We start from the raw sequence: 72,089 nt of genomic DNA on the forward strand, positions 1-72,089 counted from the left end.
TTCCATGTGTGCCCGTCCGGGCTAGGTTAACTCTACCAGGCCCTAGACCAGTCCCAGCCCAATTTTTATCCCGTACCTAGGAAGACCGGGTGATTTCAATAAATTTCTTTCATACCCGATAAAGCCCAACCGGGTGATTTCAATCAATTTTCTTCATCCCCGATGAAGCCCGACCGGGTATCAAACTTATTTCAACAATTATTTTGTACTTGGTGAAGCCTAGTCGGGTATTTTAACTCATTTTCTTTCTACTCGGTGAATACTTGGTGAAGCCCAACCGGATATCTTCAAAAAGAAAATTGCTATTTTTTTCATGTTTTTTCTTATAACTATCAAATGCAAGGCATTATTTATAAAATAAATAAAAAAAAAAAAAGGCAATCAACCAAGCAAGCATAAATATAAGCAAATAAATTTTAACATGGAAAATCAAACTCCAAAAAGGTCATTTATTTTTGTCATTTTTCCCAAAAATTATCGAACTATTGGATACATACAAAATGAAATACATATCTTCTTATGAAGTGTACAAAATTACAACTTCGTGAAATACAATTTTTGGACTTGACAAAAGACTTTTCATTCTGGAAATAATTTGGTGAAGAGAACATTTTGTAAGATTGTAAACAAATCAATTTTGGTAAATAATTTTTTGTGTTGAAATGTGAATAATTTTTTGTCAATTAATTTTTTGTGAAGAAATTTTTGTGGTGGAAAATTTTTGGTGAATTAATTTAATAAGGGATATAAGAGTAATTATACAACCAAAATTTCTCATGCTTACATCATTTTCATCATCAAGGGGTCAAAAAACTTGTTTTTCAAAAATAGGTCAAAAATATAAAATCAAACTCCAAAAAAATTATTTTTATCAATTTTCCAAGATAGTAAGAGTGTTAAGGAGGTGTTAACTTAGTTGAGATGTCCAGTTCACTCATTGAGTCTATCGTTTTATTTTGAGGAAGTCTCAATTTATTAATTCAATGAAGAGGTTAGTTGGACAAATTGAATTTTAATGACCGCATTTCTCAAAATTCTCACACCGCTTCAGAACTGATTGCATATCTGATGGAATAGTTGGTGTCATATTTCTCTCCTTCGCTCTGCCCTTCTGAACTTCCAGTGTTTGAGAATAACGAGTTGAGAGTTAAGATTTGCATACAAATAGGATACAAGAATAGAATAACCTGTCACTTTCCCAAATTGATAAGTACTAAATTAAATTTGCACCTAATCAATTCAAGAATTGAATTCTGTCATCGTAAGCACGAGCAAGTTTCTTGCTCTAGTTTCATGATAACACCCTGACTGCCTGCAACTTGTTTCGTTGAGCTCTCACCGTGGCTATGAGTTTGAGTTGAATTGCTAGAACCATCACATGCCTCAAAGCCGGATGAAACTACTGTTGCTGCGGCAGAATATTGATGATGATGAATTGGATGGGGATACAAATGTCGCAGGCTGGTTTGGAACCTCACAAGTAGAAAGGTCAAGTTTCATGGCATTGACTCCATGCCCTGACAAGTCATACATGGACTCCATACCACATAAGCTTTAATTGCTTTGCACTGCAGCGTACCTCCTCCTAGATAACATTAATAAATAAGGCAATGAAAAGCAGATAAGTATAAGTTCACCCAATTTCTTCTTTTGTGCTCAATTTAATTTCTTCAGATACAGGAACAGAGTTGAGCAAAGTACTCAAGTTCTTCTGCTGACACCTCTCAAGTCTCACGAGCTTCCTTAAGTTACATATCAGTATACATTTCGAAAAATGATGGTTTGGTAGTGAATGATAGATTGACCATTAGAAACTGCTTGCCCATCAAAGATGCAAAGATTACATTCCAATGCATAAAATTAGTCGCAGATTGCTCGCATATATTATATAGATTACATGGTTTCAAGATAAATCTGTACTGTGTAGGAGTCTAGGGCCAAGTGTTATCCAGTGCAAAGTCAACAAAGAATACCCTATAGTCCTCCATTCCGAGGTCAGATAGTTGAAAGATTTGGAATGAAAGGAACTCAAGGAAAATTTAGGACGAATAAAGCTCCCCACTCAAAGTCCTATAAGCCTCTCTTTTTATGACACTTTATAGGCGTAAAAATATGGATACTTTTAATATGTACAGAATAAATTCTTTCATATCCAACTGAAGAAATCTTTTGTAATCTCTTTGAATGAGTTTACCTTTCTGTATCATCTCATTTCATCAATAAAATTATTTCTTACCAAAAACAAATAAAATGGGGTTTTCACAAGTATATCTTATGTGCAACATATTGCTAAGGGAATAAAAAGATGGTCCAGGATTTCTTCATTAGATAAAAAGGGCAAACAGAAGGAGATGACGCCATGGAAGGGTTCTTCTTTTTAATCCAATCGAAAGTGTTTAGGCTCTTGTAAGCCATAGTCCAAATGAAGAACTAAGTCTTTTCCTCCCAAAACCGAAGATAGAAGGAGTTCATCCAACCTGCCTTCTCTACTATTCAGCTGGAGATTGGACGATTTGCAAGTGGATACAAGCCAAAGGTTACAAACTTCCAACATAATTTATCTTTACTAAGATTTGGCTGATTGCTTTCCATCTTTTGAATAAAATTAAAGGCCAGCCATTCTTATGGCCCTCTATCAAATCAAAGGGGTTTCTTCTGAGCTGAAAATCCCAAGTTCAGACTGCCCCACTCAAGAAAATCTTTAGCATTTGGAAATACAGAAAATGCTTGGAAAATATAGCTAAGACGGGAAGGATGAAGCCAGGTCAGTCCTCCTCCTAAGTCCTAAATTTAAACTTCCAACCATTGCCATTCTTTAAAAGAGTACTGACCAAAGAAATCTCTTAGTATGGCAAAGTCAACTCTAGAACCAGAATCGTCACGGGAATGAATGCACCAACTAGTAGGTTAACTGTTCTCGATGCAGGTGAAGAAAACTCTACAGAAAATTAGGCATAAATCGCATATTCATAGAAACCAAATTACCTAAATCGTTTGGAACGAATAAAACTGAGCCCTAATCACATATTCCATATCTTCACCAACTACATTATGAACAAAAAATCAGCTCATGAATACCTGAAAGAGCTGCCAACGGAATTAATGAAGAGTCTAATATCTTTAGTAGAGTCCTGAACATCCAAGAGCAAGAGCTGACAGATAATAGCATCCGCCATAAAATCATCAATACCGTTCCCCAAGAAGACAATCCTCTCCCTAAGAACCAATCACATGACATCAGTCTCGGCGCCTATCCGGGGGGCATCCGGCGACTGTGGAGCCGTCATAAGGACGGAGCACAGAGGAGCTAGGGTTCTGGAGGATTTAAGAGCGGTTGTTTTGAGGAGTGATGAAGCCGAAGGAAAACAGAGAGTGGATTTGAGCTTGGGGAAGAAATTTGATAGTTTTCCACGAGAATTGGGAAGGCCGAGAGAGGAAGCGTGAGGAATAAGAGTAGAACAGCGTTAAAGAAGCTCCATGGATTTACCACGTTGCTACGTGTCACGGTCATGTTTGTCTAGGGCTCGTTGTCCATGGCCGCATGCCCATCTCAACTTCTTTTTATCATGCTTTCATCTTATAAGTTAATTTGCTTTTTTAGTTCATCTTATTTAAGTGATCGCTCGCCTATGTCTATATTCAAGAGTGACAGTCACAAAATAGCTCAAAATACACACTACATGGGGTAAGAATAATCATCATATCCTCATACCAGTGAGTTGTATGCTATAAATATGTGTTGTTGCTTATTGCTTTCTAGCTGTACGACTAATGTTCATTGCTTAATCATGCTTTCAAACGTTTGTGAAAACCTTTTCCTCTAAACCCGTTTTCTAAAACCTTTTCTCAAGAACGGTGGTGGAGGTTGTGAGAAATGCCCATTGTGCCATCGACTATTCGGATTTGGATTGACTGACTTATTCGAGGGCAAGAACAAGTGTCGCACAATCACCTCGAGACCTTTACGAAGGTGCAATTGTGACAGTTGGTATCAGAGCCAAGTCCGCTCACAGAGGGACAAATTAGTAATCATGTTTGCAACAAAGAACTTGAACAAGTCCCAAGCGGACTGGCTGGTAGAGATGGAAGAGCAAATGCTCTACCTAAGAGAAGTCACTGATAGTATTCGTTTCTTGGAAACTCGTTTGCAAGAAGTTGTTGAGAAAGCCGACGAAATTGATGCAATAGTTGGCCACCTAGACAGGTTACCCATCAGAGAATTGATGATGAGGGTTGAGACCCTAGAGACAAAAGTTGCATGATTTGGCAGTTTTGAGCGTGGAGATAGCTCAACGGTCTTTGTTACCCACATAGAGGAGTGCATCAAAGAGTTGGATAGCTCCTAGAAAGCAATAATCTATATGGTAACTGATCTGTTAAAAGATTTTCGATCGATCCTCGACATTGCCAGGGCCAAGATTGCGGATGTGAGTGTGAGGGTGAATCTCACTATCCGAGCTATAGGAAACCAAACCCCACCTGAAAGAGCAATCCAAGTGAACAAGATAAAGATCCCGGAACCAAAACCCTTATGTGGGGCGTGGGATGTGAAGGTCTTAGAGAATTTTATCTTTGACCTTGAGCAATACTTCAAGGCAACAAACACTGTGACAGAGGAATCAAGGGTCACGCAAGCAATATGCATCTAGCTGAAGATGCATAATTGTGGTGGAGATCACAATTTATGGACATGCAAGAAGGGCGTTGTACGGTAGATACCTGGGATAAATTGAAACAAGAACTTCGTTCGTAGTTCTTTCCTGAGAACGTCGAGATTTTGGCTTGACAAAAACTCTGAGAATTGAAACATACGGGCAATGTCCGAGATTATGTGAAGCAATTTGCGAGACTCATGTTGAACATACGCGACATGTCCGAGAAAGAAAAAGTTTCCTGTTTTGTTGAAGGGTTGAAACCATGGGAAAACTGGAGACGTATTCTCTGGTGGTGGATGCAATTAAATTAAGATATTTAATTGGTTTGACTGTATATAAAAAACTGGATATGCATCTTATGGATGTAGTCACAATATATTTATATGGTTCTCTTTATAATGATATTTATATGAGAACCCCATAAGGATTTAAGGTACCTAAAACATATACATCAAGTTCTTGGGAATGGTATTCAATAAAGTTACAGAGATCACTATATGGATTGAAACAATTAGGACGGATGTGGTACAATCGCCCGAGTGGATATTTATTGAAAGAGTGATATCAAAATAATCCAATATGTCTGTGTGTTTTTATAAAGAAATCACAATTAAGATTTGTTATTATAACTGTATATGTTGATCACTTGAATATAATTGGAACTCCTGAAGAGCTTTCAAAAGCAATAGAATATCCTAATAAAAAATTTGAGATGAAAGATCTCGGAAAACAAAATTTTGCCTTGATTTGCAAATTGAGCATTTAGCAAATGGAATATTTATTCATCAGTCAACTTATACAGGAAAAATTTCGAAAAGATTTTATATGGGCAAAGCACATCCATTAAATATTCCAACAAATGGAAGTCCATTAATTGGATATAAAGAAAGATGTATTTCAACCTCGAGAAGATAATGAAGAAGTTCTTGGTCTTGAAGTACCATATCTTAGTGCAATTGGTGCACTTATGTATCTTGCTAATAATACAAGACCGGATATTGCATTTTCAATAAATTTCTCAAATAGATATAGTTCTTCTCCTACGAAAAGACATTGAAACGGAATTAAGCATATACTTCGTTATCTCCGAGGAACAATCAATATGAGTTTGTTATATTCCGAATAAATCAAATTTTGATCTAGTTGGTTATGCAGATTCTGGATAGTTATTTGATCCACACAAAGCTAGATCTCAAACAAGTTATCTGTTCACATGTGGAGGAACTGCTATATCATGGCGATCGGTGAAATAGACTATAACGGGCACTTCCTCAAATCATGCTAAAATTCTTGCAATTCACGAGGATGGTCGAGAATGTGTATGGCTAAGGTCAATGACTCAGCATATTCGTGAAATATATGACTTGTCTTCCAATAAAAAGCTTCCAACAATAATATATGAAGACAACACAGCTTGCATAGCCCAAATCAAAGGAGGATGTATTAAAAGAAATAGAATAAAACATATTTCATCAAAGCTTTTCTACACTCATAATCTTGAAGAAAATGGTGACATCACTATACAACAAATTTGTTTGAAGGATAACCTAGAAGACTTATTTACAAATGCATTACCACCTGCAACTTTTGAAAAATTGGTGCACAACATTGGATTGTGATGACTTACAGATCTTAAGTGATGTTTTCATGAAGGAAAGTAAATATATTGTATTATTTTAAGAGTATGTATTATTTTTCCTTCACTAGGTTTTTTTCCATTGGGTTTTTCCTAATAAAGTTTTAATGAGACATATTTCATATATATGGGCATCTAAAGGGGAGTATTATGAATATTATAATAATAAATAGATGTCCATTGCTTAGTGTCCTAAAGCCATGTGTCACCCTTCATGTTGTCCACGTGCTTTGTAATTATTCATGTTTGGTGTCCATCACTTTGCCTATAAATAGTGGCACTTGGTGGATCTTAAAATCACACATACATTGGTGAGAATTCCACTTCAAAATTCTACTAATTTTCATATTATCCAATTTTATAATTTTATAATTTTAGTTATTTTATGTTTTTAGTTATTTTATTTTATATATTTAATATTATTATATAAATATATTATTATATTATATTTCCACTATATCCGTATTCCCATTTTTCTTTTCAAATTCACAACATTATTCATATAATGAAATGAATGAAATTTCAATATTTTAACTCACAATAATTAGTTTGGAGTTTTGAATAATACAACCCAACTTTTAGGGGATATAAATTGATTCTTTTCCTTTCAAATATAAAAGTAGATAGCACAGTAATAAGCTTAAATACCTCTAAAATTCTGTTATAACATAGTTAATATAATTGGAGATTATTTTGTAATATTCTTCCATTTGTTTTGTTCTATGTCCCAGTTTTCCTCATTGTATCCAAGGAGCTTTTGGGCTTACTTGGTTTTGACTTTTCGACTAGCTATTTACATTTATTTTCTCTAGTTGGAGATGATGGGGTAATTGACAAAAATGGCTTATTTGGAGTTTTAGTTTTGAATTTTTTTTAAAAAACATTGTTTTTTTACCCACAATTTTTGTAAACAATGTACAATTACTGTAATGTCCTTCAATATTTCAAAAGTCACAAACTCTCCCAACCTACCCATTTGGCCTTTCCATTTTTCCCTTCTATTTCTTCGCTCGATTGCTACCATTTTCTACCTCGATTACAACTACATTTCGTATTTTCATGCCATTTCCTTTTCATTTGAAGATTATTTGGGATTTTTCATCTAATCAGGTATAGATTTTCATTTTTTTCGCTCAATGTTAGTTTATTTTAGATGCTATTAAAATGATTGTTTAAATCTATATTAGATATGTATTGAATGTTAATTTTTTTTCTTAGAACATCATGGTCGGCGTTTCCTGAACAATTTGCAGACCTAAAATTAATTTTTTCCAAAAAACAATCGAACCATTTTTTCTCAAAAATCGGTCTCTACCCTGCTGAGCTTCATACGAGGGTCACCGGGTATGTGACAAGATGGGGCTAATGGTAAGACGAGAGGGGAATGATTGGCGCCCGACGTTAGACCGATCGGGAGTGAAATGAGATTTGACCGGGTAACAAGGTGTAAGGGAGGGGTACCTGGCCGGGCTTCATACTATGCTGACCAGGTACGTGACTGGGCAGGGCTAATGAAAAGACCTATTTAGGGGGAAGACTGGCACCCGGTATTAGACCGATCGAGCGAATGGAGTTGTTGACCGGGTATGGGCGGGAAAACGATGACAATGAAAGGACAAGGTAGAAGGGAGCCGGATTGAGTAGGGGGTGGACCTGGAAGAATTCATTACTATTTTTTGGCCTAGTCTTGAACCTGTTCGGGTATGAGACCGGGCCAAAAAACAGGAGCTTATAATTTTTTTAAAAAATATTATGTGTCGAGCGAGAAGAGGATGGGGACTGGGTACCTGACCGAGACTAGGAAGGGGCAAGACCGGGAAGGGGGCAAGATCGGGTGGGGATCAGGAAGGATCTTTACTATTTTTTGGCTCAATCTTCAGCCCGGCTGGGTATGAAACTGAGCCAAAAAAATAGAAACTTACAATTTTTTTAAAATATTATGGGTTGGGTGAGAAGAGAAGGGGGGCTGGGCGCCCGATCAAGACTTGGAAGGGGCAGGACGGGGTGGGGATCAGGAAGGTTCTTTACTATTTTTGGCCCGGTCTTCAGCTCGGCCAGGTATGAGACCGGGCCAAAAAACAATAGCTTACAATATGTATATTTTTTCTTTTTAAATATTCTAACGCATTATTGTAGTGTGACTTCTAATTTATCTATTTGATGAAAAGTGTAGGTTATAATAGAACTAGAAATGAAGCTTCATTCTAATGATCATTTTCCTGCAGCCCTTTCATATTGTTCCCCTATAGGAAAGGCTATCCCTAAAATTAAGAAAAAAAAACTAACTTTGACACAATTAGTCATGTTTAGACAAACCTGTTTTGGTCCTTTCCTTGACACAAACATCATCTTCAATAGACCACTGATTCATTATATTTTTCTTTGAGAGATAGAGGAACTTAGAAGAGATGTTATTAGTTTTAATCTTGGGGAATAAGGTATCATTCATCCAAATAGAGTTTAACCTTATTATAGGACTGAAACATAAAACTAGAAATATGAGTTGACCTCTATCTTTCCATCCCTTGAGTTCAAAAAGCGATGTTGATGCAGTGAAAATTGCATTGTTTTATTTTATTGAGTTTGCTATGATGGGTAGAGAGAGGAAAAAATAAATGGATTTTGAAAATTTAGCAATCATAGATGATTGGAATAGATTTGGTAATGAGGATTGGAGCAAGAAACCTTTTGCAAATACAATTAAACGATTCGAACAAGGATTGAAAGATGAGGCGTATAAGGGCAATGCAGATGGAAAACAACAGACGTATAGTATTTACGGGTTTCCCATACTTTTCAGGTAATTCAGTTAATTTGATTTAATGAATATTCATTGAAGTACACCACTAATACACACTTATGTTTCATATAGGTATGGGCATACGAAACTATTTCATCATTATCCGGTCGCATTGCAAACATATTGAAGGACAATGTGATACCACGCATTTTGAGATTGTCATGCTCACATTCTCCTCTATATGGAGTGATTAGAGACGAGGTCTTCGGGTCAGATGCAGTATATTCCTTTTTAAGTTTTTTTAATCAGAATTTTTTCATGATTATAGGTTCTTAGTCTATTTATTCATGATTACAATTTTTTGTAGGTAAGAATCACATTTCAATCGTGTTATGGAGCCATCCATCCATCGACTTGCACCACTTGTACTACCTACACCACTGGAACTACCTCTATCCACAAATGATGGAGATGATGCCAGACCTTTGAATACTAAGGAGGTTGATCATAATGATAGTGACCAAAGGCATCACGAGAAGACCAAGAAGAAGTGGAAGAAGTATCTCAAATTGATTAAGTTAATCAAAGGTCTTGATTGTCGCGTGGAAAGTTTGGGACATGACTTAAAGAGCATTAAGAAGTACTTGTGACGACTATCGAAGGTAAGGATATATCATTATGATCATTGTTGTCTGTTTTCTTCATATGTAATTTATCCTATCTAATACCTATGCATACAAGGAAAAGACATTGATTACACTAGAGGTGGGGACCATGAAGGTACAAGTGGTCATGATGTGACAAATGATGGTGATGGGGATAGTCATTCTCATGGAGCACTAGGTGTTGTAGATGGTGATATAGTACCTGTGGTTCCAGGTGACAATGTTATAGATGAAGGGTCGGGCGTTGATGGACAAAAGGACAAGGTATGATCTCGTTAAGAAGTTATCAATCAAAATTATTGATGTAATTCTTATTGTCGATGTCTTCTTATTTAGTATGTAGGTAAATTTATTGTTGTAATTCTTATTAACAATTGAAATTTTATTTTCATCTTACTACTGTTCTCCAACTTCATTATTTCTTTGATCGAATAACACTATAATTGACATAAAAGTGTAGCCATCATCTTATTAATAATAGTTTTGCCATTATTTATTGTGTAGGTTGTCGATATAAGTTCACAAGACATGAAAAATCTAAATGTAATAGAAGGTCGCAGTGGTCGAATGAGAACTGTTTTTTGGATATTAACTACATCGTGGAAAGACACAAGAAAGTATGGGAAGAGGCAAAAAATGTAACAGAAGTACGATCCACTCGTTGACATACCTGAAGATCTTAACATTAAATTTCAAAAGTGGATGGACAACGTAGACCCTACTGCGATTATACAGAGGAATGCATATGCTCAAATTGATAAAAAAAAAATGGTTTAATAGTCTGTTAACACCGTCTAAATGGATGATTGACGAGGTATATAAACTTTATGAAGATTCTTTTGTGTGTATAGGTGTCCCTATTTAATTAAACACTCAACATTTTCATGCAAGTAATAGACACATTATTTATGTTCATAAAAAAGAAAATGCAAGCCCAATTGGACTTGTGTCGTTGAAACTTTGCCATGGTTGATATTGTAGTAATGGTACGTTATATAAAATATTTCATAGGTTCATGCACTCAACATTGTTTGATTTTCTCATTATTTTAGAACTTCCTAAGATGCGATCATCATACTATCGATTGGAGTAAGGCGACTAACATATTGATGTATGTCAATGGTCGACACACTGACCACGATGTACCTTGGAGCAACGTCGATGATGTTTACATGTCTTTTAAACTCTCTGGGATGCACTTAGTGCTTGTTTGTACGAACTTCCAAGTCAGAGAATTAATCGTGTTCTATTTATTGATTGGATTACATTCGAATGTAGACTTGGAACGTGAAATGAGATCAGTGTGCGAAAATTTTCCCGCTTTACTCCTTGCTAGTGCGGTAATGGAGCTTAATAATCTTCTAGTGGATCGATGAACTCTATGCCGAGATGCTTTCGTGCCTCAATAACATGAAAGTGGTGACTGTGGTATGTTCACATGTAAATTTTTCGAATATGATATGAACACCTTAAAACAAGATAAAATTCTTGACTGGGTCCATGCAAGTAAGTGCCAATTTCCGGCCAGGCTCATGCGAAAAACCATAAAAAAATGTTGTTCGTGGGTGACCTACTCCTGGAACTCTTTTTTAAGGCAATGTTTCCTACAATTTATAACAAAAATGTATTAATGTAATTAAAGAAAAAGAAAAAAAAATTGGCTCGATCGTCCATCCTGCTGGGTACAACACTGGGCCAAAAAGCAATGTACATATTTTCCATGTGTGCCCGTTCGGGCTAGGGTTAACTCTACCAGGCCCCAGACCAGTCCCAGCCCGATTTTTATCCCGTATCTAGGAAGACCGAGTGAAAAAAAAAAGACAATCAACCAAGCAAGCATAAATATAAGCAAATAAATTTTAACATGGAAAATCAAACTCCAAAAAGGTCATTTATTTTTGTCATTTTTCTCAGAAATTATCGAACTATTGAATACACAATGAAAAACATATCTTCTTACGAAGTGTACAAAATTACAACTTCGTGAAATACAAGTTTTGGACTTGATAAAAGACCGTTCATTCTAGAAATAATTTGGTGAAGAGAACATTTTGTAAGGTTGTAAACAAATCAATTTTGGTGGATAATTTTTTTTGTATTGGAATGTGAATAATTTTTTGTCAATTAATTTTGGATGAATTAATTTTTGTGAACAAATTTTTGTGATGAAAATTTTTTGGTGAACTAATTTAGTAGGCTGGTTGTTGAACTTGAAGGTGAGAATTTAATAAGGGACATAAGAGTAATTGTACAACCAAAATTTGTCAAGCTTACATCATTTTCATCATCAAAGGGTAAAAAAAAAACTTGTTTTTCAAAGATAGGTCAAAAATACAAAATTAAATTCCAAAAAAAAAATCATTTTTGTCAATTTTCCAAGATGATGAGAATGTTAAGAAGGTATCAACTTAGTTGAGATGTCCAGTACACTCAATGATCCTTTAATTCCAGTGACCTTTGTGTCTATCGTTGTACTCTGAGAAAGTCTCAATTTATTAATTCAATAAAGAGGCTGGTTGGGCAAATTGAGTTTTAATGACCGCACTTCTCAAAATTCTCACACCGCTTCAGAACTGATAAATTAAATTTGCACCTAATCAATTCAAGAATTGAATTCTGTCATCGTAAGCACGAGCAAGTTTCTTGCTCTAGTTTCATGATAACACCCAAATATAAGCATCATTTTGCCTAATTACACTAACAATATTTCACACTAGTAGAAAACTAGCAACAGAGATTGAAATTCTATAGGCGTTTTTTTTGTGGGATCTCCTTTGTCCACTGCCAGAATTTTATTGGTTCTAAAAGGTATTTTGCTTGTATTATTAATCAATTACAACCTCAGAACATCCAATAAAATATTAAACAACAATTAAATGGGAGAGAAATCAAGGTTAAGCATATTATCATTCTTAAAGTAGTCCATGTTTTCTATAAGTTGTTCCCAGGAAGGTGATTGTACTATGAACATCTCTAGATGTTACTAAATAGAAGACTGCATCAGTCAGCAGAACAGAATAATTTAGAATGATTCAATAGGACTCATTTGCGACCTTGTGGCAAGCTACCCTTTTCTTTTTTTTCCTCTCGTTTTTTGATCTTGAGCAGTGTTTGGCCTGAAAGGACAGCAGGATATTTAGAGGGGTTGATCGGTCTTGGGACAGTCTTTGGGAAAATATTAGGTTTGATACTTCCGGGACTATGAAGTACAGACACAAATACGGCTATACGATACGGATACGATCGCATATGACGATTCGTCAATTTCTAAAAGATTAAGATACGGATACGTCTAAGGATGCGTCATTTTTTATATATTTTTTTAATATTATATTTCTAAAAAAACAATGATACTTATACGTTGAAGATAAATTTGCTTTTTCTTTAAAAAAATTTAGGATATAAATAAATTTAGCATACAAGTTAATAACAATAGCACGAAATAGAATATAAACACTGAAATATAATACAAAAAATGCAAACATCTAAGATGTTGAATTATAATAGTTAATAAAATGCAATAGAAAAGTGACTCATATTGCAAAGAAGAAGAAGAAGATTAGAGGGAGAAGTATGAAGATAAACGAAAAACTTTTTCATTGAATTGTTGAAGATAACCAAATGGTTCATATTTTGATGGATTTTGTGGGGACTCAAATGTGAATATGGAAACTAGATGATTCTAGTTTAGGGTTTGATCCGTTATTTTCTTTTTTCCTTTTATTTTTGAACTCAAGTAGTGAGCTCTTTAAATAGGTTACTTAGTTTTAGATTGGAAAAGATTAGATGAGTTGTCTGTTTTTTTTCTTTAAAAAAAAGTACGCGTAGAAATAATTACATTAAATCGCGTGTTAGATACGTATCTGGGAAGTATTGGTACCCGATTTGTGTCTGATACGGATTTTTTGCCTCACATAAAATATTTGTGCTTCATAGCTTCCGGATTGTCTAAGGTTTTTGTAATTATCGGAGAGGTGTTCGTTTTTTTGGACTAAAAGCCTTTTTGTAGGTAGGGGCTCTTCTTGTGCGGGTTGTTATTTTGTATGGCCCAGTATATCTTTTCATAATTCTTCATGAAAGTTTGGTTTTTTTAAAAAAAAAAGAAAAGAACTCTTTTGTTCATCAGCTGAGCCCTATGACAGGAACTGCATAGGATTATCCTTGTGCAAGGCTAGTCTTCTATGCATCATTCCAGTATTATTGGATGTCCCAGAGAAACAAAAACCATAGGTATATACCATTATAGTTTAAAACATAAGTAATTACCTGAACAGCTGATGTTACAGACCCATAACGAACTCGACTTCCCCTCTGCAGTAAATGCCAAAACAAACAGCAAAAGAAGCTTATTATGACTATAAACTTGTAGTAAGAATAGTCTGCAGTAAGTTGTCTGTTATTGATGATGATGAATTGGATGGGGATACAAATGTTGCAGGCTAGTTTGGAACCTCACAAGTAGAAAGGTCAAGTTTCATGGCATTGACTCCATGCCCTGACAAGTCATACATGGACTCCATACCACATAAGTTTTTATTGCTTTGCACTGCAGCATACCTCCTCCTAGATAACATTAATAAATAAGGCAATGAAAAGCAGGACAAGTATAAGTTCACCCAATTTCTTCTTTTGTGCTCAATTTAATTTCTTCAGACACAGGAACTGAGTTAAGCAAAGTACTCAAGTTCTTCTGCTGACACCTCTCAAGTCTCACGAGCATCCTTAAGTTACATATCAGTATACATTTCGAAAAATGATGGTTTGGTAGTGAATGATAGATTGACCATTAGAAACTTCTTGCCCATTCCAATGCATAAAATTAGTTGTAGATTGCTCGCATATATTATATAGATTATATGGTTTCAAGATAAATCTGTACTGTGTAGGAGTCTAGGGCCAAGTGTTATCCAGTGCAAAGTCAACAAAGAATACCCTATAGTCCTTCATTCCGAGGTCAGGTAGTTGAAATATTTGGAATGAAAGGAAAAGAAAATTTTAGGACGAATAAAGCTGCCACTTAAAGTCCTATAAGCCTCTCTTTTTATGACACTTTATAGGAGTAAAAATATGGACACTTTTAATATATACAGAATAAATTCTTTCATATCCAACTGAAGAAATCTTTTCTAATCTCTTTGAATGAGTTTACCTTTTTGTATCATCTCATTTCATCAATAAAATTGTTTCTTATCAAAAACAAATAAAATGGGGTTTTCACAAGTATATCTGAGAGGGTGGAAGAAAAGAACATAATGTTTTACGTGGAAAACCCTAGAACAAGGAGAAAAAACCACGATACTAGACTACTTTTCATTATTTTCTGATGATCTAAATACAAGAACGACTACTTAAATAAATAGACAAGTAGGAAACCCTAGGGCAAGGATAAATTACAAAACTACCCCTAGGGCTAAAACACTTATTTTCAACACTCCCCTCCAAGTTGGGGTGTAGATATCAATAAGACTCAACTTGCTAACACAATAATCAATGCTGTGTCTGAGCAATCCTTTTGTGAGGGCATCTGCGTCTTACTGATTTGAAGGAATGTAGGGAATGCATATGCTGCCATTGTCCAGTCTTTCCTTGATGAAGTGTCTATCAATCTCCACATGTTTTGTCCTGTCATGCTAAACAGAATTATTTGCGATGCTTATTGTTGCTTTATTGTCACAGAAAAGTTTCATCAGGAGATCACTATCTTGATGGAGATCTGACAAAACTTTCTTCAACCAGATCTCTTTATATATCCCTAGACTCATGGCCCTGTACTCAGCTTCACCGCTGCTTCTGGCTACCACCCCTTATTACTACTCCTCCAAGTAACCAGATTCCAGACAAAAGTGCAGTACCCAGACATCAATTTTCTATCAACAACATAACATGCCTAGTCAAAATCAGTGTAAGCTTCAATGCACCGTTTATCAGGCTTTCTAAACATCAAGCCCTTACCAGGAGTTTTCTTCAAATATCTCAAAATGCGTTCAACGGCCGTCATATGTTCTTCGTAAGGAGCTTGCATGAATTGACTAACAACTAACTACATAGTGAAGGAAATCTAAATATAGAGATCTAGTGAGCGGAAGCAGATCGTTCCAAACTCTATTGTTAAAGAACTCAAACAATTATAGTCTAAACAGAACATATTATGCATATACTATAAATTACAACATGCTTCTTATAAATGAAAAAACAAGGGATAGAGTATGCAAACCTTGAAGAACCTTTCAAGTATCCCTTGATCGTTCAATAACTGGTTCAAAAGCAGGAACTGAACGCAACGATCAGATCTCAACGAATGTCTGGATGAACCTCGATCACAATCGAGTTCAACTCGATCCTCGATCCTCGAACTGAACAAGAACACCACCACAAGAATTACCTTGGTATTCTCGGTGTGAGAATCCAAGAGTTGTGGGCTATGTGTGACTTTGGATAGAGGAATGAAGGAGGTAGACGATTGAGTAAGTGGGAGATTGATAAAGTTTATTATATAGACTAGATACTCGATCGTTTAGAAAAAAGAAGCCTACCATATAGACTTGCTACTCGATCGTGTAGTACCGAGTAACTATCGTATAGTAAACTCGATACTTGATCATTTAACCTGTGAGACACTATCGTTTAGTAAAACACTTTTACTCAATAGTTAATTCTTTTGTCAAAAACGACACAGAATGAATCATCCTTTGATTTTGGAAAAACCATTTTCCTTTTATCTTACAGTTACCATAACCGTGCATAACCTCCCACTCTAGTGAGTTATTAAATAAAAAGATTAAATAATTATCATATAATTAATATATTATAAATAAATATGATAACCATATTATATTTATAACCTATAGTTTTAATATTTCATCAGATGAAACATATAAACCATAGTTCTTTTAATAGGTTATGGTATTTAATATAAATCATATTTATATTAGTTCCTCTCATTAATGTATCTAATACATCATATCAATTATATCACATATAATTGAATTAATTTAATTATATCACATATAATTAAATTTTCTCTTGTTAATTTGAACACTTTAAACTAACCCAAAATCTTATTCTCAACTTGAACCTATTAAGCTATTAAGGGGATCTTATAGACCTGTAGCTTGAAGCTCTAACGATACGTAGATAACTGACTAAACTCTTTAATCATGAGATCCACCATCCGTTAACTGTTGGTCACTCCACGACCGACAGTTGCATTCTTCGCACTATAGATATATTTCTCTGTCCATTGGATATAACCAATCAATCGTGTGATGACCATTCACAAATCGCTCCTAAGTACAGCTATGCCAAATTACCATTTTGCCTCTGTAGTTACATCTAACTCCTTAAGTACCACTAATTCTTCTAATGAACAATAAGTTATAGTCCTACTATGATTGAGTCCTCTCTTCCCAAGAGAGGGTGTGGCCACTATGTTTAAGACTCGGAATCAGCTTTTAAGAGAGCAATTTATCTACTTATCCATACTTTGGGGAAGGAGTGAATTTCGTCATATGTAGCTGAGTTCCCAGCTCCCCAATAAGATGAATCCCCAAAATGGTAGGCTTGTTGAGTTGGCAATCTAGCCACTCTCACCCATACAAATCAAAGGATCGCCCTCATAGGCAGGAGTTCCCAACTCACTCAAGATTAAGGTCATGTCACCTATGGTCATCCTAGTGAAATGTAAGTCTCAATTATGAACGACATTATATAAAGAGACTAATCATTTCGTGGTCTGATCTTATACAAACTCTTTGTATAGGATACCCTCGCTCGCATGTCTCCACATGAATGGTCCGGATCAAACCATTTGTAGCACTTTACAACACTTGTAACATCTACAAAGTAGGTCGTATCCGTAGTGTCACCAAGATAAGGCATCTCTTATTTATCCTTATACTACAGACCATTTAGGTTATTACTTAAGGCATGATCTACTTGTATGTCTTCACATACATGCTTAAGTTACATGAAATAACCACGGATCTTAGTTTATTGAATTGAGTAAATGCTTATAAAATAACACTTATTTTATTAATAACAATATGTTTACAGAGCATTTACAAACTATGAGACCACCAGGAGAATTAAGACATCAATCCCAACAATCTCTCACTTGTCCTAAAGCCTCCGAAGACTAATGTACAATACAAAAACAGTACAATATACAATAAACGAGGGCATACTCTATAACCCAGTATCATCTCCCACTTGTCTTAGACAAGGTGCCGCATATCCTGTACACCCAAACTCTCCAGATGACCCTCGAACACTTTAGTCGTGAGAACCTTTGTAAATGGATAAGCAACGTTGTGCTCCGATGCAATCTTCGTGACAATCACATCACCACGATACACAATCTTCTTGATCAAATGATACTTTCGTTCAATGTGCTTGCCTCTTCGGTGACTCCGAGGTTCCTTAGAATTTTCCATAGCCCCGCTGTTATCACAGTAAAGTGTGATCGGCAAAGACATATTTGGAACAACTTCCAAATCCGTAAGGAACTTCCTAAGCCAAACAGCCTCTTTAGCAGCTTCACAAGCAGCTACGTATTCAGCTTCCATAGTGGAGTTCGCGATGCATCCTTGCTTGATATTTTGCCATACTATAGCCCCTCTATTCAAAGTGAACACTGACCCTGAAGTCGATTTTCGAGAATCTCTAGTCTGAAAGTCAGAGTCTGTGTATCCTGTAAGGATCAAATCTTTATCTCCATACACGAGCATATAGTCCCTCGTTCTCTGAAGATACTTGAGGATCGTTTTGACCGCCATCCAGTGATCTAATCCTAGATTGGACTGATATTAACTGACAATCCCTACTGTATAGCAAATAACAAGTCTAGTACATAACATTGCATACATAAGGCTACCAACAGCCAATGCATAGGGAACCCATCTCATTTCCTCAACCTCTTTAGGTGTCTTAGGACAATGTTCCTTAGATAAAACAATTCCATGGCTGAAAGGTAATAAACCCCTCTTGGAATTCTGCATCAAGTACCTGATCAACATCTTGTCAATGTACGTTTCCTGAGACAAGGCCAACCTTTTGTTCTTACGATCCCTTATGATTTGGATTCCTAGAACAAACTACGCCTCTACCAAATCTTTCATTGAAATTGGGCTAGCTAGTTCTTAATGTTAGTCAGAAAACCTACATCATTCCCAATGGGTAGGATATCATCCACATACAGCACAAGGAAAGCTACTAAATTGTTGATGATTTTCTTGTAAACACAAGGTTTATCAACATTCTGATCAAAGGCAAATGATTTGATCGCACTATCAAATCAATGTTCCAAGATCTAGATGCTTGTTTTAGTCTATAAATGGACCTATTAAGCTTGCAAGCCTTTTTCTCTTGATTTGAATCAATGAATCCATCTGTTTGAGACATATAGATGGTAAGATTACCATTCAAAAAGGCAGTCTTGACGTCTATTTTCCATATCTCATAATCATAAAATGTGGCTATGGACAAGAGAATCCTGATAGATTTCAACATGACAATAGGTGAGAAAGTTTCCTCATAGTCCACTCCCTCGACCTAGGTATAACCCTTTGCCACAAGTCTAGCTTTAAAGGTCAGCACCTTTCCATCTACACCTTTTTTCCTTTTATAGATCCACTTATAACCTATAGCTTTTATCCCATCAGACTGATCCACAAGTTCCCAGACGGAATTGAAGTACATAGACTTCATTTCTTGATTCATGGCTTTAATCCATTCATCTTTGTCAAAATCCTCCATTGCTTGCTTATAAGACAATGAATCCTCAACCTCATCATCAGATATGTGGGCTTCTGTCAAACCCATGTAGTGTTCAGGTGGTTTCACAACCCTCCCACTACGTCGAGACAGTCTCAACTCTTGAGATGGTTGACTAAATGAACCGACATCAACAACCCTTGTTGATCTATCAATCTGTTCAACAACTCTTGTTGAACTCTCAGTAGTCTCAATAGAAATCTCATTTAAAACAAGCTTACTTCGTGGTTTATGATCCCTTATGTGCTCTTCTTCCAACAAGATAGCATTTGTCGACACAAACACCTTGTTCTCACTTGGATCATAGAAGTATCCACCCCTCGTTTCTTTGTTGTAGCCTACAAATAGGCAAACTTTTGAACGAGGTTTCAACTTTTTAAGGTTAGCCACAGCATGTGGGCTAGACATCCCCAAATCTTGAAGTGGCATAAATTACCTTTACGACCTCTCCATAACTCAAAAGGTGTTTCAAAAACACTCTTTGAGGGTGAAGGAAATCGAACACAAAGATTTCCATGAGCAGCGGAAAGATCATTCCAAATTACAATCATATATGAACTTTACAAATTACAGTCATAAACACAAACATACGATTATACATTCATTACAGAAAATATAGCATGATAATACAAATGATCAAAAACAAACTCTACACACATTTATAGACTCATCGCCAAGGTTCTTGATCACGAACACTCGAACACAGTAACCTCGAACGCTCGTCCAACACGACCGCTACAATGCATGAACACCGTGCACTTAAACTCAGCGATCGCCTCGATCACGAACACCCCAATAACACAAACAACCTCCATAGTACCTAAACAGTGTCGAGTTGAATATGACACCACTAAGAAGGCTACCTTGGTATTCTCAGTGTGAGAATCTAGAGGGTGGGCTCTGTGTGGACTTGGTTTGAGGCAAAAGACCAAGAACTGATCAATTTGAACATTTCAAATCAACACCAAGAACTGATCCTCAACTGAATCCATTGAGCTACCAAGGGGACCTTGTGGACCTGTAACTTGAAGGTCCAATGGTATGTGAATAACTGACTAAACTCTTTAGTCATGGGCTCCACCATCCGTTAACTGTCAGGCACTCCACTAAAGACCAATAATTGAACTCTTCTTACTACAGACATATTATGTGTCCATCTTAACCAATCAGAAGTGCGACAACCCTTCACAGATCGCTCGTAAGTACAGCTAGGCCAATAACCATTATGCCCCTGTAGTTACATCTAACTTCTTAAGTACCACTGATCCCTCTAATGAACATAAGTCATAGTCTTACTATGACTGAGTCCTCTCTTCCAAAGAAAAGTTGTGGCCACTATGTTCAAGCCCCGAAATCAGTCCTTAATGGAGCAATCTCTCTACTTATCCCTACTTCAGGAAATGAGTGAATTCCATCTTGTGGATTGAGTTCCCAACTCCCAAATTAGACAAGTCCCTACAAAGGTAAGCACGTTGAGTTGGCAATCTGGCCACTCTCACCCATACTAATCAAAGAACCGTCCTCAAAGGTAGGAGTTCTTAAAACACTCAGGATTGACGTCATGTCACCTATGGTCGTTTAGATGAGATGTAAGTCTCTAGTATCAACAACGTTATAGACAAAGTCTAGTCATCTCGTGGTCCGGTCTTATACAAACTTTTTGTATAAGACACCCCCGCTTGAACGTCTCCACATGAATGGTCAAGATCTACCATCTGTAGTAGTTTGCAATACTTGCAAACCTCTACAAAGTGGGTCGTATCCGTAGTGTCACCAGGATCAGGTATCCTACCTTAATCCTTATACTACAGACCTATTTAGGTTACACTTAAGGCATGATCCACTTGTATATCACATATATATGCTTAAGTTCACATAAGATAACCAAGGAGCTTTGTTTATTGGATATGAGTAAATACCAGAATGAAATAACAATTATTTTATTCATCAAACAATGTGTATCATTACAAACAACGAGACTCCAGGAGAATTAGGACACCAATCCCAACAGAGGGAACATTGCTCAAAATGTAAACTGCAGTCTTTACTGCATATCCCCAAAATGAGTCTGGAAGATGAGCATAACTCATCATAGACCGAACCATGTCCAATAGAGTTCTGTTTCTGCTTTCTGATACACCATTCTGCTGAGGTGTACCTAGGGCTGAGAGTTGGGACGTGATTCCATGTTTTATCATATAGTTATTGAATTCTAAGTCCATATACTCTCCATCACGATCAGGTCATAGTGTTTTTATCTTCTTTCCTAACAAGTTTTCAACTTCAGCCTTATACTCCTTGAACTTTTCAAGAGTGTCAAACTTATATTGCATTAGGTATAGGTACCCATATCTTGAATAATCATCTATGAAATAGATGAAATATTCATACCCACCTTGTGTGTTAACACTCATCAGACCATAAAGGTCTGAATGTATAAGCTCCAAGGTTTCCTTGGCTCTATAACCTTTTCCGGTAAAAGGTCATTTGGTCATTTTGCCTTCAAGGCAAGATTCACATACTGGCAAAGAGTTTTCTTCTAAATCATTTAGAAGTCCAGATTTCACAAACTTCTCAATCCTATTGAGATTGATGTGACCTAACCTTAGATACCAAATATGGGCATTTTCCTTAGGAGAAACCCTTAGTTTTTTTGCAGTTGTTGCTATTTTGACCATTTCAGTATTAAGCAAGGCTTTTATGATTAACGGCCTTAGTACGTACAAGTTATTTTCCATTGAACCAAAACCAATCTCTATACCATTCTTAAAAATAAACACTTTATTCTTAGAAAATGAGATAGAATAACTTTGTTCAATCAGACAAGAAAATAAAATTAAGTTTCTCTTGATATGAGGAACTACATAAACATTATCCAGTACTAGATAACATTTCTTGTCCAAAAATAACTTAAGCCTGCCTATAGCAACAGTTGAAACAACCTCTTCAGTACCTGCTCGAAGAGTCATCTCTCCAGCTTCTAACTTTTTCCAGGAACTAAATCCTTGATGGGAAGAACTTACGTGGTTGGTAGTATGAATCAAGTATCCAAGCAGAATCATCATTCTCTACCAAACACGTCTCCAAGACAAATAAATCACATTTATCATCTTTAGACTTCTTCCTCTTATGAAGAGTAGTGGGATTCGTATCAGAACCTATATAAGCTCCAAGTTCCATTTCAGAGAACAATTCTTGTCAATGAACTTCATCAGAGTCAGCAACAATTGCTTTCTCTTTTAGTCCCTTGATATTAAAAAAAGACTGGAGATTATCTTTGGAACTGACACAACTGGTTTTTTGTCATCAATTCCATTTTGATCAAAAAGTGAGAACTTATGTTCAAACAATTCTTGCAACGAGTCCATGATCTCTCGTGCAATGACCATGTTCTCAACCCTTTTGGCCAATGCATTAGGTATGCTAGCCAAAATGAGAAGTCGAGCCATTGAATTAGCCTTCATTCATACCTCATATGCATTACGAACATTTTGTGGTGCATTAGGGGTCAGGACTTGAGGACACTCCTCAATTGGCAAGGGCCGCCATAACAGTATAATAACTACAATTTCCCTCCATCCTGCTACATATGTAAAGGATGGTACAGAGTAGGTGAATGCCCAAATCGAACTGCCTTTAATGCCTTCCAAGCCACATTAGCCTCGGGCTTAGATGACAAGGCCGAAAAAGCCGAGCTTGGAATTGAGCAGACCGAAGAGAATGACAATCCCAGGATAGGAGCGTTGAAGTTCTTGTCCGCTCTCTAGAAGAAGATGGGAGAGACAAAGTAACCGTTGGACAAGGGCTCATGTATGTGGATGCATGGGTTAATCAGAGATCGACCAAGAGTACCATGGTTGACTTTAGGACAACCCACAACTTTATGACTGAAAAAGAGGCCCGTCATCTGAACTTAACCTAGGAAAGAGACAATGGAAAAATGAAATTCGTGAACTCCGCAGCCTTTCCTATTACGGGGATAGCAAAAAGAACGCCAGTGAAATTAGGGGATTTGAAAGGCCTTGCCAATTTCGTAATTGTTAAGATGGACGATTTTAACATAGTGTTGGGAATGGAATTCTTACTTGAACACAAAGTTATACCAATATCTCTCTCCAAGTGCCTAGTAATTACTGGGTCTAGGCCCACCGTGGTTCAACCCAATATCAAACAGCCGAGTGGGGTAAGAATGATTTTGGTCCTTCAATTGAAAAGCGGTCTTGCCCATGACGAACCCACGTTCACGGCCATTTCGATTGAATCAGTCGAGACTGTGGAAGAGAAGGTCCCTCAAGACATCCTGTGTGTCTTGGAGAAGTATCGTGATGTCATGTCGAATAATTTGCCCAAATTCTTGCCTACACGAAAGGGATTGACCATGAAATCGAACTACTACCAGGGATGAAGCTGCCTGCCAAGAACGCATATCGTATGGCTCCAGTAGAATTGGTTGAACTCTGAAAGCAATTAGATGAGTTATTGAGTGCAGGGTTTATTAGACCAACAAAAGCTCCCTATAGAGCCTCAGTGTTATTTCAAAAGAAGAAGGACGGAAGCCTTCGAATATGCATCGACTATCGAGCTTTGAACAAGCTCACTATCTGTAACAAGTATCCCTTACCCATCATCACAAACTTATTTGACCGACTCCATGATGCCAGATATTTCTCAAAATTGGGCAGGTTCGAATTGCCAAAGGGGACGATCCAAAAACAACCTGCGTTACGAGATATGGGGCCTTTGAATTTCTCATGATGCCCTTTGGGCTCACCAACGCTCCAGCAACTTTCTGTACACTGAGGAATCAGGTGTTTCATGAATACCTCAACAAATTTGTCAGAGTATATCTGGACGATATTGTGGTTTATAGTACATCAATGGAAGATCACCAGTGCCATCTCAACCTAGCCTTCGAAAAGTTGAAGAGGAACCAACTATACATAAAGAGATAGAAGTGCTCCTTTGCCTAGGAGCATAAAAATTTCCTTGGCCACATGATTGAATGTGGTCGAATTGGCATGGAAGAGGGCAAAGTGACTGCTATCCACGACTGGAAGGTGCTGACATTTGTGACGGAGCTACGTTCCTTCCTTGAGCTAGCCAATTACTATAGACGGTTCATAGAAGGATTCTTTAGAAGGGCAGGTCCATTGACCGAGTTGTTGATGAAGGATAATCATTGGAGTTGGACTCCCAAATGTCAAGCCGCCTTTGAGGGCTTGAAGAAAGTGATGGTCGAAGGACCGATCCTTGGAATTGTCGACGTGACCAAACCTTTTGAAGTTGAGACAAATGCTTCTAACTTTGCGTTGGGCAGTGTTTTCCTTTAAGACAGACACCCCATCACATATGAGGGTAGAAAACTGAATGATGCAGAAAAGAAGTATGCAGCCTCCGAAAAAGAAATGTTGGCAATAGTTCATTGCCTGAAGGCCTGAAGACAATACTTCCAAGGGGCCAAATTCACAATTAAGATAGACAACAACTCCACTGCCACTTTTTCAACCAACCAAAATTGTCGTCAAAACAGGCACGATGGCAAGAGTGTTTGGTAGAATTTGATTTCCAGTTTGAGCATAGATCGGGGAAATGCAACAAAGCAACTGACGCTCTTAGTCAAAAGAGCTAGCATGTAACCCTATGCATGTTTGCGCATCTGAAAGCAAGCACAATAAGTGGAACCATGTGTGAAACTGTCAAGGCACACTTGGTAACTGACACAATGGCTCAAGCCATTATGCATATAGCCAAAGAAGGAAAGGCGCGCCAGTTTTGGGCCGATGACGACTTACTCTACATCAAGGGTAATCTTCTTTATGTTCCCAAATCTGGGGAGTTACGAAAATTACTAATGAAAGAGTTTCATGACACGCCGTGGGCGGGACACATGGGTTGGCAGAGAACTTATGCGTTGTTAAAACAAGGTTACTATTGGCCAAGTCTCTGAGAAGATGTCATGCAATTTACCAAGACTTTCCTTGTCTGCTAGCAAGATAAAGTCGAAATGGCAAAATTAGCGGGACTATTGGAGCCCCTACCTATGCCCTCTAGATCATGGGAGAGTGTATTCCTCGACTTTATCACCCACCTGCCTAAGGTTGGGGAGTTTGAATCGATCCTTATTATTTTCGACCAGTTCTCAAAATATGACACATTTATCCCAATGCCGACGATGTGTATAACTGTGATCACTGCCCAATTGTTCTTCAAACACATCGTGAAATTATGAGTGTTCCTACAAGCATCGTTAGTGATCGTGATGGGAGATTCACTGGAACATTTTGGATAGAATTGTTTAAGATTATTAGGATCTACGCTGAATATTTCTTCCAATTACCATCCTCAAATAGATGGCAAGACCAAATGCTTTAAAAACATGATTGAAGAATATTTGCGTCACTTCATCAATGCTAGAAAAAAGAATTGGGTCAGTTGTTAGATGTTGCTCAATTCAGCTTTAACAGTCAGCAAAGCTCCTCAACCGGAAAGACGCCCTTCGAGATAGTATGTAGAAGACAACCACTAATGCTACACTTGGTGGACCACCCTTATGCGGGCAAAAGCCCTTAGGCGTATAACTTCACCAAAGAGTGGAGTTAAACCTCAGGGATAGCATGCGTCTACTGAGAGAAAACATTAAGAAGAATGAAGAAGTGGGCTGATAAGAAGCATAGGCCCCTCGAGTTCCAAGCTGGGGACAAAATCTAATCAAGCTGCGACCAGAATTATTCTGTTTTCGGGCCCAGAGACCAACGCCTCGTAAGAAAACATGAAGGACTGGTTAAGGTGATTGAGAAAGTTGGGAAAACCTCATATAGGGTTTAGTCACCCTCGTGGATGAAGATCCCTTCCGTCACCCATGTGAGTATATTGAAGCCTTATCACCCCGATCTCGATGATGAGCAGCATAACATGCTGATGCGTCCATCCGTCACGATGAAGAATTCAACTGAGAAGGAAGTCGAGTGGATTCTGTGGTGGAGTTAGCATGCAATTAGCAGAAGAAATCAAGATCGTTAAGTACTCTAATTCATCAATTTTAGCAATTAAGACAACATGTTCATAGAATAAAAAGAGGGTTTCAAAAATTACCTTTGAAAAATATCTTCAAACTTCAAATTCAGCTTGATTCTCCTCAGCAATTTGTAGTAGACCACCACTTGATCTTTCCTACTATTATCTTGGACCTTAGATTGAATTGTGGGATTCAAAATGAACTTAGATTGAGGAGAATTTTGAGGAGAAGAGTTGGTTCTTCTTCAATGTTGAAGAACCCTTCTTCAACAATGAAAAAACCAAAAAAAAAAAAAAGAAACAAACAAACAAAAACTTGCATGACTGTAAATCCCAGCCTTTTTATTGAGTATTTGTTCACCTTCAACATGCCATTAATCTTTATAAGAGAATGACACCTCCTACTTGGAGGATTTGAGTGGATTTTTTAATGGAAGCAAATGCCAAAATTTGGATAAACCGACTCAAAATTTAAAATTTATTTTTATTATTTTAATTTTCATAAATTTCAATTTTCCAATTTTAAATAAAATTAATTCAAATAATTAATTTTAAATGAAATTTATTTAATTAATTAAAATAATTTAATATCTAATATTAAATTATTAAACTACCAATTTCACAATCATGAATCCTCATTCATGTAATTTTAATATTTAAATCATATTTAAATATTATTTGATTCTCCAATTTCGTTTAATTCAATAATTAAACGTGTAATTATATCGTATATAATTATTGATTCCCTCAATTTGAATTTGAATGTTTCAAATTCTCTCATCACGCTATTCTAAGGTTTAATCCGTCTATGAGCTAGTAGGGGAACCTAATGGACCTATAGATCGTGGGTGATAGCTCTAAAAAAGAGCTATATTTCCTTGCTTAATTTAAGCTCGTTGTTGGATTTTATGTGTTTATTATCTTATTTTGTACGTTCCGAGCAACCATGAAGTAGAATTGGCAATTTGGTGAAGAACGGGGTTAATTTAAAGCAATTTGGAGGTGATTTGAGCATTCGGCCTTCAAAGGAGCGAAAATTACAAAAATGCCACTGTGACAAGGTTGCAACGGTCGCCTAACACTTGCCCAACACTGTGCAGTATTGCAATGCTTGCTTGACACTCGCCTGATGTTATAAGGTCGAATGTGCAACGTTGCAATGCTCTGATGTTTGCACAACGTCTGCATTGCAACACTCTTCTAGCATCAACGTTGTGATGATTTCTATAAATACCTCTCTTCATCTTTAGGTCAAAACATGCTAACTTTTGGGGGTTGAATTGATGGAGGCCGAAGTTAACCTTCATTCTTCTTCCTTTCCCTTCAGAATTTAGTGTCTTTAGGTTAGTTTTTCTTTTTGTTTTGGGTTGTAATCGATGGATCAGATGTTTATCTCAAATTTGTTTATGAATTAAGAGGTAATTTCTATCTAATTTCTTTGAGCAAAAGCCCTATGTCTAATTTCTCGAGTTTTCAATAATTAAATGTAATGTTCTTCAATTCTAAGTTTTTCTTTGAATCTTGATGAATATAGATTTAAATTTGTGTGTTGGACCAACGATCCTATCATAATTGCATGTCTCCACTAGTTAAATTCGAGCTCGCACGTTCCTTATAGTTCATCTATGCTTCATTTTACCCCAGTAGCAATGGTTTGAATATGTATGCCTGAGATTTATAGGTTGTCCTTGAATTTTGGCATTGCATGCTTAATCCAGATTTGAAGAATAAATTGGTTAATTGAATATGACTTTTCCTGACTTTTAATCGACGCGATTGAATCCTTATTCTTAATGTATATGTTTTTCTAATTCTATATGATCGTTAAGAACCCAGTAGAATTGAGAGCATTTAGTTTAATTGGGGCATGATCTTTCTGACCTTAATTAATAATCAGGATGCTTGATTGATTTTTATTTAATTGATTGTCGGCCTTTGTAGAGATTAGTTAAGTCAAATAGATTTGGTAGCCGTGCATGCATAGAATTGAATATTCGTTTAATTATCGATTTCCATGATAGGAATTGCATATGATTCTCTCTCTTGCTCTAGAAATTAGATAGACTCCTATTCTAGATTACATTTACTCTTTTATTTTAATTTCGCACGTTTTATCTCTTCCACATAAAAACCCCTCATTCACTGGTCTAGTTAGGAAATTGGCTTAACGAAACAAATCGTGCTTCCTTACAGATTGACTCGAACTTACCACTATTTCTACATCTTTGTAATGATAGGAGTAGTTTGATATATACAAATTTTCTTTTGATCAAATTTGAGGCTTATTAACGACGTAACTTTTGGGCCTGTCAATCAGAGATTAATCGGTTAAACTCTTAACCTAATTAACCAACATTCGTTAGCTACCGAGTCACTCCACTAAAGTCTAGTAGTTGCACTTCTCTCACTCTAGATATATTTTTGTCCACTTGATTTAACCGTAATCAGTAAGTCGACCCTTCATAAGTTTTTCGTAATAACAGTTGGGTCAAATGTTGTTTTATCCCGAAGATTACATCTTTCTCCTTAAGTTCCACTAATCTTCTAATGAACAATTGGTTTGTGATCCAATCACTAAACTGAGTCTCTCTCAGGCCAACGAGAGGGTGGGACCCTTTTTTAAGACCTGGAATCAATATTTAAAAGAACAACCTCTCTGCTAACCTTAAACGCGGGTAGGAGTGAATTCCATCTTGCACTCTATGTCCTTAGCTATCTACCTATTCTTACCATTGAAATGGGAGAATTATTGAGTCGGCGTTGTTGAGCCAATCCTCACCTATGCAAATCTAAGAATAATCCCGAATAAACAGAAGTTCATAGTTAGCTTAGGATTAAGGTCGAGTTACCTAGGTCATCGACTTGAAATAGTCAGTCTTAAACAGTAAAAAGCGTTATAAAGTAAGAGTGACTTATTTCTTGGTCCTGGTCTTATGTAAACCCATTGCATAAGACATCCCCACTCGCATGTCTCCACATGAACGATTCAGAATCACATCGTTTGTACTAAATACACAGTGGGCCGCATCCAATAGTGCTACCAGAATAAGGTACCCAACCTTATTCATATACTATAGACCGTTTGGCCTATTTACTAAAACTTGATCTATTCTTATGTCTCTACATAAAGTCCAAGTATCCATATAATAGTCGAATCTCAGTTTATTAGATTTAGTCTTTACAAGTGCAATTTACATATTCAATAACAATTTTATTGAATAAACTTCAATGATATCTTTATTGTAAATAGAATATGTTTAATATTACTAACTGCGAGTTTTAGGACATACAACCCAACATTCTGGACAAACATACACGTTGTATTGGAAGACCAAGATAAGAACTGACAGAGTTCTTGGCGAAATGGAAGGACCTCCCTAACGAAGAAATCAGCTGGGAGTGCACAGAAGACCTGAAGAATGATGCTCCAATAATCACTGAGTTCAAGCAGAGCCAGTTGATGGGGACGTCAACCAATTAAGTAGGGGAGAAAGTCACGGCTATGCTTGTCCCGAGCCTGTTGCCCATGGCTACATGCCCATCTCAACCCCTTTTTATCATGCTTTCATCTTATGTATCTCATTCTGTAAGTTAGTTTGCTTTATTAGTCCATCTTGTTGTAAGTGACCACTCACCTATGTCTATATGCAAGGATGACGGTCATAAAATTGCTCAAAATGCACTATATAGGGGTAAGACTAATCATCATATCTTCATACCAGTGGGTTGTATGCTATAAAGCCGTGATTTTGCTTATTGCTTTCTAGCTGTACGGCTAATGTTCATTGTTTAATCATGCTTTCAAACGTTTGCAAAAATATTTTCCTCTAAACCCATTTTCTAAAACATTTTCTCAAGAACGAGGGTGGAGGTTATGAGAAATGTCAATTGTGTCATCGGCCATTCGGATTTGGATTGGCTAACTTATTCGAAGGCGAGAACAAGTTCCTCACAATTGCCTCAAGACCCTTAGGAAGGTGTGATTGTGACACTCTGCGTCAGCTTTGAAACAAGGAAGAAGTGGAGTGACGATTACTTTGGGGATTTGGTTGGGTGAGAAATAGAGATTGCAAAAATTATGGGAAATTTGGGAATTTCAATGATCCACCAATGCGTTTATCAAAATACATTAATGAACCAATTTTTTTTTTTTTTTTTAGTGTAAACGAGGAAGAAGTTCGTATGAATTATGTCAAACTGAGCATAACTCAATTGCATACGATTGAGTTATAAACCATGAGGTATGTGGTTTGAATCCCCCTACCCCTAATTATACCAATCACAAATCGCCACGTCATTTCCTAGCTTTCGACTAGTACACTAATTATAATTTGACTATGTATACTGGTTACAAACCTCAAAAGTTCCAACAGCTCTACACCCAAGGTGTCATGGTCAGATTAATCATCATATTCTCATACCCGGTGTGGTATGCTATAAAGTCGTTGTTGTTGCTTACTGTTTTCTAGCCTACTACAATCTTTCTTTGCTCAATTCATGTTTTCAAACGTTTGCAAAAACCTTTTTCTCTGAAACCCATTTTCTAAAACATCTTCTCAAGAATGGGCGTAGATGTTGTGAGAAATGCCTATTGTGCCATTAGCTATTCAAATTTGGATTGGCTGACTTGTTCAAGGGTGAGAACAAGTGCCACACAGTCACCACAAGACCCTTACAAGGGTGCGATTGTGACAGTTGGTATCAGAGCCAAGTTGGCTCGTGAAGTTGAGAAGCTGTTATCATGTCCGCTACGAAAAAATTGGGCAAGTCCCATATTAACTGGTTGGTCGAGATAGAAGAGCAAATTCTCTATATAATAGAAGTCCCTGATCAAGTTCGGTTCCTAGAAACTCGGTTACAAGAAGTCTCTGACAAGGTCGATGAAATCTATGCGGTGGCTGGCCACTTGGACGGGATGCACGTCAAGCTTCGTTGCCCATATGGAAGAGCGTGTCGAAGAACTAGAAAACTCGCAGTAGCTGATAATTCAGATGGTGACTGAGTTATGCGAAGACTTTCAAGCCATTCTCGATGTTGTTCGGGTTGAGATCGTGAACATCAGTGCAAGAGTTAACCACATCATGAGAGCGATGGGAAACCAAACCCCAGTTGGGCGTCTAATCCAATTCAACATGGTAAAAGTACTCAAACCTAAGCCCTTCTATAGGGCTCGTGACGCGAAAGCGCTAGAGAATTTTATCTTTGATATAGAGTAGTATTTTAGAGCTATGAACACATCTACTGAAGAGTCAAAGATCACTTTGGTGACGATGCATCTAGCAGAAGATGCCAAGTTATGGTGGAGGTCCCGTTTCCTAGACATCCAACAAGGTCGGTGCACCATCGACACGTGGGAGAGACTGAAATAGAAGTTATGTTCTCAGTTCTTCCCCGAAAATATTGAAATCTTGGCAAGACATGAGCTACAAGAATTGAAACATACTGGCACTATTAGGAACTATGTGAAACAATTTTTTGGGTTGGTGTTGGACACATGAGATATGTCCGAAAAAGATAAAGTTTTCTATTTTGTCGAAGGTATGAAACCGTGGGAAAAAAACAAAATTATATGAATAGAGAGTACAGGATCTACCAGCCGCATATGCAGTGGCGGAACGATTGTTTGAATTAACTGACGAATCTCAAGAGATGAGGTAACACTTGAGATCCCCAACTAAAGGGAGTAAGAGCAATTGTTCAAGCCCATCAAGAAATAGTGGGGGAGACAAAGACACTAATGGGGATGACAAACCATTTCAATAGAAGACTGGAAATATGTGGCAAGGTCCAAATCAACAGAACTTTTATCGGCCCCCATTCTATTATATATGCAAGGGGCACCACAAGGCAAGCCAGTGTCCGAAATGAGCAACCTTTAACGTCTTCCAAGCCTCATTAGCCTCAGACTCGAAAGGCAAAGGTGTTCTTACAGAGGACAAGAACATACAAGTAGAGGAAGATGAAACCCCACAAGTTGGGGCCCTAAGATTCTTAGCTACCCTCCAGAGGAATATGGGAGAAACAAATGAACCCCAAAAGATACTTAGGTCAATTATAGGTTGGCAAAGACTACCATAGTCGACTCCGAAGCTACCCATAATTTTATGTCTAAAACACAAGTTTGACGGTTGAATCTCTATTGGAAAGGAGGAGTAGAGAAAATGAAAGCAGTGAACTCTGCGGCCTTGCCTATTACAGGAATGGTAAAGAGAACAGTCATAAAGTTAAGAGATTGGAATGGCCCTGTTGATTTTGTGATCGTTAAAATGGACGACTTTGATGTAGTGTTGGGGATGGAATTCTTGTGCAAGCACAAGGTAATACCGATACCCCTTGCCAAATGCTTAATGATCACAAGGTCTACGTCCACCATTGTGCATGTCAGAATCAAACAACCGAATGGAATAAAGATGATCTCAGCCCTCCAGTTGGAGAGGGACCTTACCCATGAGTCAATTGAAGCCATGGAAGTGAAAGCCTTTCAAGACATTTTGTGTGTCTTAGAAAAGTGTTGAATTTTCGAGTCAGGCAGTTCACATAAGTCCTTGCATCCAAACGGGAGGAAAAGAAAGCACAAATGCCGAGAGTTCCTACTAGGGGACAAAGTTCGGGTAAGATTGCACCCAAAACAATTTTGATTGCAAGGCCAAAGAGAATGTCGCCTCGTGAGCAGTTATAGAGGACCCGTGGAAGTCATCGAAAAGGTTGGCAAAGCTTCTTATCAAGTGTAATTACTGTCATGGATGGAGATTCATCCTGTCATCCACGTAAGTAGATTTAAACCCTATCACCTCGACCACGTCGATGAGCGATGTAATGTGGTGACATGTCTGCCTGCCACGAAGAAAAGCACGACAAAGGAAGAAATCAATGAGAGACTTGCTGGAAGAGATAGAGTTAGACGACCAAGACAAGGTTTAGAAGAGTTCCTGGAGAGGTGGAAAAGCCTCCAAGACAGAAAAGTTCGTTGGGAACGCGTAGCAGACCTCAAGGAAACTACTCAACAATTTAATGAGTTCAAGCAGAGTTGGTTGACGAGGACGTCAACTAATTGAGTGGGGGAGAATGTCACAGTCATACTTGTTCAGGGCGTATTGCCCATGGCTGAATGTCTACCTCTACTTCTTTTTACCATGCTTTCATCCTATATATTTTATTTTGTTAGTTAGCTTACTTTCTATGTACTTTTCTTAGTGTACGATCGCTCACCTATTTCCATATGCAAGGGTGGCGGATGTCTTTTTGTTCAAAATGCACTATATGGGAGTAAGACTAATTATCATATCCTCATACTCGGTGTGGTATGCTATAAAGTCATTGTTGTTGCTTATTGTTTTCTAGCCTACTACAATCTTCATTGTTGTTGCTTATTATTTTCTAGCCTACTACAATCTTTCTTTGCTCAAATCATGCTTTCAAACGTTTGCGAAAACCTTTTTCTCTAAAACCCGTTTTCTAAAACATTTTCTCAAGAACGGGGGTGGAAGTTGTGAGAAATGCGCATTGTGTCATCGACTATTCAAATTTGGATTGACTGACTTATTTGAGGGCGAGAGCAAGTGTCACACAATCACCTCGAGACCCTTACGAGGATGCGATTGTGACACAAGGCATACAATAGGAGCTTGTCTACATCCTATAAGGAATAAAACCCCGTACATCTGAGGAGTTGGCGACACGCACTCATGACATGGAGCTTAAAAGCACTGAAAAGATTGTGAATAGTACCATAACAGAATCTATGGTCGTCAATATAACCCTGCTAAAATTTTTCTCCAAAGGAAAACAAACCAAAGTTGAAAGCGTTGGGTTTTACGTCTTAAAACTCGTTGTTTGTAAACAATAAACTTATTTTGTTACTAATAAAGATGTTATTGATGTTTATTCACTCTTATTTTTTTAAAAACTTTCTATTCATTTACTTTTTTGTTGTCTCTATTTCATTTTTTCCATTCTTTTTTTTTTTTCTTTTTTTTTTTTGTAGTATTGAGATTGTCAAATGTTAATTTTTTTGTTACAAATTATAATTTTATTTTTAGATTTTTTGGTCCAGTTTCTATTTGATCCTTAGGTTTTAAAATGTTATATTATTAATCAAATAATTTTGAATAAGTCCTGTTTCAATTTAGTCTAAAGGTTTGATAATGTCACAATTTTATCTTGAGATTTTAATTTTGTTTCAATTTGGTTTATAGGATTTAAGATTTACACTTTAATCTCGACATATCATCATATATACACTACTAAGTAATACAATTAAAATTTAAAATTGTTACAATTTCATCAATGAGTTCTTCTTATTCTTCTTTGAGACAATACTAGTAAGATTTAATTTTTGTTTCAATTTAGCCGATAGGTTTTAAGAATTACACTTTTAACTTCAATTAATTTTGATAAAATATAATTTTGATTTTTAGATTTTGAGTCTAATTTCTATTTGATCCGTATGTTTTAAAATACCATATTTTTAATCAATTAATTTTGAGTAAGTTATGTTTCAGCTCAGTCTCAAGGTTTTATAATGTTACAATTTTACCTTGAGATTTGAATTTTGTTTCAATTTGATCTCTAGATTTCAAGATTCACACTTTAACTTGAATTATTTCACTAAATACTCACTTTCAATCTTTGGCATTAATGTTAATTAATTAATTTAAAATAATTATATATGAAATAAATTTTTATTTTAATCTTGATGAAAAATATAAATTAATTAATTATAATTATTTAAATTAACTAATAGATATTACTACTAAAGACATTAAGTTAGTATTTAATGAAAAATTTAAGTTAAAAGTGTAAATCTTAAAACCTATCCACTAAACTGAAACAAAAATTAAATCTTACTAGTATTGCCTTAAAAAAAAGGAAAAAAAAAACTCAATGGTGAAATTGTAGTTTTTTAAATTTTAACTGTATTACTTAGAAGTATATATGTGATGATATGTTGAGGTTAAAGTGCAAATCTTAAATCCTATAAATCAAATTGAAACAAAATTCAAATACCAAGGTAAAATTGTAGCATTATGAAACTTTTAGACTAAATTGAAACAGAATTTACTCAAAATTAATTGATTAAAAATATAATATTTTAAAATTTATGGATCAAATAGAAATTAGACCAAAAAATCTAGAAATAAAATTATACTTTATAACAAAAAATAATATTTAACAATCTCAATCCTAAAAAAATAGTTTAAAAGGAAAATGGAATAGAGATAAAAGAAAAAAGTAAATGGATAGAAATTTTTTTTTTTTTTTTTTTTAAAAAAAAAGGGTGCTATGCTAAGGGAAGTTAACAAGGAAATTAAAATAAGAAAAGAAAAAAAAAATCATAAAAGAACAAAAAAGAAAAAAAAAACACCATTTTCCTAATTTATTTCTAAACAATCCCTTTTTCCCTCATTTTTTTTTTTAAAAAAAAAAGCTACACCTCTTGTTATGCCCGATATTCTAATGTACCATTTCTGATATTAGCACAATAAAAACAATGGAATCCTTATGTGCATTAAAAATTCTCAACGGGTGCTTTCACAAAAACATATGGTTGAAATTTCTCAACTAGTCCTTTCACAAAAACAAATGGTTGAAAAACTTGAAATTTGCTAATAGAAAGTTATGTATTAGTTATTGTTTTATAGGGATGTTCCAACTTATGCTCATCATAATATTAAATTTTCATCGATATATCAATATTTTTAACAATATTTTCACATTTTCACAATTCGACATTAACTTGATGAATGAATCGATATTTTCAATATACGATAAAAAATTCACGAAACATAAAAGTAAGCAACAAAATATCACTAATGTAAGGCTCTGGGATTACTGTAGCTTTTAAAATAATTGTTGACCGTTGTACTTTTAGAAAAATCAGTTGCGAAAAAAAGTAAAAATTCCAACTTAAACTTGAAAAAGAAGGTTAGAGGTAAATAAATACAAAAACAACTTATTTTAGATATAGTAACTAAAATAGACTTATAATCAACCTTTTTATTTATTTATTTATTTTTTGTAATTTTAAATTTTAAATGATTATTTAGTATGATAAATTTTGTTTGTTATAGATTAATTTTTAAATATTAAGAAAAATAGCTTTATTTAAAAAATGAATATGGTATATTTTTTTTAAAAAAAAAGTTGATGTAAATAACTTGTGAAAAATATAAAATAGATTTGATTAGATGAGAATAGATAAATATATAAAATAGATATTTTTTTAAAGTATAAAATTGAAAACTAAATACTAATTAAAAATTTTACTTGATTTTAGGAGAATTTAAAAATGAGAAGGATACTGTTTTTAAAGTCAACCTGAAATTAACGTGTTTTTTAAATGATTTTAATATGTTTAATTAAAATCTATTTTACCAAACGCAAAAAAAAAAAAAAAAAAAAAAAAAAAAAAAAAAATAGTTAACATTTTTTTTTCAAATGACTTTTTGACACAACTAGCACAATTCCAAACGTAACCTAAATATAACGGGTGGATTTAATTGTCCATTAGATGATCTTCCATGATAAATCAAAGTATGCATGTACCACTAGTATGGTTGTAATCTGATCTTGATAGTGAGTTTACTTGCTGAGTATAATTATACTCATCCTTTATCACAATATGCCTTTTAGGTATAGGAAGGAACGTATACGAGATATTTGACGAGGAGATCTGTTGACATTGTCATAAAACTAGAGATGATGGTTCTGTTAAATTTCACGTTTTCATGTTTGTTTTGAATGTTTCCATTGAGAGCTATTTAGTTTAGAAATTTTAAGTTTATATATTTCATTTTAATTAAAGTTTTTCAAGGATCCCAAATCAAATCTTGTTTTGATTTTAGTGAGAAATTATGCATTTTAGAAAATTTTCGTTTTTACATCAAAATAGTAGATCAGATTTGTTTTTAAAAAAGTATGCACAATAATAATAACTCAAGTAGGGATTTCAAAAAATCGAATCGTACATAGATTAAAGTATGTAATCAAATATTTGAAATAATTTATGCTCTGAAATTTTGTAATTAATATTTTGTTATTTATTGATCATTTAATTAACTTTTATTGCAGTTTGAAAATTATTCATTACATGAAAAAACCTGTTAAGAAAATGGATCCCAAACTTTCAAGGCCTATTTCTTTATTAACCCATAAGATTGTTTAGATCGTGTTGGACTATTTGGAAGAGATTTATAGTACAAATTTGGATTATACAATTTATAGTTATAGAAGACTGGATATGGTCCCGAATTTTGAGGGAATCAATATTTCTTTTGGCATCGTTTTCTTTTTTCTTTCTCTTTATTATTTGTTATGTTATGATCGATTACTGATTTAACTCTAACTTGTGAAGTGGAAATTTGAGATATAATTCAGTCACGATGCATTTATTTATATCTCATATAAATTCCCAACAATAATCAGATATTATTAGTGTAATCTTGGATGGTATATATGTAGTTGAAATATAGAAGAATTCAAGTAATAATCTAAAAAGTCTATAATATATTAATAAATTAAATCTCTTATCCTCGTAATACTATTCATACGTCCCACTATGAATGAAAGATCCAAAGACACAAATGTGCAAGGCTTCAAGAAGATGAAGAAGCCAAAAGCTACAAACAAAAGCTTAAATAATCTTTACACAAATTAAATAATTAGATGATAAATAGTAGACAATAAAATCAAGTTTATTCCTATGAATTAAATTTCTTTATGAAATTTTGTGTAAAATGAAAATTAAGAAGGTTAAAACACAGATAAAAAAGATATAAACAATAAAAGAAATAGACAAACCAGTAAAAAATAAAGTCAATATTACTAAATTTTTGAGTTTTATTGACGCACGAATTTTTGGTTTAGTAGGCATTTATGAGAAAAGACCATCGATAAAATATCAAAAGTAAAACTAACATGAATATTACTCAAATAGCATGAAGTTTATACAATTAATCTCGAAATGAGAAGATGGGTAAAATCAAAATAATAAATACATTTTGAATAAATAAGATTTGGTGTCACCAATGATTAGGCGACACGTGGCTTGGGAGCATCCAAGGGTTTCTCCATGTTATATTTAGGGAAAAAATGTGAAGGACAAGGGAGAAGATTATATGTGGAGGAGATGGAATTAAATTAATGTGGTTGAAAAAGAGAAGGGAATTTGGATGGTGGCATGAGAAAGTCAAGAGAAGAAAATTATGAGAGAGAAAAGAAGAATTTTGGAAGGTCATGGGAGAAAATATTGAGAGATAAATTTAATGTAATTAAAGATAAATTAATTTAAAAAATGAACCATAAATTGGGTCAAATAAGATTGCCAACAAAAGTATAATTGGTAGGTGAAGATATCTAATTTTAATTCTAATCTAAGCTTCAAAGATTAGCACATGATTTTTTTAGATTTGTATCTATTTGATTTTTAAATTTTTATATTTAATAGATTTTAGCGTTTTTAAGTATACTTATAGATATTTAGACTTTTAATTTTGTTTTTAATAAATTTTGAAATTTCAATCTTTGTGTCAAATAAGTCGTCGTTTTTTTTTAATTCATACATCTTCTATACACTTAATTGAAAGTTGAAGTCTTATTAGATATAAAATTTAATTTATATTGAAAATTTCGATTAATTATTAAAATTTTGAATATATGTCAGGGACCAATTTGACAAAAATTGAGATTTCGATGACCTTTTGAACATAGGCTTAAAACTAAAATTGTAATTTAACCATGTATATAATTTTGAAGGCTTATAATATTACTCATTTGAACATAATCTCAATGGAACAAGTCGTGATTTAAAATCTTGTATTTAATTTAAAAATATGATCAAGTTTTCAAAATTACATCGGATTTCTATATAAATTGCTAATTTAATGGAAAATTATATTAAATGAAAAATTGTCAAATATATTTTTAAATATAGCAAAATATAGATAGTAATTATTTTGCTATATTTTCAATAAGTTGACTTATTTACTTACATTTCAAAAGAAACCAAATTAAAACTGATAATATTTTATTTTTTTATCAATAAATTAAGATTGAAATGCCATGTTCGTAAATTTTATTATTTATTGATTTTTTTTTTCTGGGGTTTCCGAATTTTCGGTTTAGTCCTTTTTCACTTTCAACTCTTCTGAAAAATGGAACGAATTCAATAATTGTATTGAATAAAAAAAATAAATAAATAACAACATTTTCTCCAAAAATTAATTTAACCAATAACGAAATTCTAAATATGAACTTTGTTAAAAGAAAAGTAATATAATTAATATCTATACATCCATGTTTTATATTTTTAGTATAATTATTTAAGATGAAAAATTCGAATATTTGATGCTGAACTATCGATCCATAATTTATACATGCTAGCTGAGTCGTTATATTCATAATACAATATGATTTTTTTTTTTTTTTTTACCAAAATAAACATAATTCAACCGTTATTGGCATGTTTATTTGAGATCAAATATTCAAATACCTCTACCACAAAATAAATTTAAAAAAAGCTTATTAATAATAATAAATGTTAGGTGAGTAAATTCGAGTATAATTCAAATGTATATCATCGACTAAGAGGTTATGGGTTTGAATATCCACTCTAATAATATTGAACTTAATAAAAAAGTTAAGGGTATAAATGTCATTTTGATATATTTAGCGAAAAGGAATATTGATTAAAACAACATATTTCAAAACAACTTAAAAGACTAGCATAACAAAGATGCTTGTTTTCAAATTACCATAATCCAAACATAAAGATATATCTTTAAGAGATTCTATCGATTTGATCCTTAATACTTTCAATAATTTTCAAATTTACCCTCAATGTATTAAAGTAACTCAATTATTTGCAAAGATATATAGAGAAAGCTAATGTTTAAATAGTTCTTGATTGATAAGTTTGAACACACGTAAGAATACCACTTAAATATGTTACAAGAAAGGAATGAATCTTGATTATTGATATGTAAATTGAAAATCAAGTGACATATCCAAATATGTAAAGATAACAATGCGTCATAATGCATCAGTTTTCTTTTTCTTTTACTAAATTATATATATAAAAAAATTATCTCTAAATTTATAGTGGTTTCAATTGTACTATTGAACTTTTCAATCTTTATAACCTTTTACTGTGAAATTCATGACGAAAAATTTGTATATGTTTATACAAACAAATTTAAACACATATATGAAAAAAAAAAAAAATTAAAGACACATGATGCATTTGTTAATTTTATTTATTGTCATCTTCTCATTTCAATCCCGCACTCTCAAACTTTTGTGTTTTTCTTTTATGATTTTTTTGTTAACCTTAACCCCAAATTTACTTTCCATATATATTTTAATTTGTTTCACTCGAGCAACACATAAATATACACAAATTTTTTAATCCACAAATTTTACCGAAAAAAGCTTTCCAAAGTTGTTTTAAAAAAAAAAAATCAAGCTTCAAGAATTGAAATGAAAGATTACAAAGATGTTATAATTTAACATTTTTTTAACAAATATTTGCAAAATCAACTGAAAAGACGAGATGCCCGACATTCTAAGAAACTATTTCTGATATTACCACAATAAAAACAATGGCATCCTTATGTGCATTATAATTTCTCAAACTATTGCTTTCACAAAAATATATGGTTGAAATTTCTCAACTAGTCCTTTCATAAAAACAAATGGTTGAAAAACTTAGAAAATTGCTAATAGAAAGTTATTGTAATGTTAAATTGTTGTTTTATCGAGACATTCCAACATATGAATAGAACCATAATATTAAATCTTCATCGGTATGTCAATATTTTCAACAATATGTCTACATTTTCATGGTTTGACATCAACATGATGAGTGAACCGATATTTTCATCATATCATAAAAAATTCACGAAATATTAAAATTAAGCAACGAAATGTCATTAATATAAATATAATATAAATAATAGATATGCTAACTTGTTTAGAAATCATAAAATATTTATTTATTAATTTATATTTATTTTTTGATTTTTTTACTTTTATAATCTGCATAGAAATAATCATCGCTAATACAAAACCGTACATGAGATTTTCATCTCTTACAACTCTTTGAGTGCTTTAAATAAATCTAAGGAGTATATTGAAATTATTAATTTTGATGTCTTTTTTGTAGAATTCAATAGCATCAAAATCTATCGTGTGTCCTCAAATTAATCCAAGATTATTTCTAAACTGATCTCATCCTTAAAAAAGGAAAAACTTTGTTGAGTAATAACTTAATTCTTTACTAAAATACTATTTATTATAAATATCAATAACCAATCGTTTTCAATTCATTGACATCGATATTTTACCAATAATTCCATCAACATTTTTGTAAATGAAAACTTTAATACTTTCATGAACATCGACATTTTAAATCTTGACTAGAACATATATTTTGACTATAAACTAAAGATTTATATTTCAACATTTTACCAATATTTCAATTGTACCCTTGAACTTCGAAAAGTTTCATTTTTAACATTTGAAGTTTAAAGTTTGCTTCGAACCACCCTAGTAAGCTTTTAACATGAAATTCATAGACAAAAAAATTGTATATATGTATACAAACAAATCTAAACACATATATGAAAAAATAAAGATACATGATGCATCAGTCAATTATATTTATCATCTTCTCATTTCAATCCCACAATCTCAAATTTTTGTTTTTTCTTTTATGGTTTTTTTTTTGCTAACCTTAACCTCCAATTTACTTTCCATATGTATTTTAATTTGTTTCACTTAAGCAACACATAAACATATACACAAACTTTTTCATCCACAAATTTAATCAACAAAAATCCATCAAAATTTATTTTAGAAAAAAAAAAAATCAAACTTCAAGAATCAAAATAAAAGATTTCAAAGATGTAGAGTAGAATTCGAACTAACCTCGTAATTTAGTGATCTTTTTCAAATATGTAGAGTAGAATTTAAAATCATAAAATGTTTATTTATTAATTTATATTTGTTTTTATAATTTGCATAGAAATAATCATAGTTGGTAATAACATCATTGTTCTTATCATAATTACAGAACCATACATGAGATTTTCACCTCTTACAGCTCTTTGAGGGCTTTAAATAAATCTAAGGAGCATATCGAGATTATTTATCTTGATATGTCTTTTTTGTAGAATACTATAGGACAAAAATCTATTGTATGTCCCCAAATTAACCCAAGGTTACTTCTGAATTCATCTCATCCATGAAAAAAAAATTTATTTGTTGAGTAATAACTTAGTTCTTTACTAAAATACTATTTATTATAAATATCAATAATCCATCGTTTTCAATTTATTGACATCAACATTTTATCAATATTTCTATCAACATTTTTGTAAACGAAGACTTCAATATTTTAGTCAACATCCACATTTTAAATCTTGACTGGAACATATATTTCGACTATAAACTAAATAGTTAGCAATGATACGATAACGAGAAAAACTTGTACTCTTGGTGCTTTTAAGTATGGTCGAACTAAATACACGTGGTAGTTTTATTTTATAAAAATTATTATTTTTTTAAATTTCCTTTTTAGATGGTAAAGAAGTGAGAGCATGTAGGTTGACCTAATAGAGATGTCCAATTTTTCCACTAGGACGGGACCTCGCGGGGCCCCGCCCCGATTCTCCGATTAGGTGGGGGAGGGAGTGAGGGAATAAATTCCCTGGTGAGCTAAACGGGGACGGGGACGGGGAATGTTTATTTAATATAGTTATCTAATATTATGTTATTATTTTATTATACAAATATTACATTTAAATTTCAAATTTGATTATTTATTAAGAGAGATAATGAATGTGTTTAAATTTAAATTATATAGATGAATAATTTGATTTATATTTATTTCTTTCTACTAAAAAATTAATTAGTCTTTTTTAGGCTAAAATTTGAGTAATTTATTAATAAATTCAAATTATCATACAAAACTAACCATAATAAACAATTTAGTGATAAAGTTAATTATTTGATTAAAATTTGCTCACAGTGATTTAAATTAATTGATTTTTTAAAAAAATAAAAAATAAAAAAATAATGAGGAACCATGGGGAACCCGATCCACGTGGAAATCCCTGTCCCGATCCCCGTGGAGAATTTCACTAGGATGAGGAATAAAATGGAGAGTGGAGATGAGAATGGAGAATGACATCCTGACCCCATTCCGTCCCGTGGACATCTTTATGACCTATTCATTGCTCTTCGATAAGACATTAAAATTAAAATTGAAAATTTTAAAAGATTATTAAAGTTGACCAAATAGATTAAATAGCATCTTTTATATATGCGTTTAAGAAACACGTTACATTAACGTGGCACATTAGCGTTCATTATCATCCAAAAAACTTGAAGTTGAATTTTAAATAAAGTCAAAAATAAAATAAAAAATCATTCAATAGTTTCCAACTTTATTTGAAAAAGACGCAGCCAAAAGAGAAATAAAATGGTAGACTTGATTTTACCAGACCTTCAACTTAGTCCATTAATGGAGTCATCGATCACTCACCTTCTTCTTCATTCCTTTTTCCTCCTCTCTTCTTCTTCCGCCCTCAGAACTGGGTTTGATTTTGATTTTCATATTCATACCTTCTTCGATTTCGATTCCCATTTCTTTTCGCTTTGAAAACCATCAGAACACGCCTCTGTGGACTGTGGACCCCTTCACAAGGTTAGTTTATTCGCCATTAATCGGGTTCCTCGCAATCAGAATTTCAGAGGATAAGGCCCGCATTTCGAGGGCTTTGTTTGTTTCTAGCTATTAAGGGTTTGATTGTTTTTTGTCGTTTTACATAACCGATAACACTCTGTAATTGATGATCGTGTTCGATCTTTTATTTAGTTTCTTGTGTTGAATCTTTCCGATTTGATGTTGGGTTGACTCTTCCTTGTTGGGGGAGAAATGGAAATTGAAGAACAGTTCAATAATGCCCCCCATCGTTTGTGATTGTAATTGACTTGAACTGTTCAAAGTTTTATTGACTCTTTAGAGGTATTATTGGGTCATTTCTTTATTTCTTACGCTTCTGGGCGTCTTTTATTGGAATTGGAAAGGCATTCTCGCTGAAATCTCTTATGGTTTGATTGCTGTAATTGTCTTATTATAGATAGATCAAGGAAGAAGGATTTTTGTTCAATTTATGTCTTCCACAACCCCCCCTTATGATCTGTGGTACTGATTTTAACTTTTGTCATTGCTATCAGAATATGATTGAAAAGGAATTTTTCACCGAATATGGTGAAGCTACTCAATATGAGATTGAAGAAGTTATTGGTAGAGGGAGCTATGGAGTTGTTGCATCTGCTGTAGACACTCATTCTGGTGAGAAAGTTGCTATCAAGAAGATAAATAATGTCTTTGAGCATGTTTCTGATGCCACACGGATTCTTAGAGAAATTAAGCTCCTTCGGTTTCTTCGGCATCCTGATATTGTTGATATTAAACATATAATGCTCCCTCCTTCCAGAAGGGAGTTCAAAGATTTGTATATTGTTTTTGAGTTGATGGAGTGTGATCTTCATCATGTACTCAAGACTAATGATGATCTCACTCCTCAGCATCATCAGTTTTTCTTGTATCAACTTCTTAGAGCTTTGAAGTATATACATTCAGGTTGGGCCTCTTATGTTTTGTCTGGCTTTGGTGAAATATCTTTCTACACACTCATAACATCTGACTTATTTTGTTGGTTTTCAGCTCATGTGTTCCATAGAGATTTGAAGCCGAAGAATATACTTGCCAATGCAGACTGCAAGCTGAAGATCTGTGACTTTGGACTTGCTCGTGCATCTTTTAGTGATGCCCCATCTGCTATTTTTTGGACAGTATGTGTTTCTTTTTGTACCAAGACAAAAATGGTTTAAATTCATCCTAGGAATTACAAGCTTTTTGCAAGTTGATCTGAACCAGTTTGATTTAACTGACTTTAATTGCTTCTTTCAAGGATTATGTCGCTACTCGATGGTACCGTGCTCCTGAACTCTGTGGTTCCTTTTTCTCAAAGGTAAGTAAAGGGTATCTTGCTCTACAGTCTGCTTTCCAACCATGTTTCTTTAATATTTGCAGTATGTAATCGGTGATTTTGTCCTCTATCTGCCTGTTTCTATTTTGTTTTGTCTGTCACCTTCTCTTGTTCAGTTATACTGCTGGCAATTTTCTTTCATAATCTCCTCCTAAGGTCAATCATGTGCCTTCCTTTTAATAAAAAGGTGAAGAAAAAGAAGCTCAATCATTAATCATGTGAGCGTGAAAAATCTTTGATATAATTGAAGCTGGCTTTGCCCCTTCTCTCTCTCCCACTTGCTCTCAGATAGATAGCCAGACATACACCTCTGAGCAGTCAGTTGGACTATCAGACAGATGCTTTGGCTCTTTAAAAATGTTTTTGGCTGTGCACTGGAGACTTTGTCTCTCTCTCATACACACCTCTGTCCCTTTTATGACGAACACGCCTTTCAGTTTCTTAATGTGCAATCCAGTGTTTAAAAGTATGAAAATTGAAGATTAATTTTAGAAATGGAAGTAAATATTTTTATGGTTTCTTCTATTATGAATTCCACTTATGACTTAGATCGAGAATGAAAGAAGTACAAGCTTGACTAATGCTAGTCTCACTCGTGGAGAATTGTGAACAACCTGAAAAGTGTATTGTGCATTAGCAATCCCATTTATTTCCACATTTTGTGGTTACCTTATTTATTTATTTCAAAGAATCTTTTCAATATAGTTTGCATATTACAAGCCCACTTTTTGGAATGTGTATAAAATTTTAAATATATTTTACGTCTCAGCTTAAGATTTTAGGTCTATAGTTTGGTATTAGAGAAAGAGGCTTGAGTTTCTATAGTGTTGTTTCCATCCAATCCCATATAATAGTCCTTTTGTCAAGTTAGGGAATGTTAAAGAACATGTATAAAAGATCAAATATATCCCAAGTTCCTAACCTATATCAGCTCACGCTTTAACTCTAACACCCATCCTTTGCTTCATGATGTGATATTCACATTTCCATATTTGTTAATAAGCTGCTATAGATTTATAAATAGCTTACTTCATTTTCTGAAGTAAAGAACTCTTGTATGTCCAAGTTGTATAGTCTGACCATATGTTTTCACAGCCGCCTACAAATAATAAATTCCCAACCCTACTTAATGTCATGATTAAGTAGGATAAAGAAGTGAACTGTAATATCCTGAATGGTCTATTTTAATTTTAGTAGAGCAAAAATGAATTTCCCTATCATGTCCACTGTAATCTTATTTTGTACAATATGATTTGTTGTTTCTCTGAGCTTTTTGTTGTTTCAATCGTTCAAAATCATGCAAAGAACTGTAGTTAAACCAAAATGGTTGAACATGGTTTTATAAAGGGAACTTCATGTACTGATCTGACCAAGGTCTCCCACGTTTACCTAACATATTTTCATTGACTACAATTTGTAGTATACACCAGCTATTGATATTTGGAGCATAGGATGTATTTTTGCTGAAATGTTGGCAAGCAAGCCTTTGTTTCCTGGGAAAAGTGTTGTCCATGAGCTGGATCTAATAACTGACTTACTTGGTACTCCTTCAGCTGAATGTATTGCTAAGGTTTCTATTTCAGATTTTATCTTTACATTTTTCGTATATTGGGCTCTGATCCTGATTATAAACTGACGTTGTTCTTACTTATAGATTCGTAATGAAAAGGCTAAAAGGTATTTGAGTGGCATGAGAAAAAAGAATCCAATACCTCTGTCGCAAAAGTTCCCTAATGCAGATCCACTAGCTCTTCGTTTACTTGAACGTCTACTTGCATTTGATCCCGAAGATCGTCCTTCTGCAGAGGAGGTGGGATTCAGTGATACTAATCTTTAACACCTCTTTTAATTATCATCACTTTTTGCAGAACTTATGAATCTCTCATGTTCTTTTGTGTAGGCATTAGCTGATCCTTATTTCCATGGACTGGCAAATCTGAAGGATGAACCATCCAGGCAACCTATCTCAAAACTTGAGTTTGAGTTTGAAAGAAGAAAGTTGACCAAAGATGATGTTAGAGAGCTTATTTATAGAGAAGTATGACCCTCATTAAATGATTGCTTTATATAACTGCTGCACAGGTTTTCTTTACTTTTGGGTCTCAAGCATTTCTGATTAGCCCACTCAAACTATTCTTTGAAATTTGACAGATTTTAGAGTATCACCCTCAGATGCTACAGGAATACCTTCAAGGCTCTGGGAGTCACTTTTTGTATCCCAGGTAACAAACTCTTACTGATTTATTAATCGGTTATTTGGAAGGGATAATATTAATTTCTTTTGTTTAACTTTAAAAATGTTTAAATTAGTGGAATTGATCGATTCAAGCGACAATTTGATCATCTTGAGGAACGCTCTGGTAAAGATGCGAGAGGCAGTCCACTTCTAAGGAAGCATGCCTCCTTGCCTAGGTATATAATTAGTGTTTGAACAAACATGTATGTATTACAAATTTCACCTTTTGTTTCGTTTGTTTAACATCACCACCTTCTCGTTTGCTTATCTTCGACTATCATAGGGAGCGAATATATACACCAATAGATGAAGATGATGATGATGAAAAACGTAAAACTGAACAGCGAAATGCAGCTTCGGCCGAACGTGCAGCGCTTCTAAACCCTCCTGGACCTGCTTATTCATTACCTGTTCGGAACGGTTCTGTTCAAGTAAATTGCAATAGTTATAACCTGTTGAGGAGTGCTAGCATAAATTGTTCTAAATGGGTGGATTAATAATGGGAAGGGTTGCAAGGTAAGTAACACTGACTTATAGTTTTTACTTTGGGGCAATTGCAAATATAGCAATCAGATCCAAAGTATTTGCAGATATAGCACAATGTAAAAGAATTTATAGATATAGTAAAATTTAGATTTTGTTTTTGAAGTCTATCAGTGATGGACTATATTGCTAATAGAGGTCTATCAGTGATAGATCATATTCCTAGTAGGGGTCTATCAGCGATAAAGTCCATCATTGATAGATTTTGCTATATTTGCAATCTTTTAAGAGTGTTGCTTAATTATTTTTCATGAAAGTGCTATTTAATGCAATTACCCTTTCACACTTTAGTGATCAGAATATTCTCAAATTATATAACTTGTTTGCTTTTCCTTGTAGGAAGGAAAGAATACAACATTGCTAGCCTTCCTCAGATTCTTAATTTGTAAAATTACACTCATTCATACACCTTTGAACTTTCCATTTAACTTCTATGTTGCTATATGTTTCCACTGGCTGGGCCATTGAAAGTAATTGCCATAACTGACTTGATGGTAGTACAAGGAGAAATGTGTACAAGAAATGCTATATAATGCAAAATTAAGGATCAAATTTATGCTATTTGGCTCAGATATGTTAGCATGGTTTTTAGATCTAGTGAGAATTTGCTTCTCTAACTGTGATTTTATTGCAAAGTGTTGGAAAGTGCTTGATACTCTCATGCTACTTCAAAACACTTGATGAAGATTGGAAGCTAGAAAATGTGACTTCTTAAAGAACCAGCTAACTTTTGTCAATCATCCACTTCGGAACACATTTTTAATCACTCAATTAATATTTTACTCTTTTAAACATAATTTTTATACTAATAAAATTGATTTCGAATAATTAAGATCATTTTTTTTTAGAGATTTTGAAAATGAGAAGAGATTTCAATCATTTTAGATTCACTTTTAAATATGCTTGTATGCATTATACACTTGTGTGGCACCATCATCTTTTGGTTTTACCGATATTTTAAACCGATCGAATCGTATTTGTTTGTCAATTTTGTTGGTTTTGTTGTGAACCCTAATCTTGGCCTCAATCTACGTAGAACCATAAAGTAACATGGCATTTTAACGTATCTTATAATCTATACATAAAACATTCCTGAAAATTAAAAAAAATATATTTGTTTTTTTTAGTTCCTAGCAACGAATAATTGATTTATAGCAAATAACAATTCTGAATGGTTACATTTTTTATGTATTCTTAAAATTTGATAACTTTTTTTTTGTTGGACTGTTTAATGTTTTTGGAATAACTTATGGAAATATACTTTTTAAACGCAATCATTTTGTTTCTATAAGCACTCCTGAAAAATAATAGTAATTTAACGTGTGTTTATAGTATAGCTTATTAAATGATAAAAAATGATAAAAAATGGTGTTTATAACTTATTAAATTATTTTAGATGATAAAAAATGGGATAATTGTTTTAAATGGTAAAACTACCGAAAATACTTCAAGTAAAATGTCAGTCTATCAGTAATAGACCACGATATATATCTATCGGTGGACAATAGACCACAATAGACATCTATTAGACACTGATAGATGTCTGACGATTTATCGCAATCTATCACTGATAGATAATGACATTTTACTATATTCGAAAATAAGTTGGTTCATTTTTTCTTTATTTGAAAACGATCTTATAAAATGTTATCTAAGAATATCTTGATAACTAAATAAATATTATAGAAAAGTCATTTTTGGATAATCCATCTCTTGAGAGTTTCTCCAAACAGTAATTTTAAATTAATCAAAATATTTGTTTCAAAAGAGTATTGAATTGCAATAAAATGATATGGACCTCAAAACCGATTTCAAGACATGATAAAAACACAAATATAACCAAATCAATTAAGAGAAAACAAACCAAATGCATAGAAAAGGCGCATACAACACAAGAAAAAAAGGTCCATGGAGGAGAACCTATTTGAATCCCTTCAAGAGAATCTCCCAAGCTACTAACAAAAACAAAGAAAAGCTTCAAATGCACAACATGATTAATAACTTGGAGAGGATGCAAGGTAATTCCATGGACACAAAATTATATTTATGCAAAATTTGGTTGATAACAACATATAATTGACTCTCTAGACTTTGCGCCTCACACAATTATCAACACTAAAATGACAAATCCAAATGAATTTTGTACCTCAATGAACGATCTATGGAAACGACTTTTTCACATATTAAAATTTTGTACATTTGATCATCTTAAATCATTAAAAAACCTATATTGAACACTCTAAATTACTTTCTTTTTTCTTTTTTTCTTTTTTTCTTTTTTTTTTTAAAAAAAAATGCTTATAGAAACATTTTTTGTTTAAAGAATACTTTTCTAAGAGTTATGCCTAACACATCCTATAGTTTTGGTTTAATTAATAAGAAATATTCGGTACATTCTACTTATTTTTTTATTAAAATTTTTAGTTGAAAACTATAGTTTCTTGTGCTTTTTTGAAAAGCATAAACAAAAGAACTATTCAATAGTTTTTTTTCTTCTTTTTTAGTTTTTTGTTGGACATGTGGGAGGATATTTGTTGAACACAATGATGCTAGACACTAGTTCAAATTAAATTGAACATTAATACACTTTTAGCACAATGAATATGTAAAGAACAATCAAATGTTCACAATCTTTTGCCTACAACTTGTAATCTTACTAAGAGGGGTTACTTGAAGCAAAATTCACTACACATGCTCTATAGTTATGTAAAGGAGTTGAAACAACATTGGCAAAGATTGTCTTTCTGAGATGAACGAGAGGAAATTATGCCGACATTAAGCAATTTCTGTAATTTCTTGTTGAACGTGGATTTGTTGGAGGCTCTGGCAATATAGTGAAGGTTTGATTGTTACAGAACAGGCTGGCTTTCTTGATCTGGCTGTTGAAACTGACTCACATTGAGATGATTATAGGCCAAATTCTTCCCCAATCTTACCATTTCAGTAGCTGCTCTTTTGCCCACTGTCGGCTGCAATCAAATTATCCAGCACACAGGGCTGCAAAAATCCATTTATGTTCACCTAGAACATTATATTTGACATAAAACATTGTTGTATAAGCATCTTGACCTAAAACTAATCTTTTAACCATATGTAAACACAAGGGAAAACATCCATTTATATTTCTAAACTTTGGGGTTTGTATGAGCTTACATTCTGAACTAATAGTTGTATTAATTTAAACCATTAACTTTTATAAATGTATCAATTCACACTCTCCATTATATTCTGTTAAGAAAAATCTCGTGTAAAATTTATAATTTTATCAATTATTTTTCTTAGAGGAGAAGAATCGTATCAATTAAACACCCAAAGTTTCATAAATGAATCAATTTAGTTTATTCATTTATATTTTCTTTTGAAAATTATCCATGCATTTACTCTAATTGTCCATTTTGTAAAACTAATATTTGAGGAAGTTTACACAAGTTTGATAAATAATGCATGGATAATTTTATTTCTTTTCTACCCTGTTGGTCATTCGTCTTTTTCTCTAAATTATTTACAATTTGCTGATGATACATTGTTATTCTCCATTGCCGAGCGACATGCTTTGCAGAACTTGTTTGATGTTGTCCGTATTTTTTAATGGGCATCTGGTCTAGAAATTAATTTGGCTAAGAGTGAGCTCCTAGGTATTCATGTTCTTGATTCTGAATTTGATTGGTTGGTTAACTCTTTTGGTTTCAAGCGGGATTACGAGCCTTTTACTTACCTTGGCCTCCCTTTGGGTGGTAATCCCAATCATGTAACTTTCTGGCAACTGGTGATGGAGAGAATTCAGCACAAGCTTCATAATTGGAAATGTGCTTATATTTCGAAGGGTGGCAAACACACTTTCATACAGGCTACCCTCTCTAATCTCCCTATATATTACTTATCTTTATTCAGGGTTCCCTCTTGTTATTAGTTGCCTTGATAAGCTGGTTCAAGACTTCTTTTGGGAGGATTCTCATGATGATGTTGGCATACATAATGTGAATTGGGAAATATCTCAGCGCCCTCAATTGCTGGGAGGCCTTGGTATTGGCAATTTTAAGCATAGAAATTCTACCCTTGGACTTGGGCGATTTTTTTCTGAGCATGATGCATTAGGGAGGTCTTTTATTGTGGCCAAATACTATTCTATCGATTGTATATGGCCTACTCCTATCTCTCATACCTCTTTTAAGGCACCTTGGAGGTTTATTTGTCAAAATATTGGTTTAATGGCTTCCCGTATTCGTCATACGCTTGGTGATGGTCCTTCTACTTCTTCTTGGTATGACTCTTGGCTTAACTGTGGTATCCTATCAGCTATGTTTCCACGGCTTTATCGCCTTGCACAACAGCCAGAGGCTTCGATGGCTATCTTGTGGAACTCATCCTCTCATGCTTGGGATCTCAATCTTCGCCATAATCTTACTGAGTTGGAAATTGCGGAATGGACCACTTTGTCACACTATTTGTTGTCTGTCAGGTTATGCTCTTCCCTTGATTCCTAGATTTGGCCTCTGGATCCTTCTCATGCCTTTTCTGTTAAATCCCTTATGGTTGATTTGATGGATATTGGGACTTCGGCCTCCTTGGATATTTACTGGATGATTTGGAAAGACTACTATCCTAAGCGGATCAAAATTTTTCTTTGGGAGCTTAGCTTGGGTGCCATCAATACTGCTGACCGTTTGCAGCGTCGTCTTCCTTATATGTGTCTCTCTCCATCTTGGTGCCACATGTGTCATCAACGGGCTAAATCTTTAGTTCATCTGTTTTTCCATTGTCTGTTTGCTACAAATTTTTGGGATACTATTTTGTCTTCTTTTGGGTGGTACTTTATTTGCCCTAATTCAATCTCTAATACTCTAGCTTCTATTTTGGTGGGTCTTTCATTTGGTGGTAACAAGAAGACAGTTTGGTTGGCTATTGTGCATGCTTTTTTCTGGCAGTCGTGGAGAGAAAGGAATAATCGTCTTTTTAATGACTTATCTTCCCCCTTCCATTGTTTTATGGATACGATTTTATCTACTGCTTTTTCTTGGTGCAAAACTAAGCAACATTTTAGTCATTTCAGGTTATCCTTTTTAGAGAGCAATTGGCAATCCCTGATGTAATTTTTCACAAGGGTCTTATCCCTATTTTCATATATCAATGAAATGTTTCTTTACCAAAAATAAAAAGAAAGAAAGAAAGAAGTAAATTTAAACCCCTAAAATATTTATAATATACACACGCATACATAGCACAGATCCCAGAGAGATACTTATGATTCAACCATAGCATCCTACAATATATCGAAAATAGGAACAATTGAAGAGGTGGACATCAATCTTGTTTCATGTCAATTACAAATTTTTGGTATAAGAGAAGGGCAATCAATGCATATATTATTTAAAGAATAATAAAATTCAAATAAAGTGGTGAAGATTTAAACCTATGACTTGCATAAATGAGGTTATCAGTGACCTAACTAACTGGGCTATGCTTAGTCGTCATCTAGAAACTGGATACTTAAAATTCAAAATAGTAGAATTTAAGCTTTGAAGTGAGTAGTCTCATGCACATACTAGTAAACAAGTTCAAGCTCTTTGGTCGTTGGTTGATTTGATGTTTTTCTACCCACTTCCATCAAGTTGTCCATGAGACAGAAGATGTGCCATGTATTGCTGCAAGAATTTAAACAAAGATGGGCAACTTAGTGGTAATGGCCTGGATATGAACTTCCCTTTAAAAGTCTCGCAAAAAGGCTTTAACACTTTAATCAGTACAACCCTAAAGTTGTTAGGATGAGGATGTAGATAAAAGTGCTCCAGAAAAAGCTCATCCCTCATTTACCAGCCATTAAGAGTCAGTTTTCCATTACCTTATTACAAATTGGAAATATCTTTTGGATTCCCTTCAATCGGGACTCTTTTGTATACCTTTGGATATTTTATCAATCAATGAAATAGTTTCTTATCTGAAAAGGAAAAAGCTTCATCTCTGATCAGAAAAAAAAATGATGATGTGTTCATCTTATGCATCAACTTTCTTTTTAAGTGTTCATGTGGCAATGTTTAATCTTATTTGTTATAAATCATTTTAACACTAGATTTTGTACATTGCAAAGTGTGAAACTTGCATACTGAACTTGAAAAACACACCAAATGGGAAAGGGCAAAAATCCTGAACTTCTAGTTTGGGAGCACTTAACAATAATTGTTTTATATAAAATTATGCAACAGAGAAAATTGGAGGAAAAGAAGTTAAAAAAATTCAATAACCAAGACAAGAAATGGATATCATCCGCAAGATAGAAATGAAACGTTAGAAGACACTAAAATTGGACTACAATTCATTTAGATCCAAGGTTCAATATCATCTTATAATTTGTATACTTTCAGATAGAACATTCATACAGCTGATTGATCGATTGGTTCACTGCTTTCTATATCCCTAGTAATTTATTTTGAGTGATTGATTGTTTAATTTTATTGATTTCTTTTATGGTGTGGGACTTTGTAACTTTGAACATTGGTTTCTTTTCACATCTTGAACAAATAGTTTCTCGATCCAGCTGATTTCAAACTGAACAATTGAGCTTTATAATTCTTTCATCCTTTTTGCTACAGTTAACGAAACCTAGAAATTATCATGCTCTTCTCATTTCATTGTCATCAATGACTTCAGAAAAGGGTACTTTTTCATCTTAACAACATTCTTGAACTCTTGACACACCAACAAAATTTCAGAGTTTCATGCATTACTACTATTTACCCAACTTCTATATGATCACTTCCCCTAACTCCCATACTGATATCATCAAATTGAACACAAAATATGACTAGAAAATCAGTGGAATATATAAAAATTCAATACTCAGAAGCAATCAAATTATGCCCCACACTAGAAGAACACCAACCATAGACAAGGAAAACTTACAGAATGATATGCATAAGGCGATTTTCCTTGACGTTCAAAATGTTTAGACATGATGTAGAATTCAATTGGACCCCATTCCTCTATTTCAAAGCAATTCCCAAGAGCAGCTTTGTACAACTATAGAAAACAATATGGAAAATTAGCACGAGTTTTAGAACATTCAAAAAAGTGAAACCCAAATCAAAGAATGCTAAAACCTTCGTAGTGTCTGTCAAGAGCTCTGTTCCAGCAGGGTAAGAAGCATAAAATTGATCTCCTCGAGAATACCCAGCTCTAGTTCTGCAAAACCCAGAACAAAAATTAGATAAGAACAAGGAATAAAAGTGTCGAAAAACTCTGAACTCACGTATTGCTTGTATAAGCGTAGCTCAAAACGGAAACGAAAAGATAGAATCCAGTATAAGACACAATTCTTCGAAATTTTTGAATCTTTAGGATCTCTTTGGCTCCGTAATACAACCGCATGTCTGCAAGATGGAACGCTGCTATGTATCGATAATGAACAAAACAAGGACTATAACAATCGAATCACCATTAAATGCTCACCAAAATGAATTGCGAACGAACCTAGAAGCAGGCGAATGAGAATCTTGGGGTGTGCGATTGAGGGTTGTGTAATGTTAGAGGGAGAAAGATTGTGGTGAAGGGTGAAATGAAGATTGAAGAGGGTAGCTGAAACCTGAGAGTGCGTGAGAATTGAGGAACAAAGTGAGAAGGTTCAAATTTGAGGCATGAGATTCGAGGGTTTACCGATTACGGTTTTTTTATTTTTTTTATTATTATTTTTAAAATTTTTTTATTTAAATAAATAATGTAAAAAATAAGGTGGAAGAGGATCGTGGACGTGATACACAATTTTCGAAAAACATATCCCATCTACTTAAGTGAAATCATGGACCTAGCCCATGAAATCATTGTAAACGTGGCCTGGTCCACGATTTGTGTACCAGTTGATTACCACGTTCCATGGTCAAAATTCGTCTATCGTCTACTGCCACATTGTAGGAACTCATGGACCCAATCTACGAGTTTCTGGTCCCAAAAAGCCCTGTTAAAGGGAATTATCTCAATCACATTTGAGAACTCACCCTAAACAAAGTGAACCCCCACATCAGTAATAAGAATAACCCCGATTAACTAATTGGTAAGCAACCCCAAGAAAACTAAGCAAATTTGGCTTGGAAGATTGATCGAACTTTCCACAATCTAATTGATCAAACTAGATTGAAAGTCCTAAAATATGCATTATAAACACAAGAATATAAAGAAAAAACATAAAGCTTGAGAGAATAAACTCTAAAGAAAATTCATTCAAATTCAAAGTCTTGTTCAAATGACAAAAGTACATAGATATTTATACTAATTGAAAAGACAACTTGAAAGAATACAACTTTTCACCAAATTGACTAGGTTCAATAATAACTCTTCAACTACAACCTTAATAAATGTAAATACCTTGAAATAAATTAATACATCAAGCACTAAATATGTAGATGAATATGAATTTTCATATTCATTATGACTTTTGGGTGTCCAAGTGACTCTTGGAGTTTCAAGGGTTGCAACTCTTCATGACATCTAATCTCTCTTCAAATTGTTTAGCTCTAGCTCTTGTCATTGGTCCTTGAGGCATAATGATTGCCTCATGATTAGATTGACTTGGAAAGCTCTCCCATGAATTTTCGGCATGAGCTTTGATTGAGTTAGGTTGAGCTTGGTGAGCTTCATTTTTCTCTTGTAAAACTTCATGTTCTCCTATGATGGTCAACTTCTTATCGTTCTCCCCTTCTTCAAGAAGATTCGTCCTCGAATCTTTAAGATCACCTTGTAAAGCAACTTTGTAATCATCATCTCAAACTTTAGAAAAGAGTTTGAAAGTTTCATCTCCTCCAAAATCAAATGTGAAATTTCTTTGTAGCACACTCCACCCCAATCGTCTTTGATGAAAATTTTCAAACTTGACCATCTCTCATCATGCCTTTAATGCAACTATTAAACACAAGGAAAATAATAGGAAAGAACGTTAGTAGGAAAACTACTCCCATGATTTTTCTCACATGAATATTTTCCTTCACTTCTACTCTTAATCACACTCTAATGTTTCACTTTTTAATATTTTCTCAATTTCTATACTGCCCCACTTTTCTATAGAGAATTTGTTATGGTCTCATTCATGACACATATTTCAACTTTCTCCTCACTTTCCATAACTACTTCACCTTTTAATTCATCTCTCAAACTTTGATGATCACCGTCATTCATCTCAATAACATCACCATTGGAATCTTCCTTTTCAACTTGAGAGTGATCTCCATCATTTGGAATTGGTTGGTCATCTTGAAGAATTGGGCAATCTTCTTGACTTGGAACAGATTGTGTGACTTGATTCTTCCTTGCTTGCACTTTCAACTTCATCTCTTCATTCAATTGAGATATGTAATCCATCGAATTACATAACTCAGCAAAACTTCCTCGAATATCCTTCCAAAAATTATCATCACTCTTGTCGAACGCACGATGATTTCTTCTTTTGTGAAACATACCATAAGACTTCTAGTATCTCAAACTTCATTAAATCTTATAGTATTCTTGTGAGAATCATGCAAGAATATTCCAATATAGTATAAAATGTGAAAAGTTACAAAACCTCAAAAAACAAATTCTTAAATAAATTATGGAAAGATGCAAAAGACAATTTCTTTTTCCAATTTTTCCAGCAAGTATACTGGAAAATAAAGGAAATAAAAGAAAACGAAAAGGTCACAAGTAAATAATAAAATATATTTATTTCTTTTTCTTTTTTTTACAACTTTTTTTTTTGTTTTCAACAAGCACAATAGCATATGAAATTAAAAAATAAAAAAAATGAGAAGATGAAAAGTCACCAGAAAGATGAAAATAGATGAATGGATTTAAAGAAAGAAAGATGGCATGAAAATGAAAACAAGTAAAGATATAATTTTTTTAGGGAAACTACCTCAATCACATTTGAGAACTCCCCTATAAACAAGGTGAACTCCCACAACAATAATAAGAATAACCCCGATCAACTAATTAGTAAGCAACCCCTAGAAAGCAAAACAGATTTGGCTTGGAAGATTGATTGATGATCAAGAAGAAAAGAGAACTTGTTCCTAACTTCAAGATTTCAAAATTTCCACAATCTAATTGATCAAACTAGATTGAAAGTCCTAAAACATGCATTATAAACACAAGAATACAAAGAAAAAACGTAAAACTTGAGAGAATAAACTCTAAGGAAATTTCATTCAAATTCAAAGTCTTGTTTAAATGATAAAAATACATAGGTATTTATACTAATTGAAAAGACAACTTAAAAGAACATAGATTTTCACCTAATTGACTAGGTTCAACAAAAACTCTTCAACTACATACATGAACCTTAATAAATATAAATACATTGAAATGAATTAATACATCATGCATTAAATATGTGGATGAATATGAATTTTCAGATTTATTATGACTTTTGGGTATCCAAGTGACTCTTGGAGCTTCGAGGGTTGCAACTCTTCATGATGGGCTGAAAATTAGCTTAAAAGCAAGCATTTAATCTCAAATCTTTTAGCTCTAGCTGTTGTCATTGGTTCTTGAGGCATTTGATTGCCTCATGATTGGATTGACTTAGTAAGCTCTCTCATGAATTTTTAACATGAGCTTCGATTGAGCTGGGTTGAGCTTGTTGAGCTTCATTTTTTTTCTTGTAAAACTTCATGTTCTCCTATGATGGTCAACTTCTTATCAAGCCCCTTCCCTCAATATGATGTCTTCACGTTCCAAATCGTCCATTTTCTCTAAAGTGATGCTGCCCACAACAGATCAATCACTGTCGACCGCCATTTTTGTTTGCCACAACCGACTATCACTGCCATCTTCCGCGCTTGACTGCTTACTGTCGTTGCCACCGCCGTCCGCTACTACTACTTTGGAGGTTTGTTTTTTTTTTTTTACACATTATATCATAACAAGTAAGATCTAGATCTATGTATATTTGGACTTTATTTGTTTATGTACTATGATGAGTAGATCTAGTTATTTATCTAAGTGTTGGTTGTCATCATGTAGATTTTATAAGATATTTTATCGTCTTGAATATATTTAAGACCTAGTTAGTTTTTGTGTGATTTATTTTGTCTTATTTATGATTTAATTTTGGATTTTTTATTTACATTGTTTGTCAAAAGTTTTGGGGATACTTTTATGGTTTGATTTTGGGATGTTTATTTGGATTTTTTAAAATGTAGTTTGGAATGTTTTTATTTATTTTTTTACTGGTATTTGGACTGAGCTACTAGAACCTACTTTTTGATTAATTTGTAAACTCTTTATTTATTAATTTATATCTAATTTATGTTTATAATCTTTCAGTGTCTATTATGGATTATTGTCCTTCTAACACAATATAATTATATCAACAACCAACCTATCATTCACAATTAGTATGGGATACTCAGTCTATTGTAGTTTTAGGGTGTCGTAGAAGAGAACAAGTAATTGATTGTAGTATATTGTTAGATTCACAGATTATACCTTACTTACAGCAATCTGGTTTTCTTGGAGTTGCACAAATTGGGTTTATCCAATTGGATTGGCATCTCATTACCGATTTACGTTAACTGGTTTTTTTTTTTTACAAATCAAATAGGAAAAAATGTCCCACCGAGAATTCAATCCCCTGGTTTTTTCCATGAAAAACCTCTACCTTGATTCTCGTGAGAAATTTGATAAGAAAGATAAATGAAATAGAGAGCGAAAACGAAAAATGGGGAAGTCATCTTCGATCCCACCCACCCGTGGATATCTCTAATTCAAAGATGCATGCCATGCTACTATAAAACACAGCCAAACACTTTTAGGCGAGTTGTAAACTTCTAGGTCACTTCGGACAAAGATGATATACTCACTACCATACTAGTGAGAGCTGAGTCAGTTTTTGTCTTTTTCTTATTATTGTATGTCAGCCTTGTTTTGTTTTTTCTGTTATTTTCTTTCCAAATCCTCCATCTTTTTCCACAATTAATAATAAAAATTAACAAACAAAAAGACTATTAAATTTTATAATCAACAAATTTGAATTCATTTGAAAAAATGAGTGACAAAGGTGTTCAAAAGTTTGGCAACCATTCAACTCAACTCACTTATCCATTTCTCCTTCTGACCCATATAACATTTATTGCATTAACAATTTTAGTTTTTTATTTTAAAAAATGATGCTTATAAATATTATTTTTATTGTTATTTAAAGTTCGAAGATGAAAAAAAATTGAAAAATAAACACAATTATAAAAAAACAAATATATCAAAGTAGTAATTTTACAAGACGATGACATCAGCAGAAGACGACCAAATTTTATTGTCATTTAATTTTGGGTCCCTATAAAAGAGTCTTCTGTAGAATTTTTTCTATGTTAGTTTTATAACTTTAACTTGAAATAATCTACTATATGTTTAAAAATGATTTTGAAATAGTTAGAAATATTTTTACTAATTTTAAAATTATTTCAGACTATATTATAATAACTCAAAATCAAATCAATGTTTAATTTTACTTTTTTAAAAGAATTTTTCATGCTATTAGAATTGATTTTAAATGATTACAAATATTTTACTAGGGACTCTGACAATGACAAAAGTGATTTTAACCATTTTGACATCACTCTCGAACATGATTCTAGTCTCTTTCTTTTTTAATTTGTAACAAGTTGGCTCATGCAAAAAATTCTATTTGGCTCATAATTCAATGTTTACTTAGAAAAGAGGAAACTATGATTAAGAAACTTGTGAGAAAATAAGCATAATAAAAGAAAGAAGAAGAAGAAAGTTAAATAATTAGCAAATTAGGCTTAAATTATTACATATTTCAACTTGACAATAGCTTAACTAATTAAAGCATAATATTTTTGTCTAACAAGAAAGGTATTCAAATCTCCACTCTTATAGGTTGAACTTAATTTTTTTTTTTAAAAAAAAAAACCCCTCTGTTTTGTATTTTGTGTTCTTTAAATTTATGTTTGTTTCCTCTAAATATTAATATATATTATGATTTTCACATTTTTTGAAGAAACACTTGAATTCATAGTCAAATTCTAAAAACCGACAAGTTTTTGAATTTTTTTTTTAGTTCTTAAAATTTGACTTGGTTTTTTTTAAAGACATTGATAGAAAATAGACTATAAACCAAGAAACCTATAGGTTGAAGCAATGTTATGAGCTTAATGTTTAAAAACCAAAACCAAAAATGTTATTTCAAATTTCAACTCGATAATAACTTAGGTCATGTTTGGCAATAACTTGGTTTTTTGTTTTTTAATTTTTAAAAATTAAGCTTATTAACATTTTCAACCTCTAAATTTCATGTTTTGTTATTTACTTTTTTATCAATGTTTATAAAAACAAAGTCAAACTTTAAAAATTAAAAAAAGTAGTTTTTTTTAAGTAAAATAGACTTAATTTTAAAAAATAAAAAATAAAAAACAAAATAGATATCAAATCATGACCCACATATGATGTTAACATTACCATGTATAAACTAAATCATCGACAAATTTAAAATTACATCAATCAAATCAATAGGCAATAAATTTAATTTATTGACTAAATCAAAAGTGCTGGACTAGAAATGCCTTTTAACCTAAAATCATTCTCAAAAGAAATAAAGGAAAAAAAATAATTTTTACCCCTACCCTTGCCAAGTTATATTAATTTGCACTCTAAAATTTAAATTTTATTAAATGTTCAAACCAAACTTAGACGAATTTTACCATCTTTACTCTATCTTCAATTTCCTCTTATTTAGTCACTAATTTCAATAAAATTAAAAGCAAAGTAAATATATCCATAATATTACTAATTTAAATAAAATCAAGTTTGGTATAAAATAAAGTATATCGATGCACAAATAAACCATAGAAAAATTGTGCTAAAATTCAATCTTCATTTATTTTTTATTTTTTATTTTTATTAAAACTCACAAGTTTAAACAAAAATAAGCTCGGTTGATTTTTTTTTTTTCTAAAAGAATTGTACCATACTTATTTGGGAGATTTTTAAAAATAAAAAAAAAAAAAAAAACTATTTACACAAAATAGTAAAATTTAATCATCTTTTCTCTCCTTCTCCTTCTTCTTCTCCTTCTTTTTCTCCTTCTCCTTCGCTTTCTTCTCGGTCTCTCTCTAATCCATGCGCTTTCTTCTTCTTCTTTGGTCCGATCTCGGTCTCTCTAACTCACGTACTTTAACGTCTAACAGCCATCATACTCATGCTCAATCGTCGATCCATCGTCATTCGGGTCTATCTCAGATCTTGTTATACGTGGGCACTAATGAGCCGATTTTTCTCTCTCTACTCGATTCACTCTCTCTCTTCCTCTAACTCTTAGATCCATGTAGTCTAATCCTTGTTGTCGATGTCTTGTTGCTGCCAGCGCTAGAGTTCGTCGGATTTTTGGCCGTTAGGGTTAAGATTTTGGACATTTTAAATTAATTTTTTTGTCCTTAAACACCCATTAAGTTTTTGTGTAATAATTGATTTACCCGTGAAGTTGGATGCTAGATTTGATAGATATTGTTATCAATGTCTATCAGTGATGGAAACTAATACAAATCTATCACTAATAAACACTGATAGAAGTCTATTAGTGTCAATCAGTGATAGAAACTGATAGAAGTTTATCATTGATAAAGGCGGATAGAAGTTTATCATTGATAAAGGCGGATAGAAGTTTATCAGTATCTATCAGTGATATAAACTTATACAAATCTATCACTGATAGATGCTAATAGCTATCACTGTCCATCATTGTTTTTTTTTCGCTATTTTTTAAATAGTTTAACATTTTTTCTATTTGTGAAAATTTTCTTACTTATTTTTTAATAACGTTTTAAACAAAAGTTTAACAAAGAGTAAATTTTACGATAATGTTTTAAAGTTTAATGTTATAGATGATCATGACCCTTATATAAATATAATGTGCAATTTCATAAAATTGAATTTAGAGTAAAAAAAATTAAATTACAAATTTAATCCCAATAATTTAAAGAAGAATTATAATTTAATTCCTATAGTTTAGAAATTAAAAGAAATTAAAATGTAATTCATATAATTACTTTAAATAAAACAATTGTTGGATGGGGGATTGAACCTTCGACCTCAAGGGAAGAAGGCTATATCAATTACTATTAAGCTAAACTCACTTTGACTTAAATTTAATTCATATAATTTGATAAAATATCATCAACATTTTATATGTTCCATAGAACACACATAAAGAGTTATAGAGACTAATTTCTATATGGATAAATTCCAACTTTCACTAACCTATTTAGACCATATTTATAATTTAACCTTAAAAATATATTTGGGACACACTTTTATGGACAAAAGTTGATATTTTTCTAGAAAAATAATTACTAATTAAATTTTCTTTTAAAAAAAACATGAACCTAACCGAATGGCTATGAATTTATATCATCAAGATCGAGATGTGAAGTTCCATCCCTTACAAAAAAAAAAAAAAAAAAAAAAAAAAGAGAAAAAAACAAAAACACACAAACAAAAACAAAACTAAACATACAATCAAAACATTTCAATGATCGGAGATTTCTAGGAGACCTTGGGAAGAAGTGAGGAAACCCACTGAAGAAACTCAATTCTCTGTTCATCCATTTTTCCCTCAAATCATTTCTTCATAATCTTATCTCAACAATTCATCATGAACTCAATCAACTTTCTTCTCTCTGTTTTCTTCTTCTTCTTCTTCTTCTTTGCTTCATTTCCATTTCCATCCACTTCATCGCCGCCATTGTTTCCGCCGGAAGCTCTCCCCACAAAATCCGGCTATCTTCCGATCAACCCCACCACCGGCTCCGCCATTTTCTTCACCTTCTACGAAGCTCAAACCCCAATTTCTTCCCTCACTAAAACCCCTCTTCTCATTTGGCTTCAAGGCGGCCCTGGCTGTTCTTCCATGGTCGGCAACTTCTTCGAGCTCGGTCCATGGCGAGTCAATTTCCACAAACAAAAAACCGAACCCATTTCCCTAATCCCTAATCCCGGCTCATGGAACCGAAGATTTGGGGTTCTATTTCTCGACAACCCAATTGGAACTGGCTTCAGCATTGCCGCAACACAAGATGAGATCCCTAGAAACCAATACTCTGTTTCTAAGCATCTTTTTACTGCAATTTCTTCGTTTATTGAGCTGGATTTAGTGTTTAAGAATCGACCCATTTACATTACAGGGGAAAGCTATGCAGGGAAATATGTACCTTCAATTGGGTATTACATTTTAAAGAAAAACCCCAAATTGCCTTATGATAAAAGGGTTAATTTGGTTGGTGTTGCCATTGGAGATGGGTTGACAGATCCCATTACTCAAGTTACTACTCATGGGTTGAATGCTTTTTATTCAGGTTTGATTAATGAAAAGCAAAAAAAGGAGATGGAAATTGCTCAAATGAAGGCTGTGGAGTTGATCAAAATGGGGAAATGGAATGAAGCCACAAACGCAAGGCTTAAGGTATTAGATTTGCTTAAGGACATGACTGGATTAGCTACTTTGTATGATTATACAAGAAAATCTGCTTATAATACTGATTTAGTGGATGAGTTTTTGAGTTTCAAGGAAGTGAAGAGAGCATTGGGAGTGAAGAATGAGTCTATGGTTTTTGAAGGGTGTAGTGATGTTGTTGGGGAGGTTTTGAAGGATGATGTGATGAAGAGTGTGAGATATAAAGTTGATTTTTTGGTTAAAAATAGTAAGGTTTTGCTTTATCAAGGGCAATATGATTTGAGAGATGGTGTGGTTTCAACTGAGGCTTGGGTTAACAAGTTGAAATGGGATGAGATTGAGAATTTTTTGGGAGTGGAGAGAAAGATTTGGAGAGTTGGAGATGAGTTAGCTGGTTATGTTCAAAAATGGATGAGTTTGAGTAATGTTGTTGTGTTGGGAGCTGGTCATCTTCTTCCTACTGATCAAGCTTTGAATTCTCAAGCAATGATTGAAGATTGGGTTTTGGAGAAGGGAGTTTTTGGTGATGATAATGCACAAGAGAAGAAGAAGAGTTTTGGTTCTAATGGTTTTAGGGTTTGGTGATGTGAAGCAAAAAAAAAAAAAAAAAAAACACTTTTGGAGAAGAGCATCAAAATAAGCTAAATTATGCTTTAAAATAGAGCATGTATCTATCTAGTTTGTTGAATTTGGAAATAAATAGAGATTTCTCTATGCTCATTTTAAGTTGAAAGTAGATTAAAAGAAGGAAGTTATATGAAAAGGAAGCAAAGTGGTTTTGTGCTGTGAATTTTTCAAGTTCTATATCTTAATAGAAGTATAGTTATTGGTTATATTAGAAGAAGCATTCTCTTTTGAAACAACTTCCATCAAAATTTACCATATGTAAACATATTTATACTCTCGATAAATGACTAAATGCTTTCAACAACTCTCATTTTTCTGGATTTTGAATTTGTATTATTTGTGACTAGCTACTAGATTTTGATAAATGACATCAAAGCATTATATATCTAAGCAAATTACGATATATGACGGAAAAGAGTTAACTCGGTAGGAATTGTCATGTATTACCTTTAAGGTCAAAGATTCATATGGTCATACTCTAATTGTTGTACTAGAAATATTAATAAATAAATTAACGCAAAAAAAATTGTTTTCAAAATTTCATTGTAAATAAATAGATTTCAAACACAAATTTTTCATCTAGTATTGGTTTAATATATTTGATTAGATGTATCTCAAACCATAAAAAGAATTAAGGTGGTGTTTGGCTCATAACATGGGTGAGTTGAGTTAATATAATATATCAACTCAATGTTTGGTCCACCAACTTTAAATGTTGGTGGAATTGAGTTGGTATATTTTACCACAAATTCTCCATTTTTCTAATGTTTTCAATGGTCACTTATGGCGACTATCTATCACACTTCGGGAACCAACTCCAGGCTCCGACAGCTACCTCCAATGACAACTCTAGCAACCAATTCTAGATAACCATGTGATGACAACTCCAGTGACCAATTTCCGGCTTCGACAACCACCACCAACGACAACTTTGGTGACCAATTTCGAGCTCTAACAACTAGCTTCGATGACAATTTCGGCAACCAACTTCGACGACCATCTTTGTGCAACCAACTTCAACGACCAATTCTAGGCTCCGGTAACCACCTCTGATGAAAACTCCAGTGACCCTACTCTGATGACCACCTTTGTGTGGCCAACTCCAATAACCAGTTTTAGGCTCTGCAATCACTTCTGACTATAAAATTCGACGACAAACTCCGACAACCACCTCCAACTACAAACTCTAATGAAAATTACCTTCGATGATCAAATTTGATGACCACCTTCGAGCGAGAAACTTCGACGACCAACTCTGGGCTTCGACAACCACCTCCAATGACAAACTTCGACAACCAACTCTAATACCACCTTCAGGCGACCAACTTCATGCTCCAACAGCCGTCTCCAACTACAAACTCCATTGAAAATTATCTTTGTTAATCAACTTTGACAACCACTTTCGAATATTATAAGACTGATGACTATTAATTATGTTGTAGGGTTATTGATTATGTAAACAATAGTATTTTGTCTACATTAAGTGCGATATTTATACGTAGAAATTTGTAAAATATATTTTTATTTAATTGAATTCACATATTAAATGAGTGTTAAGAATATTTGGAAAAGTATGTATGTAGTTGAAGTATGCAACATATAATAATAAAAAAAAAACATAAAATGGAATTTTTTTTTTCCTGGAACATTTTCTAGCAAGAGGTAGTGAAAAATTGAGATTTGTTCTTTAATGATTCTCTAAATTTGGAAGAATTGAAAGTGAAATTGTTGAACAAATGTGGTGGTTCCATTAACTACTAAGATGATGGGAGAGATTCAATTAAAAAAAGTCATGACATAGAAAATACAAAATAACAATAGGAAGAAGAATAAGAAGAAGATGATGATGAAATTCATGGAGAAAAATTAGAAATAAGAAGTTTTAATTTCTCATTTTATTTAACCATATTTCTACAATATATATATATATATATATGTATATATATATATATATATATATATAAAGAAAAAAAGAAAAAAAAGTTCTAAAAATTAAAGAAAAAAGTTCTAAAAACTTTAGAAAAAATTGTAATCCATATTTTATTCAAACAAAGATGGGTAGGATTATTGAATAAAAAATTTCAAAACAAAAATAATAATCATAAAAGCAGATTATTTAGAGTTAAAAAAATTGCACCAGATAGCCATACATATGAACTCAACTGACATATGAACATCAAATAATTCTGCATCCATATGAACTTCAAATATTCTATCTTAACTCAACGTCTCAAAGAGCCTCTAAAATTGCATATTAAACCCGCCTTAAAGATGTTTGGTTACTTTCATTGTAAACTTATCACATAGACCTTCTCTTAATATTTTATCTAGAAAATTGTAATTAAAAAAAATCCTTATTTAGAATATCAGAAATTACAAAACTAAAGTAATCATCCCCTAAGGAGATGTTTTGGTAAAAAAAACAGTTGACAGATTATTGTTTTCTGGATTTCTTCTTTACTATAAATAGTTTGAAAAATATGAATTTATTCATCTATCAATTAAAATTCAACGGTAATACTTATATCAATTGGAAACCTAGATTTTTCGATCAATTTATATATTCCACATTACGTTCCATTTCGATAAACATCATGTAGGACTCATAATTTTATCAATTAAATCCTTAAACTTTTATAAGTGAATCAATTTAAACTCTCAAGTTATAACTTTTAAAATCGCGCCTTTTTTGTTTTCCTACATTTAATGACTGTTATTTTGTAAGCCCTCAAACTCTTCCATCTAAGAAGTGTTGAAACTCAGAAAAAAAATAATCTAAGTGTCGAGATCATGTGGTTGAGATTAGGGAATAAAGTGTTATGGACAAGTAGTGAGGGAAAAATTGGGAGCATAGTAGGTTGTAGCTAAAATTTTGACTATGTAAACTGTGCTATGAACTCACAACATAATAAAGAATGAAGAAGTTTGACCAAGTGTTCAAACCATGCTGTGAACTTTGAGAAATTCCAAGGCATGAGTTGGCCTAGGTAAGTTAAGAATTGGCTAAGTGTTAGTAGAGGGATTCAACTCATAGCATAGTTAAAGTCATAGCATAGGTGAGTAGGAGAATTCATAGCATAGTTGGGTAAGAAAAGTCATAGCATAATTGGATAAGAAAGTCATAACATAGTTGAGAGAATGAAACTCTAGCATAAACTCGTAGCATAGTTAAGGAAGTTCAACTCATAATATAGTTGAGAAAAACCCCGGAGGCACCATGTGGACGCATGGAGGGTGACTTGGATGCATAACAATAACTCTAGTTGGACAACTTGAACGCATGCTAAGGGGAAGAAGTCACCTTAGATGCATAGAAGATATCTTGAAAGCTATGCTATGAGAATGAAGAACTATGCTATGAGAATAAGAAACCACGCTATGAGCATAGGAAACCATGCTATGAGAATGAGGAGCTATGCTATGAGCATAAGGAACCATGCTATGAGCATAAGCAACCATGCTATGAGAATATGAACACTTAGGATATAATCAAAGGAAGAAACCATGCTATGAGAAGGAAACTAGATCTAATAATGGAGAGTTGGGGGAGGTTGACTGAATGAGAGGGAAACTATTCTTCCAACTTGACTCAAAAAGGAAAATCTATGCGTTGACTTGGGTTACTTGGGAAGTAAGGTTGAGTTGATAACGAGGTAAGGTATGTGGCTCAACCAAATGAAATCTTGGCTAACCTAAGTAGGTGGTGGAAAGCTGAGGGGCAAAGTTGAGCATGCAAAACATGAGATGACCACTTCAAAAGGAGGTATGCATTGGACATTGCTAGGAGAAGACACATCAAGTTTATATGCAAGTAGGTGGTGGTAAGACTGTCTATGTGTTGAGAAGAGGCTGCTCTGCATCCAACTCAACTGTCTAAGGCTACCCTGCGCCCAATTATGCTATGGAGATCAAACCCTGCGCTTATAACTGTTTTTGTTAGTCCTAAAGGTTAGTTTTGGGGCTTTTAGGGCTGGTAAGCTAGGTTTAGGGTTACGAAGGTATTCTAAGATTACTTTCACCCTCAACATAGGATTTTAAGTTGATTATTGGATTAATACAGGCTTGGGATTCATGAGAAAATAGGGAAACCAAGAAATTTGGAAAATCCTTATTGGTGAACTGTGAGTGATTTATTTCAAATGTTTTGGTAATATATATATATATATATATATATATATATATACACACGTATATATGGTTTGAAAAATTTGGCATGATCAGAAAATTTGATTTCTTGGAATTTAATCACTGGTTTTCTGTTGTTTTAATTGAATGATTGTTTTAAACCCTGGATTTTCTTGGAAGCATGTTTTATTTAATTAGTCTGGAAACAGAATTGTACCTTGAAAATGTTAGCATATCTCGAGGACATCTGAATGGGACTATCAATATGATCTATTTGGGATTATCAGCATACTTGAGTATGTCTAGTGGGAATTGTCTACATGTGCACATTAGACCGGTTGTATTGGATACTAGAATTGTTTTCTTAGACAATGTATTTGATTGGGAAGCATTTGAAATACATACATAAAATTTCTGTTATCTTGAAAGTTGATATTGTATTCTATTTGAATAATTGGTTACTACTAAACGTTTTCAAATGAATTTCAAAAATTAAAACATGTGTCATGGAATGTTCATTTTGTTGTAATATCTCCACTTTCATGGTTCTACATGAACAATTTAGATCAAATTATTTTGATCAATTTCAAAGTGGGACAAACCTTTGTCTAGCATTTAGTCTTTAGTTTAAGTAATGGTTCCAAAGGACGAGTGGTTTTAAAGAAGACCATCAAAATAATCTAAATTTTGCTACAAAACAGAGCACGCATCTATCTAGTTTGTTGAATTTGGAAATAAATTGAGATGTCTCTATGCTCATTTTAAGTTAAGGAATTGCTCATTTTGGTTAAAAGTAGATTATAAAAGGAAGTTATATTCACAAGAATCAAAGTGGCTTTGTGTTTGTGGTTTGGGAGTTGTGAATTTTCTAAATTTTATATTCAAATAGAAGTGTAATTGTTGGTTATATTCAACATTCTCTTTTGTTTGTCAAAAGGGGGAACAAGAAAAAGCATTCTCTTTTGGAACACTTTTGATCAAATTTACCATTTAAATTTGAAACTTATTCGAATCGGATTCTTTTGATTTTATACCGAACATATATTTAAAGAAGTAATTTTAACTTATTGATTTCTTTCAAAATGAATATAATTCAATTAATATAAAATATATAAACAAACTTATTGATTGCCACTTAATCCAAATCCTATTTGCTCTAGATTTTGGATTCGTATTATTTGTGACTAGCCACTTGATTTGGTTCATCACTAATTTCTTGTAAATAAATTATGATATAGAACCAAAATGGATTTATTTCAACAATAATTATCATGTTATTGCTTCCTTTAAAATTGGAGGTTCAAATTTTCATATCTCACTTATTTTACTAAATAAATTAATAAATTATTTAAATTGGGATACACTGAAATGAAAAAAAAGAATTGTTATCAAATTTTCATCTATAAATAAATTTCAAACACAACATTGTCAAAAGCATCTTTGGTAACTTTGATTGTGAACTTAACGAATAGAATTTCTCGTAGTATGTTATCTAGAAAATCACAAATCACAAACCATAGCCAAAACAGATGGTTTTGGTGGGCTCTACCCGAGGCTGAGGCAATAGGAAGCTCAGCCCAAACGCCCAATTCCCTCTTTTTTCGTCATGATCTTGTCTTAATTTTGATCTCGTTGCTTTTGTCCTTCATAATTTTATCTTTTTTGTCCAAAAGTCACTCGTAATAGAACCTATAGTTTTATTAATTAAATCTTAAAGTTTTGTAAGTAAATAAAATTGGACTCTAAATTAAGATTTTCTCTAAAAATCGTCAATTCTTCGATTTTAATTGTCTGACAGTTGAAAAAAATTTATACACGTATAAGAGTTGATGTATAGACAATTTTTAAAGAAAATCTTAATAAAAATCTATATCGATTCAATTAAAAAATTTAAAGTGCACTACAAGAATTTTGGCTTTAATGTCGGTAGGAAAAAGTGAAACTGGATGTATAATATCGGTTTCTAAAAAATAGATCTTTAATGTCGATTTAAACCGACATTAAAGATCCCCATTTATTTTTTTTAACTTCTGTAAAAAATATCTCTCTTTCATTTCACTACCTTTCTTCTCTCTCCTTTCTCACTTCTCTCTTACAAACCCTCTCTTCCCTTTGTCGTCCAGATCTAGTTGTTCACATGCCGGTCCATCGTGAGGTTCAGTGGAGGTGGGTCGCCGATCGTCAAATCTGGCAGTTCAGTTCGCCGTCCAGTTCGTTCATCGTGGAAGTGGGTTTCCGGTGTTCGGGTCATCCAGGTCTTCCGATTTGTAAAGGTCTTCCGATCGTCGTGGTTGGTAGTTTAATCGTGGGTCTTCCAATCTGTAGAGGTGGGTCACCTACGTTCGGGTCATCCGGGTCGTGGGCTTTTCTGATTGTAGAGGTGGGTCGTCGACGATCATCACCAACTCGTCATGGGTCGTTGTCATTTAGCGTTGTCATTTTCCAACGTTGTCATTCTTTGCCGTTCTGGTTGTGCAGATCGCCATTCACAACTCGCTCAGATCTAGTCTGCTAACTCTGTCGTGGGGTTCTTCAGCTCGTTGTCCAGCTCGTTCTAGTCATCATCGTTTTTCTGCTCAGATATTTTCGCTTTACT

At 33.6% G+C, this 72,089-nt stretch overlaps 5 protein-coding genes across 29 annotated transcripts in view; 4 read left to right on the forward strand and 1 right to left on the reverse strand.

Moving 5' to 3' along the window:
• The first annotated feature begins 43,914 nt into the window (after positions 1-43,914).
• Positions 43,915-48,885, forward strand: LOC120081856 (mitogen-activated protein kinase 9-like). Of its 2 annotated transcripts, none has more exons than XM_039037030.2 (11): positions 43,915-44,185; positions 44,719-45,127; positions 45,212-45,339; positions 45,459-45,518; positions 46,957-47,106; positions 47,191-47,346; positions 47,437-47,574; positions 47,688-47,758; positions 47,847-47,948; positions 48,056-48,288; positions 48,655-48,885. In XM_039037030.2, the coding sequence occupies exons 2-10, from the start codon at positions 44,722-44,724 to the stop codon at positions 48,267-48,269; spliced, it is 1,425 nt and encodes a 474-aa protein (XP_038892958.1). In that variant the 5' UTR covers positions 43,915-44,185; positions 44,719-44,721; the 3' UTR covers positions 48,270-48,288; positions 48,655-48,885. The 2 variants fall into 2 exon arrangements, with proteins under 2 accessions (XP_038892958.1, XP_038892959.1); XM_039037031.2 differs by lacking the exon at positions 43,915-44,185 and adding an exon at positions 44,223-44,506.
• A 1,987-nt stretch (positions 48,886-50,872) lies between these two features.
• LOC120082001 (uncharacterized) lies at positions 50,873-55,950 on the reverse strand. 4 transcript variants are annotated; one of them, XM_039037208.2, is made up of 6 exons: positions 55,759-55,926; positions 55,559-55,679; positions 55,410-55,491; positions 55,213-55,329; positions 53,859-53,957; positions 50,873-51,312 (listed from the first exon to the last, which is right to left on the reverse strand). In XM_039037208.2, the coding sequence occupies exons 2-5, from the start codon at positions 55,675-55,677 to the stop codon at positions 53,907-53,909; spliced, it is 369 nt and encodes a 122-aa protein (XP_038893136.1). In that variant the 5' UTR covers positions 55,678-55,679; positions 55,759-55,926; the 3' UTR covers positions 50,873-51,312; positions 53,859-53,906. The 4 variants fall into 4 exon arrangements, with proteins under 4 accessions (XP_038893136.1, XP_038893133.1, XP_038893134.1 ...); XM_039037205.2 differs by having other exon boundaries at positions 50,873-51,336; XM_039037206.2 differs by lacking the exon at positions 50,873-51,312 and having other exon boundaries at positions 53,532-53,957; positions 55,780-55,950.
• Positions 52,085-52,799, forward strand: LOC120080986 (uncharacterized). The gene is made up of 2 exons (XM_039035667.2): positions 52,085-52,121; positions 52,207-52,799. The coding sequence occupies exons 1-2, from the start codon at positions 52,085-52,087 to the stop codon at positions 52,797-52,799; spliced, it is 630 nt and encodes a 209-aa protein (XP_038891595.2).
• Positions 55,951-63,693: 7,743 nt separating the features above from the next.
• On the forward strand, positions 63,694-65,531 carry SCPL50 (serine carboxypeptidase-like 50). Its single transcript, XM_039037330.2, has one exon. It carries the CDS (start codon positions 63,944-63,946, stop codon positions 65,324-65,326), a length of 1,383 nt encoding a protein of 460 aa, XP_038893258.2. The 5' UTR covers positions 63,694-63,943; the 3' UTR covers positions 65,327-65,531.
• A 5,994-nt stretch (positions 65,532-71,525) lies between these two features.
• LOC120081300 (uncharacterized) overlaps positions 71,526-72,089 on the forward strand; it is a 5,139-nt gene continuing 4,575 nt past the window's right edge. For 20 of the 21 annotated variants that reach the window (XR_016530783.1, XR_005482774.2, XR_016530785.1 and 17 more), the window contains exons 1-2: positions 71,526-71,873; positions 71,972-72,089. The exon at positions 71,972-72,089 is cut by the window's right edge and continues 311 nt beyond it. The gene's annotated coding sequence lies outside the window, so the exon portion shown is untranslated. The remainder of the gene's footprint in view (positions 71,874-71,971) is intronic. The other variant, XR_016530779.1, reaches the window with a different exon arrangement.

Source organism: Benincasa hispida, chromosome 7 (genome assembly GCF_027475165.1).
Source record: "Benincasa hispida cultivar pf3 chromosome 7, pf3_genome.v1.1, whole genome shotgun sequence".
Lineage (NCBI taxonomy): Eukaryota > Viridiplantae > Streptophyta > Magnoliopsida > Cucurbitales > Cucurbitaceae > Benincasa > Benincasa hispida.

Bases quoted from the DNA above. Each gene is read 5' to 3' on its own strand.
- LOC120081856 (XM_039037030.2), top strand. From the start codon at position 44,722: ATGATTGAAAAGGAATTTTTCACCGAATATGGTGAAGCTACTCAATAT. The intron at 45,340-45,458 runs GTATGTGTTTCT...GCTTCTTTCAAG, and splicing joins CATCTGCTATTTTTTGGACA to GATTATGTCGCTACTCGATG. The intron at 47,759-47,846 runs GTAACAAACTCT...TGTTTAAATTAG, and splicing joins AGTCACTTTTTGTATCCCAG to TGGAATTGATCGATTCAAGC.
- LOC120080986 (XM_039035667.2), top strand. From the start codon at position 52,085: ATGGAGAGAATTCAGCACAAGCTTCATAATTGGAAAT. The intron at 52,122-52,206 runs GTGCTTATATTT...ATCTTTATTCAG, and splicing joins CAAGCTTCATAATTGGAAAT to GGTTCCCTCTTGTTATTAGT.
- LOC120082001 (XM_039037208.2), bottom strand. From the start codon at position 55,677: ATGCGGTTGTATTACGGAGCCAAAGAGATCCTAAAGATTCAAAAATTT. The intron at 55,492-55,558 runs GTGAGTTCAGAG...TGGGTTTTGCAG, and splicing joins TACGCTTATACAAGCAATAC to AACTAGAGCTGGGTATTCTC. The intron at 53,958-55,212 runs GTAAGTTTTCCT...AAATTCTTGCAG, and splicing joins CGCCTTATGCATATCATTCT to CAATACATGGCACATCTTCT.
- SCPL50 (XM_039037330.2), top strand. From the start codon at position 63,944: ATGAACTCAATCAACTTTCTTCTCTCTGTTTTCTTCTTCTTCTTCTTC.